This window comes from Salvia miltiorrhiza, chromosome 3, assembly GCF_028751815.1.
Source record: "Salvia miltiorrhiza cultivar Shanhuang (shh) chromosome 3, IMPLAD_Smil_shh, whole genome shotgun sequence".
NCBI lineage: Eukaryota > Viridiplantae > Streptophyta > Magnoliopsida > Lamiales > Lamiaceae > Salvia > Salvia miltiorrhiza.
The window spans coordinates 28,778,359-28,850,447 of record NC_080389.1 but is presented as its reverse complement, the minus strand read 5'-3'; positions in this window follow the sequence as shown (position 1 = coordinate 28,850,447).

The window sequence follows — 72,089 nt, the reverse complement described above, 5'->3', positions numbered from 1 at the left end:
AGTCTAATTTGAATTCTTAGACTAATTTGAGAGAGTTAGTTTGAAACGAAACCCCAGCACCCCATCTCCTCCGGCTTAAACGAGGTAAGAAGTTGATGTTGTTTCTTGTCGCTTTCTTGATTGAAAGTTGAGTTTGTTTCACTAATGAGTTATGAATTGTTTTGATGACGGAATTGTTTGAGAGGATGGAATCTGATATGAGGCAGTTGATGTGGAATATGAGGAGAAATGTTGAGGCTAGTATAGCTGATGCCCCACCATATCAAACGAGGACGGGTATGTTGTTGATTGAGATGTACCAAGTAAGTTTCGTATCCATTTTCTAATGAACGTGATATTTTACAGGATGCAGAGTCAAGAGGAGGCATCGATACAGAGACGATACAGCGAGGTGATGCGCCGATGGTTCAGGACTACTGGACTGCGAGAGGGCGATACTCTTGGGGAGTTTCTAGCGTACTACCACCGACGTTGGTTGGAGGCTAGTGCCCATGGGATAGACGAGGCTGAGGCTATCACTCACCTGATTCCACAGTTGCCACTCGGATGGCAAGACTGGGCGGCTTCGCTGGTGCCGCAGTATATCAGGAGGACTGAGTTCGGGCGGTTAGTGAGCGCCGATTTTTGTGGTTTCATCGCGACGTTGACCCACCGCTATTTTGCTTTTGACGAGCCACCTCCACCGCCGTATGGACAGTTAGAGGGACCAGCCCAGGGAGGGGAGCTAGTTGTTGTGCCCCCACTTTCCGGTGAGCCGTTTCCGATTGCACCTCCACCCCCAGTTGATCCGATGCCAGTTCTATCTGAGCCTGTTATTTCAGAGCCGACTATCTTTGAGACATACTCTCCAGTGGTAGAGCATGACCCGTTTTCATTTCTATCACTCATTCCTTTTCCCAGCGCCGAGTTACCGCCTTGGGATTGGACACCGGCGACGGCACCTTCGCCATTGCCACCTGTTGAGTCGGCGCAGCCGATTGTTTCTACTGAGCCCGAGATACAGTATGTTCCCTTCGATCCATATCCGAGGGTTGCCCCGTTGCCTGAGCCTGGCACTTTGGCCTTTCAGACGTATATGCATTCGATTTTATACCCACCGTCCCGAGACGCCCAGGAGGGAAGTTCTCGGCCCATACTCCTTGACAGTGATGAGGAGGACCCGGATGAGGAGACTCCAGAGATGACGGTCGGATACGGACGGACTCAGCCGTTGCAGCGTCACACTACAGCCGATGGAGCCGAGACATGGGTACCTGTTCCCGAGGTGCCGGTTTTTGGACCGATGATAGACACTGACGTTGAGGACGAGCCGAGTGATGACAGCGTCTATCGACTGATTGACGAGTACGGGAGTCAGGAGGCAGAGCAGAACGAGGAGACAGAGCCGAGTGAAGATATGGATGATGACGAGGCGACGAGCAGGGCTACAAGAGATGACGACTGGTGACCACGTGTACTTAGTAGACGCATACATATGTATAGATGCATAGTTGATATATATATATATGTATATATATATAGGTAGAGAAGCATAGTATAGTGTGTATGTGTAGATAGTATATCTATAGGTGCTTAGTACCTATGATGCTTGTATAGCTAGAGCATCATCTTAGTGTTAGGACCGTTGTTCATAGGATCCTACTTTTGTACAAGACCTCGAGAGAGAGGCAATTTTCCCTATATATATATATACAGAGATGTTGATGATTAGTGAGTTTCACTTTCCTTATCAGAGCTTTGAGAATGATGATGCTGATGCATATTGATAAACGAGAAATAGAGATTGACGAGAATAATGATCAATGATAGATGAAAAATAGAGTAGACGAGAATTTTGAGAGTTTTGAGACTACAAACGAGATATAGAAGCGAAGTGAGAAAAAGAGAAATCGTTTGTTTGTTTTTTTATGACGAACGGCTAGTCTTGAGGCCGATAGTTATATGTTTCTTTTCCTGTTTAATATGCCTCCGAGAAGAAGGGGGAACAGAAGGAACATAGATCGAGAAGAAGAGGAGGAAGAGGAGCAGAGAGATCCCACACCACCACCTCCCCCACAACAAGAAAGGAGGGTAGAGGAATTTTTTCTGCGACAAAATCCACCAACATTCAATGGATCAGGAGATCCCGCTGAAACCGAGGAGTGGATTCGAAGTATGGAGAGAATTTTTAGATTCCTTCGATGTAATGACGCTGAGCGACTCACGTGTATGTCATATCAACTTAAGGGATCCGCAGATTTCTGGTGGGAAGCGAAGCAGAAGACGATGAACGAGGAGCAGGTAGCAGCTCTTACCTGGGAGCAGTTCAAAGAAGCTCTTTGTGAGAAATACATACCCCGAAGCTATCGAAAGAAGAAAGAGATGGAGTTTGTAAATTTGAAGCAAGGGAGTAAGACGATAGCTGAGTATGACCGACAGTTTTGCGATTTGGCTCGATATGCTCCATATCGAGTAGATACCGATGAAAAGATGTCAGAACTATTTTGCTCCGGATTAAAGCAAGAGATACGAGTCGTTTTAGCGAGTCAGAGTGCGCTAACCTACGCTGAGGCTTTAAACCGAGCGCTAGACATGGAACTAGCAATGCAGCCAGAGAGACCGAGTCAAGGCTCGATTCCACAATCAAACCCGAATGTTCAATCGGGAAATCATCCTTTTGCTGGACAAAGCCAAAAGGGCAAGAGAAAATGGGATGACCGAAGTCAAGGTCCCAAGAAGCCGTGGCAGAGTCAGAATGCGCCACCGCAATTCCAGAACAGAGATAAACGACCTTATGTTGGCCCAGCTGCCCCAGCAGCAGTTTTTTAAGGACCGCGAGGATTACCGCCTTGCCCGAAGTGCAATAAACTCTATTTGGGAGAGTGTAAAATGGGACAGAATACCTGTTACACCTGCGGAAAAGTTGGACACTACTCGAACCAGTGTCCGAATCGTGGGAGCGGAGGACGACTGAACCAGTTCCGGCCGCAACTCAAAGCAATGGAAGGAATTTTACCGCTACCTCCGCCACAGCAACAACAGCAAGCCTATCGACCCCGTCAGTCAAAAAGGCAACCACCAGCCCCGCAGGCAAATCAACAGCATCACCAGAGGGTGTTTGCACTGGATCAAAAGGCACCAGAGAAGAATCAAAGAAATTTGACAGGTATAGGCGAGTTGAAAGGAGTGCCTATCGTAGTTTTGTTTGATACTGGTGCTTCGCATTCTTTTATCTCACATACTTGTGTCGATACCTTAGAATTGAAAGTAGAGCCTGCCCCACAATCTCTAAGAGTACTCACACCCATAGGCAGAACTACTACGGTTTCGCACGTGTGCCCTAACTTAGAATTTAAGTTAGAATCGATTAAGCTCGAGGCTAGAAACCTGAGATTGATGCCTATGTGGCACCTGGATATAATTTTGGGAATGGATTGGTTAGAGAAGAATCATGCGAAGATACAATGCAAGGAGAGACGGATATCTTTTCAGCCACCTGGCCAAGAACCTACTTCCTTCATTGGCATTGAGGGAAAATGGAAGAAGACACCGATCATCTCGGCACTGCAAGCAAGAAAGCTCTTGCGAAGGAAGGATACAACCGCGTATGTTGTATATCTGAACCAGGGAGACGAATCCAAGACAAAAGTTGATGACGTGCCAGTCGTGCGAGAGTACAAAGACGTTTTTCCTGAGACTTTACCGGGATTACCCCCAGATCGACAACTCGAGTTTACGATTGATTTAGAGCCCGGTGCAGCACCGACGTCGAAAGCACCATACAGAATGGCCCCTGCTGAGTTGCAAGAGTTGAAGCTGCAACTTCAAGAACTTCTAGATATGGGCTTCATTCGACCTAGTGTTTCCCCGTGGGGAGTGAAGGAATATTAAACTGAATTAACGTTCCGTTTGCCCGATGATCGTTTCTTGGAATATTATTAATTTATCATACAACGATTAATCCCTAACATGCTCCTATGAATTTAACAGCTGCACGTTGGAGTTCAGAAATACCTGAAGAATTCAGAAGAATTCGCAGATTCGTATCTGAACAGACCAGTCAGCTTCAAGCCTTCGTTTGAAGCCTCAAACGTCCTTAAATCGTATTTCGCCTAGAAATACGACTTCTTCGTCTTCGAGAGGGCTTTCCGTGGCCGTCTGATTCGTCTGAATCGGAGTTCTGTGGAGGAAGTTATGGCCGTTTTACGGAGACTGCCAGAACTTGGTTTCCTGCGAAAATCTGACTCCAGCTCAGATCTTCTGAACTGTATCCCGCTCAGCTTTCACCGTTGGATGGACAACGAACTATGAAAGTCCCAAGAGAGAAATAAGCTCCACACGTTTTTCTTTCCCTGCGCCCCACAGCTCTCAAAAACCTAATATTTTATCAGAGTATTTTCCTGAGAGCTGACAGCTGTATTTAAATAAAATTAAATACGTGTGGGCACAGAATTAGTGTAGGAGGCGTCTTTCTCTCCTTCTAGGGCTAGGAGACATTGGGCCAGTCCAGGGACCAGATACAAGGAATAAAGATGGGCCTCAAATAAATTAATTTATCAATGGTCAGCCCAGACCATAATTAATTTATAAATATCAGTTCATTCCACTAGAGAACCGATACTGACTTACCCCTTTATTGCCGGTGATGAGTCGGGGGGCTTGTATTTAGACTTATTAAATCTCCGTATTTAAAATATCCGACATCCATTAATTAATTAGAGCTCTGACAGCTTAAATTAATTAATCTCTTTATAAATCCTTAAGCAGTACCACTCAAACTTTATTATTGCGCCTAAACTTAATCAACCTGCAGGGTTTAGCGCAATAAACCTTATTGAGCTCCTTAAGGGGATGTCATTATCCTATACCGGATACGGGTACTAATACAGATAATCAAATATCATATATTAACCGCTATCACCCAAGATACAGAGTACTCGAATTAGTATATAACTTTCACCCATAGTAAGTCAAAGTGATATACGAATTAACATATATATCTGAATACTTATTAGTATTAAGATCTTATAAGTCACCGAGATCTTGATTCTTCACTTAAGTCAGATAGAAGAATACATCTCAACTGTGGTCCTATCAATACGTAATGACGTACCAGTATAGACAAGTAGCCAAGACAAACTACTTCCATCTATACTGCAGCCTAAACTAATAACTTGTCCTAGAGTTATTTCGGCTGTGATCATATTATATCTCTTAAGGTTATTCCAATTGTATGGTCTTCTGTGATCTACAACACACCATATAATCTACTTATATAGAGATAAAGAACATACATATGCAATCATGAACACAATCAGATAGGAGATTAGATAGTGAACTTAGGAAACATTGTATACAAGCATAAAACGTTCTTGCTTTCAGTATACAAATCCAACAATCTCCCACTTATACTAAAGCAAACTTTTAGTATACAATGCGTCTATTTACCAATCACCTAACACTTCTCCCACTTATACTTAAAGTTTCCTAAGTGGGTGGCATCAATCTGGCATCAATCGCATTCCCATCTTTCAATGACCATTTGCGATAAGCCTTTTGTGAAAAGATCAGTAGGTTTCTCCAATATGTGAGAATTTATTCTTTGAGCACATAACCTCGATTTATGAATAGTCGTATAACTTGGTACTTACTCTCCATGTGTTTGACCCCTTGTGGTTCTTGGATTCCTTAGAGTTTGCAACTGCACTTGAGGTACCACGAAGGTGATGCTCTTACGCAAACTAGGAATCACTCTTAGACCCTGGAGGTAGTGGTCAAACCAAAAGGTTTTACCTCCCAATGAAAACACATAGCTCGAGGTAATTATTCTTTGTTCCGGTCATCCTGGAAATCCGAAATCATATAATCCTAAAAGGAACTAAACTGTCTAACTGGTAAACTATCCTTATTCTCTAGTCAGGGACTAGAAAATATAATTTACCACAGTTCAGTATCCTTAACTAGGACTATATATATCTTACAACCATGCTAACTGCATAGCAAATATAAGATCTCGTACATAGTAATCCATACATGAAGCTATCTACTGCGGAAGACGTAGAATACTGCCTTCATTTCCTCAACCTTAATAGGCATCTTAAGACATAGTCTTTAGATCAAGGAACGCCATATCTAAAAGGTAGCAACCCTTTCTTGGCGGTATTCATACTAAAACGAGTATTCTCAGTATCAGTGTAAGACACTCGAGATAAGCCCAACATCTTTTTCTAGTGATCCCTTATAACCTTGATCACAAAGATGTATACTATACCTCCTTAGTCTTTCATCTGAAACTGTTCGGATAACCATTACTTTATGTCTTGACAATAGCTCCATATTGTCGCCAATTAGGATGATATTATCTACATAAAATGCAAGATAAACCACATCACTGATGACACGAGAGCGATTGACACGAGATGCTTCTCTCCCTCCCTCACGTAACCTTCAGGTTTAAGTGAGCTGCGATGGGTAAAATGATCCGAATGTACTAAGCATGCCACTGGCGAAAATATCATCATAAACTATACCCTTGCACTGGGCATAACTTTTCGCCACCAGTCTAGCTTTGGAAGCTACGACCTTGCTCATTCGGGCCTGTCATTATCTTGTATACTCACTTACAACCTAAGGCTTTACTACCTCCTGGTAGCAAGATTTTCTAGTATACACCCATATTCTTAATGGATTGCTCCATTGAGGCGTGCCAGGAATCTACATTCTCGTCTTCCACTAATTCCAAGTAGATATCTGGGTCGATTCTCTTATATTCACTACCAGGGACTAAATCCAAAGATTCTCCCAAGAACATAAATCGATCGGGTTGTCCCACAACCCTCCCACTACAATGGATCTGTGGTGGCACATGTGTGTCAACAGTGCGTGCAGTGTCTTGTGGTACAAAACTCTTGCACACTTGGCTTGGGTGATGGAATCGCCTGTCTAATGTCTTCAATTTCTTGAAGCACACTATCTGACTTGGATTAGTGATTATTCCCATAGCCCACTTCTAAGAATCGTGTGTCATTGCTAATAACCACCTTCTGATTCTTTAGGACTAATTGCAAAGATGCATAACTCATCATCGAACATATTTTTCCAAGAGTGACCTATTTCTTCTCTCCACCACACCATTTTATATAGGGATTACATGGTGTAGTAAACTGGGTTGGAATCCCAAACACTGACAATGAATCAGAAAAGATCATTCCTAACACATTATTGACCATTTATCCCCTTTGTCATGAATGACCTGGTCTCCATCTTTTCCTCTATACAGGATTCGCAGGTTCGAAATAGTACAACCTGGATTGAATCCAATGTACTTATTTAGACACGAGCCTTTGGATCCTGTTAAGATAGATGTGACCTATTTCTAGGGTATCAATATATGTGTAAGATCCTCATGAGAGATTAGCCTTAACTTTTCTCTTTCTTTTATTCGATGATGTAAATGCAATATAAAGGTATATTGTAGACAAGTTATAGTATGAAGAGAGATGTTCGAAAATATCAGAATAGACAACTTTGTCATCTCTTGTGATAGAAACACCACTATCAAAAATGACATAAGATCCATCTATTCAAATTTTGGAACATGATAAGGAACTCTCAAAAACTAAACTATGTCTTTAGAACTTAAAGACAAGTCTCCAATTGCAACAACTGCGACTCTAGTCACGTTGCCTATGAAGACAATCATCTCATCACTTCTCAGCTTCCTTATCAGCCTAAAAGCCATGCAAGGTGCAACAATCATTATCAGTTTCTCTCGTTATCCGCTACTCACAACTGAGTAGAAAACGAGCTGACATGTCTCAGTTACTATAGCAAGTGAAGTACCTTAACCCTTTGCCTTGAGTATTGAAAGAAATAAATCTCCAATACTCAATCTTATCACACCACTACTCCCACTATTTCCCTTGTCTTTCTTGCCCCTTGGACCCTTCTTCTTCCCGTCTTTTGACGAAGAAGATGGTCATCCTTTGGCAATAACAAGTGTTTGCACATCTTTTTCCCACAACTTCCTTAGCTGTAACTAGAGTAATCAAATACTCAAAAGAGTATTATCTTTCTTGCTCATAACAACGTTGAGGCGGAAGTTCTTAATTAAAAGACTTGGGAAAAAAAAATTCATGATAATATCGACTTTTGCCTCACCGTCGATACTCCCACTGAGCAAGTCAAGTCCGTCAAAATTTGCATGACATGCTCATGCACTGAGTTGTGCTCACTCATAAAAATAACAAGATTACTCTTATCAAATTTAAATGAGCAGCTCAGTCCGACTCTCCGAACACTTTCTTGAGATTCAGCATGATGCTAATAGCATCGTCCATGCCCTGATGTTGGAGCTACAAGGTTTGTGACATTATACTCATAATATAGCATATAACCACATTATTCGTCTTATGCCACCTTTTATGTAATTCCTTTTTCTCATCAGTTGACTCATTGTTCGGACCATAAGAACGTGGAGTAGTAAGCAACACAAAAATTGTGCTAGTTTGTGATCAAGATAAAAATCCATAACTGTGTTTCCATTTTATATATGTGGACCGGTTAAAAGACTTTGTGCAAGAACAAATAAACAGTAAGAGACATAGACATATCTGAAAGTAACGAACATAAAGCACATAATTCGTAACAATAATATTGTAACCTTTTGACAAAACAATATTAGTGAAACCTCCAATTGCTCAAAGAATTCTATGTGCAAGCCACGAGGGGTGGACGTTTACACATAAACTCCTCAACCAGACTATTAACCTAGTCGTTTAATTTCCATCCATGTCAACTTAACCTTTTGACAAAGGAAATTAATAATTGGCTCTTTTAACTAGACCATATCATTATCAAGAAGGGACTCCGAGAGGGAGTTGTACATTGTACTTGAAATGATATCTAAGCAATGACCACATTTTAACCTTGAAAATTAAATTCTTGAAATTAACATACTCACGCGGACCATGTCGCTTTCAATTTAACTTTCTTGGTTATCTTATTTAATTCCATTCTCCAAAGTACTTGTGAAAACTATACAAGTAAGCCACGAGGGGTGGACGTTTACTGCATAACTCCCACTACTTTAATGGTTTAAATATTTTTTATAGAAACCTCTTCTGACAAACTTATGAAAAACAAATGTGAAGTAAGCCACGAGGGGTGGACGTTTACTCACATTGCTAATCACTTTGTCTAGAGACCGCATGTGGAGGTCTATATAATTTTAAGAATAAAAATTATTAAACAATAACCACAATCTAACTTCGAAATTAAATTCTCAAATTTGACATACTCACTAGGACCATGCCGCATTCAATTTAATTTCTTAGTTATCTTATTTAATTCCATCCTCTAAAGTACTCGTGAAAATTATACGAGTAAGCCACGATGGGTGGACGTTTACTGCATAACTCTCACTACTTAAATAGATTTAAATATTTTTAATAGAAATCTCAACTTGACAAACTTGTGAAATCAAACATGAAGTAAGCCACGAGGGGTGGACGTTTACTCACATTCTTAATCACTTTGTCTTGAGATCGTTTGTGGAAATTTAAATAATTTTTAATCATCTATAAAATTATTAATACAGCTTGGTCTTTTTTTCTTTCAAAAGGTTTGATCATGCTCAACACATAATCCTAAACATGCTCTTCTAGAACGCAACATGTAAAACATGCTCGCAGAATTCTAAAACATGCTTAAGAAAACGATAAACCTAGCATGCTTGTCTAAGCGCAGTTAATAAACACATATTAACAAGCAAAGACAAAAACAGCATGCAACGAGCATAAAGGATTAGCACCACGACATGCAAAGAACAGAATAAAAGAATTAAAATTCTTCGTGACCCATTCGTGGAATCCCAACATCTATTCTATTACATTTAAAACAGAAAAGAAAGCCCAAAAACGTAAACTTGGCCCGAACAACTTCATCCGGCCCGTCTTTGGAAAAACTAGGGTTTGGGCCCCCTAGGGTTTGGAAAAACTCGGCCACCTAGGGTTTGGGACCCCCTAGGCGCCGCCGCCTCCCTTGGCAGCCCGCCTTCCGCCGCACAGCCACCACCAGGCGCTGCAGCAGCCCACTGGCAGCGCACAGTGCTTCCAGCAGCAGCAACAGCCCACAGCAGCCCTCGGCGGCAGCCTCCTGTGCGAGCAGCAGCTGCCCGGCGCGGCAGCCCACGCTTGGCTCTGCCTCGGCGTCTCTAGCAGCAGCAACAGACGGCGACAGCAGCGCGGTAGCGGCTCCAGCGTGTGGCAACAACAGCAACAGCAGCGGCAGCGCGCCGCCCGCCGGGCGCGCAGCGCGCAGAGCGCGCAGGCGCAGCCCCGGGCGCGCACCACCCCTGCCCGCTGCTTCCCGTCGCACACCTCGCCGTATCCCATCTCGCCTCGCCATAGTACACGTGCAGAACCAGAAGCAACAGCGGCCGCGCGGCGCCGGCCTGGGCGCGCTGCGCACGGCGTGCTTGCACCCGCGCGCGCGCTGCCCTTCGGCGCCCGCAGCCCCTCGTGCCCGGTTCCGTACGCTTCCTCCTTACACCGTTCATCGTCATTGATTCGTCGTCGTGCTCGTCTCGTTCAACAGTTTTACAGATTACAACGGAAAAACAAAAACAATTTGAAATCCTAATCTAACCACGGATTTTCTCGTGGTGAAAACGATTACAACGTCAAACGACGTATTCCACGAATCAACAGACCACGAAGAACAACAGCAGTAAAAAACAACGCACATTATTAATCGTACATAAATTAATAATAGAGCCAAGAAATTAATCCTGGGCTCTGATACCAATTGAAGGAATATTAAACTGAATTAACGTTCCGTTTGCCCGATGATCGTTTCTTGGAATATTATTAATTTATCATACAACGATTAATCCCTAACATGCTCCTATGAATTTAACAGCTGCACGTTGGAGTTCAGAAATACCTGAAGAATTCAGAAGAATTCGCAGATTCGTATCTGAACAGACCAGTCAGCTTCAAGCCTTCGTTTGAAGCCTCAAACGTCCTTAAATCGTATTTCGCCCAGAAATACGACTTCTTCGTCTTCGAGATAGCTTTCCATGGCCGTCTGATTCGTCTGAATCGGAGTTCTGTGGAGGACGTTATGGCCGTTTTACGGAGACTGCCAGAACTTGGTTTCCTGCGAAAATCTGACTCCAGCTCAGATCTTCTGAACTGTATCCCGCTCAGCTTTCACCGTTGGATGGACAACGAACTATGAAAGTCCCAAGAGAGAAATAAGCTCCACACGTTTTTCTTTCCCTGCGCCCCACAGCTCTCAAAAACCTAATATTTTATCAGAGTATTTTCCTGAGAGCTGACAGCTGTATTTAAATAAAATTAAATACGTGTGGGCACAGAATTAGTGTAGGAGGCGTCTTTCTCTCCTTCTAGGGCTAGGAGACATTGGGCCAGTCCAGGGACCAGATACAAGGAATAAAGATGGGCCTCAAATAAATTAATTTATCTATGGTCAGCCCAGACCATAATTAATTTATAAATATCAGTTCATTCCACTAGAGAACCGATACTGACTTACCCCTTTATTGCCGGTGATGAGTCGGGGGCTTGTATTTAGACTTATTAAATCTCCGTATTTAAAATATCCGACATCCATTAATTAATTAGAGCTCTGACAGCTTAAATTAATTAATCTCTTTATAAATCCTTAAGCAGTACCACTCAAACTTTATTATTGCGCCTGAACTTAATCAACCTGCAGGGTTTAGCGCAATAAACCTTATTGAGCTCCTTAAGGGGATGTCATTATCCTATATCGGATACGGGTACTAATACAGATAATCAAATATCATATATTAACCGCTATCACCCAAGATACAGAGTACTCGAGTTAGTATATAACTTTCACCCATAGTAAGTCAAAGTGATATACGAATTAACATATATATCTGAATACTTATTAGTATTAAGATCTTATAAGTCACCGAGATCTTGATTCTTCACTTAAGTCAGATAGAAGAATACATCTCAACTGTGGTCCTATCAATACGTAATGACGTACCAGTATAGACAAGTAGCCAAGACAAACTACTTCCATCTATACTGCAGCCTAAACCAATAACTTGTCCTAGAGTTATTTCGGCTGTGATCATATTATATCTCTTAAGGTTATTCCAATTATATGGTCTTCTGTGATCTACAACACACCATATAATCTACTTATATAGAGATAAAGAACATACATATGCAATCATGAACACAATCAGGTAGGAGATTAGATAGTGAACTTAGGAAACATTGTATACAAGCATAAAACGTTCTTGCTTTCAGTATACAAATCCAACAGGGAGCACCAGTTCTTTTCGTTAAAAAGAAGGATGGAAGCTTAAGGCTGTGTATCGATTATCGAGAACTGAACAAAGTGACATTGAAGAATAAGTATCCGTTACCTCGAATCGATGATCTGTTCGATCAACTGCAAGGAGCGAGCACTTTTTCAAAGATTGACTTGAGAACGGGATACCATCAGCAGAAGATACGATCGGAAGATGTTTCGAAGACGGCATTTCGTACGAGATACGGACACTATGAGTTTATAGTCATGCCTTTCGGTTTGACGAATGCTCCGGCAGTATTCATGGATCTCATGAATCGCGTTTTTCACGAATACTTAGACAAGTTCGTGTTAGTCTTCATAGACGATATCCTGATTTACTCGAAGAGTAAACGAGAACACGAAGAGCATTTGAGGATCGTATTGGAAAGATTACGAGCGGAAAAGCTGTATGCTAAGTTTAGCAAATGCGAGTTTTGGCTTAAAGAAATCAATTTTCTTGGCCATATCGTTTCCGCGAGAGGAATTGAGGTAGACCCAGCGAAAGTTCAAGCGGTACAGGAGTGGAGATCGCCAACCACACCGCACGAGATTCGCAGTTTTCTGGGATTAGCAGGATACTATCGACGTTTTATAGAGGGCTTTTCAAAAATCGCAAAGCCATTGACGCACCTGCTAAAGAAAGAAGTCAAGTTCGTCTGGACGGACGAATGTGAGCGAAATTTTCAAGAGCTGAAGAAGAGGCTCACTATTGCCCCAGTTTTAGCTGTTCCGAAAGCAGACAAAGAGTATACAGTATACACTGATGCATCGAAGCATGGTCTAGGTTGTGTACTGATGCAAGAGGGAAAAGTTATAGCGTATGCTTCACGACAACTGCGACCGCACGAGGTGAATTATCCGACGCATGATTTAGAATTAGCAGCCGTAGTGCATGCTTTGAAGTTCTGGAGACACCATCTCTATGGAGCACGGTGTGAGATATACACTGATCATAAAAGTCTCAAATATTTCTTTGAGCAAAAAGATCTGAACATGCGACAACGAAGATGGCTAGAGTTGGTGAAGGACTACGATTGCGGGATAAATTATCATCCCGGAAAAGCTAACGTTGTAGCTGACGCTTTGAGCAGAAAGAATCAGGGAGAGTTAGGATTTCTCCTTACTCGAGAAGAGAACCTGATCAAGGAATTTAAGAAGATGAATTTGGAGGTAGTAATACCACCACAAACGACAGGAATAGTAATTTCTGCATTGAGCATTACACCTGACTTACGATCGAGAGTAGTCACAGCTCAGAGAGAGGATGAGAAGATGGAAAGGTTGCGAATGAAGATTCGAACCGAAAAAGTGGAGAATTTTCAAGAGGCGGCAGATAATGCCATTTTGTTTGAGGGAAGACTGTGTGTGCCTGATAAAGAAGAGTTGAAGAATGAAATCATGAGTGAAGCTCATGACACCCCTTATACCGCCCACCCAGGAAGTATGAAGATGTACCAAGACTTGAAAACGAAGTTTTGGTGGGAAGGAATGAAGCGTGAGATAGCGTCTTTCGTTGAAAGATGTCTAGCCTGTCAGCAAGTGAAAGCGTTACATCAACGACCCTATGGCAAGTTACAGCCATTGGAAATTCCAGAGTGGAAATGGAGCGATATAGCCATGGACTTTGTGACAGGATTGCCAAAGTCAAAAAGAGGAAATACCGCTATTTGGGTAATCATCGATCGATTGACGAAGAGTGCACATTTTATACCGATTCAGATTACTTATGGATCTGACAAGTTAGCTCAGATTTATATCCGAGAAATAGTGCGATTACATGGAGTACCAATGACGATCACATCAGATCGAGACTCGAAGTTTACTTTACGATTTTGGATGAGCATGCAGAAAGAGTTGGGTAGTAAATTGAATTTTAGTACAGCGTTTCATCCGCAGACAGATGGACAGTCCGAGAGAACTATTCAGGTTTTGGAGGACATGATCCGAACTGTAGTACTTGATAGAGGAAATCAATGGGAGCAAGTTTTACCCCTGATTGAATTTGCTTACAATAATAGTTTTCAGTCAACTATCAACATGGCTCCATACGAAGCCTTGTATGGAAGAAAGTGTAGATCTCCGCTTTATTGGGATGAAGTTGGAGAGAGAAAGGTACTTGGACCTGACGCGATAGAAGAGATGATCACTATTGTGAGACAGATTCGACAGAGAATAAAAGAGGCACAAGATCGTCAGAAATCTTATGCAGACACTAGAAGGACAGAGATTCTTTTTGAAGAGGGAGATAAGGTTTTTCTAAAAGTTTCCCCATCTAGAGGAGTTCACCGTTTTGAAGTGAAAGGAAAACTTAAACCGAGGTATATAGGACCTTATGATATATTAGAGAAGGTAGGCCCTGTAGCCTATAAACTAGCGTTGCCTCCGAGCTTCGCGAACGTCCATGACGTTTTCTATGTTTCTCAACTGAGAAAGTACGTGTTTGATCTAAAACACGTCATTCATCAAGAAGAAGTATCCCTGGAACCAGATTTGAGCTATGAAGAGAGACCTGATGCTATTCTGGACCGGAAGATCCAACAATTGAGGAACAAGTCGATTCCTTTGGTGAAAATCCAATGGAGACATCACGGTCAAGAAGAATCAACATGGGAACTTGAAGAGAAGATGAAAGAGAAGTATCCAGAGCTTTTTCCCGAAGGTGAATAACTCAAATTTCGGGACGAAATTTTTTTTAAGGGGGGTAGGATGTAACACCCCATACTTTTTCCTTATGTTGTGAGATAGTGTCTTAACACTATTGAGAGAACTGAGATGTCGAGATGCGAGACTTTTTTTTTATGACCAAATAACACAGTTGTCTTTTAAATAGAGATACGAGTGACTAAACCGATGATAGAGTTAGGATGATGAGATTCGAGAAATGAGCTGAGATAGAGATGCTGATTGAATTGAGCCGAGATTTTATTTTATTTCCGATTACCGGGAATAGATTTACCAGATACCGAGTTATCAGAGATTGACTGACCTATTAAAGAAAATAGGAATAATGAGTCTGACATAGAGTCGAGGAAGAAAGAGTGAGAACCCTGATGAAAAGAGTCGGTCCGAGAGACGTCTAGTTTGTATGTGTTTGCCGACTGCTTTGATGTGACATTATGTGAAATTATGTGACTGATTGATTATGTGATTTTCGTGATGTGTGTCACTGTGACCGAGTTATTATGATTTTTATTCGAGACTTTAGCATTTGGAATTTTGTTTAAGTTTCCAAAGCAAGTATGGTTTATTTTTATCGAGAAATCGAATGATGCCGGTTTATGAAAATTTTTCCAAGCATAATATTTTTAAATTATTTTTCCTACTAAGAGGAATATTATAATTGAGTGAGTGCACTAATAATCGTGCTAAAATTATTATTTTGGTCACATGAATAATTATACTATGGTATTTTTTTTTAATGAGTGACATTTCCATAGTTATTGTGATTTTTACTTGATCACCCTTCTCACACTTTATTTTAATTTCTCTACCATATGTTATATACCTCAAATTACTAAGTGTAGAGATTGGGAGAGTAGAGAGTGAGAGTATATTATTGAGAGAGTAAGGATTGAAAGTGTAGAGATTAGAGAGAGAGAAGTGTAGAGATTAGAGTGAGAGAGAGATTAGAGAGAGAGAGATCATCCATTAATTAGCAAATATTCCCTAAGATTTGAAAATCTCCTTTAAAGATACACAAGATCAAACACAATCTTGCAAAGCTAATTCCTCTCTCTCCCTCACTTGAAATTTTCGAAACTCACCTCTCTCCCTCACACACAATTTTCGCCCAACACACACTCATCCCCTTCATCTCTAAATTCCACCATTTTCCTCCATTGATGAAAACCTTCGAAGCTTCCAAAAATATTACCAAACACCTCAAACCACTCTAATATCTTCCATAAACATATTCTAGCCACTTTTGATCAAGAGAATCCTTGAAGAAGAAGCTCCAAAGTAGAGTGAGAAAGTGAGAATTTTGGTGAGAATTTGGGTAAGTGGCCATGTTTTTCTATAATTCTTGATTGAAGGATGTTGTGTGAGTGTATTCTTGAAAGATGAAGCAAGAAAATCACCCCCTCCCTATTTCTATAAATTTTCGAAAAAAATGGGTCTCCACCCCTTCAAAAATTTTCTTTTTCTTTTCTTGTTTTGAGGTGAAAAATGAGAGTTATGTGATGTGTATTGATGATTGAGGTATGTTGTGAAATATGTGCCTTGATATGTGAAAACTTCGATGGGAGTTAGTTTACCCAAAAATGGGAAATTTTGAGTCAATGAGTTAATAGATAAATTGATGATGTAAATGAGTCTATGAGATGTATATAATGATGATTGATGGAGTAATTTGAGTATATGATGTCCATTGGAGTTTTTGATGTGAGTTAGTTTACTAAAATTAGGGATATGTGTATATATGCCGTTATATGTAAATTGATGGTTTTTAAGTGAGATTAATTGGTTAAAATGATAAATATATGAATAGATTAAAGATTCATATGTGTTTGTAAAAATTTCGAAGAGTTAGTTTAGTAAAATTAGGACTTTTTGGTCTATGTGTTATTTAAGTGATTTTGCTTAAGATATATGTTTTTAAGCATGATAGTAGTGTCTTAGTATTTTTGATTAAGTCTATTGTAGGCTAAATAAAATTTTGGCTTGGTTTAGTTTGTATGAGTTTTGAGTTTTGTATGATGTGAGTTTGATGCTTGATAAAATGAGGTCAATTTGCTCTATGATCATTATGAGAATTTTATCCATGTTTTGCTAAGAGTTTTATGTTGATACATGGATTTTCATTAAAATATAGTTTTTTTGATAAAAAGTGAATGAATATGTGAATAATGAGTTATATGATGTAAATGATCATATTTGAGTATTTGAGAAATTTCGAGCATGATATTGAAAAGAGAATTTGTTAGATACGTTCATTGAAGTGTTTTCTATGAGATTTGAGTGGATGATGAAAGAAAAGAGTCGAGATTGAGTATTACGAGTATTTTGTTGTATTTGAATGTTTTTAAGTGCTATAAGTGCTTAAAATGAGCTTTGATGAGTTTGCTTTGTTTAAATGAGGAGTTGAGCATGTTTGCTTGTGTGTATGTTTCGGAGTCGTTTTTCACGACGCACTGACCTACTGTTTTTGAGGGGTTTTTGATACCCAAACACCCTGAAAATTTTATGGTAAGTATATTTGAGAGTCTTGAGCACACCGGTAAAATTTCAAGTCATTTGGACTTCGTTTGCTATTTTTATAAAATGTAAAACTAAAACTGCTACGTTCTGCCGAATTGTTCGGTGAGTAGCCAATAGAGTCATCGTTTCCAGTTGACAACGTTTTGACAACGTTTACCACAACGTTTTTGACAACGTTGACAACGTTTCCAGTTGACAACATTCGGTGAGTGTCTTAGCTAAGTACCCACAAAATTTCAGACCGTTTTGACAACGTTTACCATTTTTCAAAAATCAAACTTTTCGGTTGCTAAAAACTGCCGAATATGGTAGACTGTAGTAAAACAGTCATATCTCCTAAAATACTTGGAGTTTTTTATCCTACTTTTTTTTAAATGAAACTAGACTCGAAGAGGTTTCTTTTGGTATGAGTTACGACCCCAGGAGAGTTCTGTACAGAGTCTGGTGAGGTTTTAAAGTTGAGTCACTGCAGAGTAAAGTTTGTTTTTGACTTGTTTATGTGTGTTTTTAATATGCTTAAGTGTTTATACTTGTTTATATGCTTGATTGCTATGATTTTGAGCCGAGTTGAGAGTTAAGTCGATAATAGGACGTGTGAATCCTTAGAAGCCGAGTATACCTAGGGATCGAGTTTTAACGGGTAAATAGACGTTGAGTGAGAAGTTATAGTTAAGATGAGATTGGATTTAGAATTGAGTTCTGACTAAGGTTTGTTTTATCACATGAACCTTCGATGACGATGACGATGTGATGATGACATATGAAGACCCGAGCGAGACGAAGAAGTAAGTTGCCTGATTTCTTTCCAGAATAAGCGAAGGACTTCAGGTGGGCAATATTTTGAGTATATGTTTATCATATGAGCTTTCTAAAATGATTTTATGATGTTACGAGATTAACAAATGTTTTGAGATAAATGATATTTGAGACTGTTTGACTTGCCAATTTTTGATGTTGAGCTTGTGTGTTACCCTCTACTGATGAGATGAGACGATTTCAGTCCTGCCACAAGCGGGATTTTGTGCACAGAGGTGACTGTGAGCCGTCTTCGGGTCGGCCGGTCACGGTACTTGAGAGGGAGGCCTACTTCTCAGTACCTTTGATGATGAGTAGTGGATGTGGTACATACATGATGAATGTTTAAACTGCGCAGTTACTTATTTATGATGTTGATTATGAAAACTGCATGCACAGATTCATTGATGCTAACTTATTTCTGTGTATTGCTGAGATGTGGCAAGCTTCAAACTTATAGCTCTAAGAGCATCTTTCTTGTTTTTTGGCTTTTGCCCACTGAGTATTATGTACTCACACCCTGCATATATTTCTAAATGTGCAGGCTAAGCAGGGAGCGAGATTGGTCTGGTGCTGATGGGGGAGAGTTTCAATTGATGTAATTTAAATTACTATTTTGCCCTTATGATAATAGAGTCTTGATGTTTGAGATACTTAGTTTTCTTTTGGGGATCAAGCAATACACTCACGGTTATGTGTCTTCATACATATAATCGGTTCGCCTTTTGCTGCGATACTCTGCATATTATGCTTCCTTATGAAAAATGAGCTATACCCGTTTTGTTTTTGTTCGTGAAATTCCTAATAATTAAAAAGTTATGACAATGTTGACGATTTTACCCTTGGGCTAATTTTATAAGTTTTTCCTTAGCATGCTTTGACGTGAGCTTCCGCATGACGTTCACCTAGTTCTTCTTATCTTTTATTCTTTAAAAATAGTCGTATCGATACTCGTACCCCGCTATTACTAGTGTCGGGTTTTCGGGCTGCGACACTAGCGGAGATAGGTGGATCATAGGGAGCTATTCTTAGGAGCTATTGGGAGTTAGTAGATTTTCTTGAGACCTAACGGAGATAGATAATTTACTAATCTACGATCGTTGCTGCTCTAGCGAGAGTAATTGATTAATTAAGTGATCTCTCATCATAACTGGATTAAACTGGTACATAGGATTAATAGGTTTATTGCATAGATTTAGTTAATGAATTTACTGCCCTAGGATCAGTTGCTTTTACTCTTTGAATTTTCTCCTACGTACTTTTATTTATTATTTGCGTTTTAGTTTAAGATAATTAAACCTTCTACTTTCGTTTGCCTGTCTACTGTTATAGTCTGTTTAGGAGGTAGATAAAGTAGTTTCGTTGTGTCAATCCCTGTGGATACGATATTCGGTTACTTATGATTTTTGCTACAACTGCACCGTGTTAGTTGCAGTATTTTGTTCTAATAATTTAGTGACCAACTTTTTGGCGCCGTTGCCGGGGATTGATTAGAAATTACTTTAATATTTTCGATTGGATTTTATAGTACTTCAGGTTTTTATTTGTTTTTATTTTTCTGTTCTAATTTTTTTAAGGTGTGTTTCTGTAGGTTGCGTATGAACACTAGATCTCAAGGAAATCCTCTTTTCGAGTTTGACCCTGAAATCAACAAGACTTTGCGCAATCTTAAGAAGCAGCAAAATCAAGCTGAGGATAATACGATGGCTACTCCAGAGCAAATCCAAATTCGAGCTCTGCAAGAGCAGTTGAAGAAGCTGCTTGATGCACAGGAGACGAGAGAGGCTCAGAAACAACCAGCCATCAATGAAGCGTTCATTCCGCAGTATGTGTATCAGGAGCCTCCACGAGTGAACGTTAATAACTTTGAGCTGAAAACGAGTTTGATCACGATGGTCCAACAGAGCCAATACGGTGGACATGCGATTGAAGACCCTAATGCGCACCTGGCGCACTTCCTGGAGCTGTGTAGCACGGTAAAGATGAATGGTGTCCCTGATGACATTATCCGTCTTCGTCTTTTCCCTTTCTCACTGCGGGATAAGGCGAAGTCGTGGTATCATACGCTGCAGCTAGGAGATAATATCATATGGGAGGACTTAGCTCATGCGTTCCTACGCAAGTTTCATCCGCCTGGCCTTACACTGAAATTGAAGATGGACATCATGCAGTTTCAATAGCACGAGGGAGAAAAGCTAGCGGAGACTTGGGAGCGGTATCAGGAGACGCTCAGAAAGTGCCCAGGCCATAGATTTGATGAGGGCACACTCGTGATAATGTTCTATAATGCCTGCGGGGAGCGGACAAGGATGCACATGGATACAGCCGCAGGTGTCTCCCTACTCCAGAAAAGCAGTTCTGACGCATGGAACATTATTGATAGTATGGCTTCTACGAGCTACCAATGGCCATCTGAGCGAATTCAATTGAAGAAGGTTGCAGCTACATTAAGTTCTGATCCTATTGCAGCAATGGTGACTCAACAAGCAGCGATGGCTACACAGCAGACAGCGATGGCTTCACAGTTGGCAGAGTTGACTACAAAACTTGGTGAGATGAATGGTGGACGTCCCGAGCAATCTGTGATAGATCCGTCAGGGATGGAAGATGTCAATTATGTGAATGGCCGAAACTATGGGAATTTCCAGCGAGGACAGCCAGGAATGTATAACAGAGGTCAACAATTTCAGCAGGGTCAGCAGCAGTTCCAGCCAGGAGCACGCCCACATCCTAACCTTTCTTACGGAAATCCGAGTAATGCTTTGCAGCCTCCACCTGGATTCTCTGTATCCAGCGAAGGAATTATAAATGAGCCGAAGAAAGCATCAATGGAGGATATGATGCAGCAGATGTTAACAGAGATGTCTAGCATGAAGACAACTGTTAATTCAAGGATGACTAATATGGAAACAAATGTGGGAAATAAAATTTCTAACATAGAAAATAATTTTTCAGCACTCTCCAAGCACGTGCAGATGTTAGAAAATCAAGTTGGTCAGATGTCTAACCAAGCAGCTGCGCAGCACATACCAGGAAAGTTTCCTAGCAACACTGAGATCAATCCTAAAAATCAATGTAATGCAATTCATCTAAGGAGCGGAACTCAATATCAAAATCATGCAGAACAGAGGAATCACCATTCCTCTGCAGATCAGAGAAATCATACAGAGCAGAGGAATCACTATTCCTCTGCAGAACAGCGAGATCGTCCAGAGCAGCGAAATGATAAGGGAAAAGGCAAAGTAGTGGAGGACGACGATGATGACTTGGAGGAGCTTGTAGCGAAACAGACGCCTCTCCCTAAGAAGGATTCGAGCTCTTCTGCTGTTAAGGAGCCGGTTCCAACTCCTACGTTTCCCAGGCCAGAGTACAAGCCTGTAGCACCCTTCCCGAATAGCCTGGCAAAGCCGAAGATGGACCAGAAGTTTGCCAAGTTCATGGAGATGTTTTCAAAGCTTCACATCAACATTCCTTTACTTGATGCTTTGAGAGATATGCCAGGCTATGCCAAGTTCCTCAAGGATGCAGTCTCCAACAAGAGGAAGTTGGGGAAATATGAGACGATAAATCTTTCAGAGGAATGCAGTGCAGTGCTACAAAGGAAGCTACCATTGAAGCAGAAGGATCCTGGCAGCTTTACTATCGCTTGTGTAATTAGAGGGCAGAACTTCTCCCGCATTCTTTGTGATTTAGGGGCAAGCATCAATTTGATGCCCCTCTCTATTTTCAACCAGTTGGAGATTGGAGATATCAAGCATACCTCTATTGCATTACAAATGGCAGATCGTTCCATCACATATCCCAAGGGAGTGGTGGAGGATGTTCTAGTGCAGGTGGAGCAGTTTATTTTTCCAGCGGATTTTGTGGTCTTGGACATGCCGGAGGACAAGAATACTCCATTGATTTTGGGGCGTCCATTCCTAGCTACCGGCCGTGCTCTTATTGATGTACAAGATGGAGATCTCACATTTAGAGTCAATGATGAAAAATTGACTTTATCTATCTATGACGCTATGAGAAAACCAGCCGAACCGCAGCCGGATGAGTGCAATATGATTGAATCTGTGGTAGATTTTCCTGCAACTGTAGACGATCCCTTGGAGGAGTGCATCACACGGTCTTTATATCCATACTCTGAGCTTGATGAGGCGTGTGATGAGATGTTAGATTATATCGCAGAGTTGGAGGCCGTAGAGAGACATCCCATCAATCTTGTGCCTTACATAGATATTCACAAACCTGTTGATGGGGGAAGGAAGTCGGTGAAAAAAGAATTCCCTACGCCAGAGGAATCAGCCGGGCCAGAGGATTCACCTACGCCAGCGGAAACATCCAGAGCAACAGCCGCACCCAAACTTGAGCTGAAACAGCTCCCTGCGTATTTGAAGTACCAATTTTTGGGTGACAATGAAACTTTTCCTGTTATTGTATCTGCCTATTTATCTCCGTTGGAGTTGGAGAAATTGATGCGAGTTTTGAGAAAATACAAGTCTGCTATAGGATGGTCTATTTTTGACATCAAAGGAATTAGTCCTTCTATTTGCATGCATCGTATTCTATTGGAGCAGGAATATAAGCCTAAGGTGCAGCCGCAGAGACGTTTGAATCCGGATATGCAAGAAGTGGTGAGAAAGGAGGTGCTGAAGTGGTTGGATGCCGGCATTATTTATGCCATCTCTGATAGTGAGTGGGTGAGCCCGACGCAAGTTGTCTCTAAGAAGGGAGGCATGACTGTGATTAAAGATGAGAGGGATGAGCTCATAGCTACGAGGCTGGTCACAGGATGGCGCGTGTGCATTGACTACCGAGCTTTGAATGCAGCCACACGTAAGGATCACTTTCCTTTGCCGTTTATTGATCAGATGCTTGACCGATTGGCAGGATACGAGTACTACTGCTTTCTGGATGGGTACTCGGGCTCCAATCAAATTATGATAGCCCCGGAGGATCAGCATAAGACCGCGTTTACTTGTCCCTATGGCATCTTTGCTTTTAGGAGAATTTCTTTTGGTCTTTGCAATGCTCCTGCCACTTTCCAGCGCTACATGATGGCGATTTTCCATGGGTTGATTGAAAATATCATGGAGGTATTTATGGATGATTTCTCTATCTTTGGATCTTCCTTTGATAATTGTCTGGACAATCTTGCTCAAGTGTTGCAGCGTTGTGAGGAGACGGCACTCGTGCTCAATTGGGAAAAGTGCCACTTCATGGTTCGTGAGGGCATTGTTTTGGGGCATAGGGTCTCTGCCCAAGGATTGGAGGTGGATCGTACTAAGATCGTGGCCATTGAAAAGTTGCCGCCGCCTACTTCTGTGAAATCAGTGCGGAGCTTTCTTGGGCATGCAGGATTTTATAGGCGCTTCATCAAAGACTTCTCCAAACTGTCCAAGCCACTCTGTGCTTTACTAGAGAAGGATGTGAAGTTTGTCTTCACCGATGAATGCCGCACCTCCTTTGAAAAGTTGAAAGCCGCGCTGATCTCCACGCCAGTGTTGATCACGCCGGATTGGAGTGCTCCGTTTGAGTTGATGTGCGATGCTAGCGATTGGGCCGTGGGAGCTGTGTTGGGGCAAAAGAGAGATAAGTTATTCAAGGTAATTTACTATACTAGTAAAACTTTGGATTCTGCTCAGAGGAATTACACAACCACGGAAAAGGAGCTGCTAGCTGTGGTGTATGCTTTTGATAACTTCCGTTCTTATTTGATTGGAACTCATTCAATTGTCTACACTGATCATGCTGCCATCCGCTACTTGTTCACAAAGAAGGACTCCAAGCCCCGCTTGATTCGTTGGATCTTATTGCTGCAAGAGTTTGATATGGAGATCCGAGATCGAAAGGGATGTGAGAATGTGGTAGCTGACCACTTGTCTCGATTGGAGAATCCGATCGAGGGAGATGATTCAAAGATGGCCATCAATGAGTCCTTCCCCGATGAGCAGATATGGGCTCTGTTATTTAAGGATCCTTGGTATGCGAAGTATAGCAATTACTTGGTTATTGGAGCTCTTCCCGAGGGGTTGTCGCATTATCAAAAGAAGAAGTTCCTCTATGATGTCAAGTTCTATTATTGGGAGGACCCTTACCTATACAGAAGATGCGCCGATGGCTTTATTCGGCGATGTGTTAGAGAGCATGAATGGCCAAAGATCATTGAAGAATGCCATAGCTCACCGAGTGGAGGCCACTTTGCTGCCAACCGCACTGCCATGAAGGTAAATCATAGTGGATTCTATTGGCCTTCAATTTTCGCAGATTGCCATGCCTTCGTGAAATCTTGTGATCGTTGCCAGCGCATGGGCAACATTACCAAGCGGGATGAGATGCCACAGAACATCATTGTCGAGGTAGAACTATTTGATGTTTGGGGAATTGACTTCATGGGAATTGCCACAGAACATCAATTTTCCTTATATATATATATATATATATATACAAGAGATGTTGATGATTAGTGAGTTTCACTTTCTTTATCAGAGCTTTGAGAATGATGATGATGTTGATGCCTGATGATAAATGAGAAATAGAGATTGATGAGAATTACGAATGATGATAGATGAGAAATAGACTGGACGAGAATTTTTAGAATTTTAAGATCACAAATGAGATATAGAAGTGAAGTGAGAAAAAGAGAATTTGTATTTTGAAATGACGAACGGTTAGTTTCGAAGTCGATAGTTATATAATTCTTTTTCCATTATAGTATACCTCCGAGAAGAAGACGAAACAAAAGGAACATAAACCGAGAAGAAGATGAAGAAGAGGAGCAGAGAGACCAACAGTTGAGATAATACGACGAGAGTTAGAGTTTTCATCGCGATTTATAGACACGACCCTAGTAGGATGAACGTATTATGGAGACCTCATGGGATGCATAGATACTATTGACCAATTGTACTTCGTAATAGAGGTACTTTCACCGGGACCGCGCGTATCATCGCTAGAGTAGTCATGAGAGTAGACTTATTGAGTTCCTATCCCGCTTGGCCGTATTTAAATGTTTCTGCATCCATTTGAACTCCAACAGGAGATGAACTATTTGCTATTGAGAAATTTTTCCAGATCCACTGTGTTCGAGCCTGAGCCGTTTCCGTTGGAAATCCTTACCCCTTGCTTTAACAGTGGACAATTTATTCATTTTCCACTTAGTGGATTGCTTATACCTCCAGTATTGATTTACTCCCATCATATCATATCTCAGTTTTTATTCTAGTTCTGTTCTAGCTTTTGATCTTACCTTGATTGTAACTTCTTCATTATCCTTGAGAAAGCATTGGCTGTTATGGAATCATTCCATTACTTGAGCTCGTCTTGTACAAAGATCAGGCATTTTTATTCATCACATCCTATTCCCTACCACATCCGACAAGAGTTAGGAATGTCTAGGTAACTAGGATGGTATAACAAGAAGAGTGTTTGGAAGAAACACGATTTATGGGAGCCGTCGTAGGATATAATTATTACGGGACGAGCACAACTTTTCGATTATGGATTTTCTTATATTGGCCAAGTATGCAGAAATCTAACCATTTCGAGGATAAGAAGAAGTGATACTAAGCCAGAATAGGCAATAGCAGATTCAAGGAGATCGAGATGACAGGTTAGAGCAGATAATGTTTTCCACGATAGCAGACTGAGATGATGACTAGTATAGATGTAGCATCGTCGTAATATTAGGGGATGTTTTATTTTTGCTATGCCCCGCAATTAGTAAGAGTTCTCGAAAGAGAAAATTTTCTTATATGTCAATATGACGATGATCAGAGAGTCTCTATGCTTGAGTAAAGCTTTGACCTGATGTTGCAATGATAGACATGAAATATGTCTTTGACATTGAGTTATGAAAATTGAGAAAATAATATGATGTTGAGTAAGAGTCTTATGATTTGTGAGTTATGAGAATTAGTTCTAAGGTTGATATATGTCCCCTTAGACTTTTGCCGAGAAAGAGAAACCGATTGAAGAAAGAAATAGAGTTATTAATATGAGACAAAGCAATAAGACAGTAGCTGAGTATGACCGACAATTTTGCGATTGGCACGATATGCTCAATATCGAGTAGATACAGATGAAAAGATATCAGAACTGTTTTGCTCCAAGTAAGAGATACGAGTCGTTTTAGCAAATCAGAGTGCGCTAACCTATGCTGAGGCGTTGAACCGAACATTTGATATAGAACTGGCAATGCAGCCAGAGAAAGCGATTTAAGCTTCAGCACCCCAAACGAATTAGAGTACTCCAACGTGTAATCCACCTTTTCTGGACGAGGGCAAGAAGGAAAGAGAAAATGGGACGACCGAAGTCAAGGTCCTAAGAAGCCGTGGCAGAGTTAGAATACGCCACCGCAATATCAGAACTGAGACAAACGGCCTTATGTTGGCCCAACTGCCCCAGCAGCAGTAAACCCTCAAGGACCGCGAGGGATACCGCCTTGCCCGAAGAGCAATAAACTACATTTGGGAGAGTGTAAAATGGGGTGGAATACCTGTTACACCTGTGGAAAGGTCGGGCACTACTCGAACCAATGTCCGAAACGTCAGCAAAGTGGAAGTGGAAGACGACTGAGTCAGTTTCGACCGCAACTCAAAGCAATGAAGGGAACCCTACCGCTACTTCTACCACAGCGACAACAGCCAGCCTATCGACCACGTCAGTCAAGAAGGCAACCACCAGCCCCGCATGCAAATCAACCGCATCACCAGAGACTGTTCGCGCTTGAGCAGAAAGCACCAGACCAGAATAGAGGAAATTTGTCAGATATAGGCGAGTTGAAAGGTGTGCCCATAGTATTTTTGTTCGACACTGGAGCTTCGCATTCTTTTATCTCACATACTTGTGTCGATACCTTAGAATTGAATGTAGAGCCTGCTCCACAATCTCTAAGAGTAATCACACCCATAGGCTGAACCGCTACGATTTCATCCGTGTGCCCTAACTTAAAATTCGAGTTAAGATCGATTAAGCTCGAGGCTAGAAACTTGAGATTGATGCCTATGTGGCACTTGGATATAATTTTGGGAATGGATTGGTTCGAGGAAAACCATGCGAAGATACAATGCAAGGAGAGACGGATATCTTTTCAGCCACCTGGCCAAGAACCTACTTCCTTCATTGGCATTGAGGGAAAATGGAAGAAGACGACGATCATCTCGGCACTGCAAGCAAGGAAGCTCTTGCGAAGAAAAGATACAATAGCGTACGTTGTATATCTAAACCAGAGAGACGAATCCAAGGCAAACGTTGATGATGTGCCAGTCATGCGAGAGTATAAAGACGTTTTTCCTGAGACTTTACCAGGATTATCCCCAGATCGACAGCTTGAGTTTATGATCGATATAGAGCCCGGCGCAACACCGACGTCGAAAGCACCGTACAGAATGGCCCCCATAGAGTTGAAGGAGTTAAAGCTGCAACTCCAAGAACTTCTAGATATAGGCTTCATTCGACCCAGTGTTTCACCGTGGGGAGCACCAGTACTTTTTGTTAAAAAGAAGGATGGAAACTTGAGGTTGTGTATCGATTATCGAGAGTTGAACAAAGTGACGTTAAAGAATAAGTATCCGTTACCTCGAATCGATGATCTGTTCGATCAACTACAAGAAGCGAGCACTTTTTCAAAGATTGACTTGAGAACGGGATACGATCAGCTGAGGATACGATCGGAAGATATTTCGAAAACGGCATTTCATACGAGATACGAACACTATGAGTTTATAGTAATGTCTTTCAGTTTGACGAATGCCCCGATAGTATTCATGGATCTTATGAACCGCATTTTTCGTGAATACCTTGACAAGATCGCGTTAGAGAGATTGTGAGTCGAGAAGTTTTATGCGAGTTTTGGCTTGAAGAAGTCAATTTTCTCGGCCATATTGTTTTTGCGAGAGGAATTGAAGTGGACCCAGCGAAAGTTCAAGCGGTACAGGAGTGGAGATCGCCAACCACACCGCATGAGATTCGTAGTTTTCTGGGATTAGCAGGGTATTATCGACGTTTTATTGAAGGCTTTTCAAAAAACGCTAAGTCATTAACGCACCTGCTAAAGAAAGAAGTCAAGTTCGTTTGGAAGGACGAATGTGAGCGAAGTTTTCAAGAGCTAAAGAAGAGACTCACTATTGCCCCAGTGTTAGCTGTTCCGAAAGCGGATAAAGAGTATGCAGTTTACACTGATGCATCGAAGCATGGTCTAGGTTGTGTGCTGATGCAAGAGGGAAAAGTTATAGTGTATGCTTCGCAACAACTGAGACCGCATGAGATGAATTATCCAACGCATGATTTAGAATTAGCAGCCGTAGTGCATGTTGGATTTGTATACTGAAAGCAAGAACGTTTTATGCTTGTATACAATGTTTCCTAAGTTCACTATGTAATCTCCTATCTGATTGTGTTCATGATTGCATATGTATGTTCTTTATCTCTATATAAGTAGATTATATGGTGTGTTGTAGATCACAGAAGACCATATAATTGGAATAACCTTAACAGATATAATATGATCACAGCCGAAATAACTCTAGGACAAGTTATTGGTTTAGGCTGCAGTATAGATGGAAGTAGTTTGTCTTGGCTACTTGTCTATACTGGTACGTCTTTACGTATTGATAGGACCACAGTTGAGATGTATTCTTCTATCTGACTTAAGTGAAGAATCAAGATCTCGGTGACTTATAAGATCTTAATACTAATAAGTATTCAGATATATATGTTAATTCGTATATCACTTTGACTTACTATGGGTGAAAGTTATATACTAACTCGAGTACTCTGTATCTTGGGTGATAGCGGTTAATATATGATATTTGATTATCTGTATTAGTACCCGTATCCGGTATAGGATAATGACATCCCCTTAAGGAGCTCAATAAGGTTTATTTCGCTAAACCCTGCAGGTTGATTAAGTTCAGGCGTAATAATAAGGTTTGAGTGGTACTGCTTAAGGATTTATAAAGAGATTAATTAATTTAAGCTGTCAGAGCTCTAATTAATTAATGGATGTCGGATATTTTAAATACGGAGATTTAATAAGTCTAAATACAAGCCCCCGACTCATCACCGGCAATAAAGGGGTAAGTCAGTATCGGTTCTCTAGTGGAATGAACTGATATTTATAAATTAATTATGGTCTGGGCTGACCATAGATAAATTAATTTATTTGAGGCCCATCTTTATTCCTTGTATCTGGTCCCTGGACTGGCCCAAAGACTCCTAGCCCTAGTATAGAGAGAACACGCCTCCTACATTATTTCTGGCGCCTTCTACGTATTTAATTCTATTAAATACAGCTGTCAGCTCTCAGGAAAATAGACTGATAAAATATTAGGGTTTGTTGAGAGAGCTGTGGGGCGCAGGAAAAAGTGTGGAGCATTCTCTCTTGGGACTTTCATAGATCGTTGTCCATCCAACGGTGAAAGCTGAGCGGGATACAGTCGAGAAGATCAGAGCTGGAGTCAGATTTTCGCAGGAAACCAAGTTCTGGCAGTCTCCGTAAAACGGCCATAACTTCCTCCACAGAACTCCGATTCAGATGAATCAGGCGGCCACGGAAAGCTCTTTCGAAGACGAAGAAGTCGTATTTCTGCACAGAATACGATTGGAGGTCGTTTGAGGGGTCAAACGGAGCGTTTAAGTTGGCTGACCTGTTCAGCGACAGATTGACGAATTCTACTGAATTCTTCAGGTATTTCTGAACTCCAACGTGCAGCTGTTAAATTCATAGGAGCATGTTAGGATTAATCGTTGTATGATAAATTGATAATAATCCAAGAAACGATCATCGGGCAAAGCGGAACGTTAATTCAGTTTAATATTCCTTCAATTGGTATCAGAGCCCAGGATTATTTTCTTGGCTCTATTATTAATTTATGTACGATTAATAATGTGCGTTGTTTTTCCTGCTGTTGTTCTTCGTGGTTTGTTGATTCGTGGGATAAGTCGTTTGACGTTGTAATCGTTTTTCACCACGAGATAAATCCGTGGTTAGATTAGGGTTTCAAATTGTATTTGTTTTCCTTTGTAATCTGTAATTGTTGGAAAACGGAACGATGACGACGACGAATCAACATCGAAGAACGGAGTTGGAGAGTAAAGAGGGCAGCGAGGTGCCGAGGGGCGAGATTGGTCGGGCAAAGTTAGGGCCGAGGAGCATGGCTGGCGAGCAGGGGCTGGGCGCGCCATGGGCTGCGCGTGCGTGCTTTGCGCTGCTGCGTGCCCGGCTGGAGTCGCGCGGCCGCTGCTGCCGTTGCTGCTGTTCTCGTGCTGGATCTGCCGAGGTTTCCGGGACCAGGAGCCGGGCTGCGCGCCGGGCTGGTGCTGCTGCACGCCGGGCTGCGTGCCGGGCTGCTGCTGCTGCACGCCGGGGCTGTGCGCCGGGCTGGCTGCTGTGCGCGCCGGGCTGGTGCTGCTGCACGCCGGGCAGTGCGCCGGGCTGCTGCTGCTGTACGCCGGGCAGTGCGCTGGGCTGCTGCTGCTGCACGCCGGGAGGCTGCTGCTGCACGCCGGGCAGTGCGCTGGGCTGCTGCTGCTGCACGCCGGGCAGTGCGCCGGGCTGTTGCTGCTGCACGCCGGGGCTGCGCGCCGGGCAGCGCGCCGGGCTGTTGCTGCCGAGCGCCGGGGCGGCTGCTGTGGGAGGTGGCAGCTGCGTTTTGTCAAACCCTAGGGGGCCCAAACCCTAGTTTTCAAAGACGGGCCTGTTTGAAGCGTTTCGGGCCGAGTTTACGTTTTTGAGCTTTTTCTTTTCTGTTCTTTGTAATAGATTAGAAATATGGGGTTCCACGAATGGGTCACGAAGAACTTTATTTTTTTAATTCTGTTCTTTGCATGTCGTGGTGTTAATCCTTATGCTCTTTACCTGCTTTTGTTCGTCTCTGCTTGTTAATATGCTTTATTAACTGCGCTTAGACAAGCATGATAGTAGGTTTATCGTTTTCTTAAGCATGTTTTAGAATTCTGCGAGCATGTTTTTACATGTTGCGTTCTAGATGAGCATGTTTAGGATTATGTGTTGAGCATGATCAAACCTTTTGAAAGAAAAAAGACTAAGCTTAATAATTTTATGGATGATTAAAATTATTTAGATTTCCACAAGCGGTCTCTAGACAAAGTGATCAGCAATATGAGTAACGGTCCACCCCACGTGGCTTACTTCATGATTGTTCTTTCATAAGTTTGTCAGATGAGGTTTCTATAAAAATATTTAAATTCATTAAAGTAGTGGGAGTTATGCAGTAACGGTCCACCCCACGTGGCTTACTCGTATAATTTTTCACGAGTACTTTAGATGATGGATTTAAATAAGATAACTAAGAAATTAAATTGAATGCGGCATGGTCCGAGTGAGTATGTCAAAATTTGAGAATTTAATTTCAAAGTTAAATTGTGGTTATTTCTAATTAATTTTATTCTTAAAATTATGTAGACCTCCACATGCGGTCTCTAGACAAAGTGTTTAGCAATATGAGTAACGGTCCACCCCACGTGGCTTACTTCGTATTTGTTTCTCATAAGTTTGTCAGAAGAGGTTTCTATAAAAAATATTTAAACCATTAAAGTAGTGGGAGTTATGCAGTAACGGTCCACCCCACGTGGCTTACTTGTGTAATTTTCACAAGTACTTTGGAGAATGGAATTAAATAAGATAACCAAGAAAATTAAATTGAAAGCGGCATGGTCCGAGTGAGTATGTCAATTTCGAGAATTTAATTTTCAAGGTTAAAATGTGGTCATTGCTTAGATATCATATCAAGTACAATGTACAACTCCCCCACGGAGTCCCTTCTTGATGATGATATGGTCTAGTTAAGGTGCCAACTATTAATTTCTTTTGTCAAAAGGTTAAGTTGACATGGAAATTAAATGACTAGGTGAATAGTCTGGTTGAGGAGTTCGTGTGTAACTGTCCACCCCACGTGGCTTACATATGGAATTCTTTGAGCCGTTGGAGGTTTCACTAATATTGTTTTATCAAAAGGTTACAATATTATTGTTACGAACTATATGCGTTCATGTTCTTACATGTTTAATTTGTTTACTTTCAGATATGTCTATGTCTCCTGTTTCTTTATTCTTGCACAAAGTCTTTTAACCGGTCCACATATATAAAATGGAAACGCAGTTTTGGATTTTTATCTTATCACAAACTAACACAATTTTTGTGTTGCTTACTACTCCACGTTCTATTGGTCCGAATAATGAGTCAACTGATGAGAAAAATGAATTACATAAAAGGTGACATAAGGCGAATAATGTGGCTATATGCTATATTATGAGTATAATGTCACAAACCTTGTAGCTCCAACATCAGGGCATGGACGATGCTATTAGCATCATGCTGAATCTCAAGAAAGTGTTCGGAGAGTTGGACTGAGCTGCTCATTTAAATTTGATGAGAGTAATCTTGTTATTTTTATGAGTAAGCACAGCTCAGTGCACGAGCATGTCATGCAAATTTTTGACGGACTTGACTTGCTCAGTGGGAGTATCGACGGTGAGGCAAAAGTCGATATTATCCTGAACTTTCTTCCCAAGTCTTTTAATTAAGAACTTCCGCCTCAATGCTGTTATGAGCAAGAAAGATAATACTTCTTTTGAGTTGTTGAATGCTCTAGTTACGGCTAAGGAAGTTGTGGAAAAGAGATGTGCAAGCACTTGTTATTGCCAAAGGAGAGCCATCTTCTTCGTCGAATGACGGGAAGAAGAAGGGTCCAAGGGGCAAGAAAGACAAGGGAAATAGTGGGAGTAGTGGTGTGATAAGATTGAGTATTGAAGATTTTTTCATTCAATACTCAAGGCAAAGGGTTAAGGTACTTCACTTGCTATAGTAACTAAGACATATCAGCTCATTTTCTACTCAGTTGTGAGTAGTGGATAACGAGAGAAACTGATAATGATTGTTACACCTTGCATGGCCTTTTAAGCTGACAAGGAAGCTGAGAAGTGATGAGATGATTGTCTTCATAGGCAACGTGGCTTGAGTCGCAGTTGTTGCAATTGAAGCCTTGTCTTTAAGTTCTAAAGACATAGTTTAGTTTTTGAGAGTTCCTTATCATGTTCCAAAATTTTGAATAGATGGATCTTATGTCATTTTTGATAGTGGTGTTTCTATCATAAGAAATGACAAAGTTGTCTATTATGGTATTTTGAACATCTCTCTTCATACTATAACTTGTCTACAAAATACATTTATATTGCATTTACATCATCGAACAAAAGAAAGAGAAAAGTTAAGGCTAATCTCTCATGAGGATCTTACACATATATTGATACCCTAGATTAGGTCACATCTATCTTAACAGGATCCAAAGGCTCGTGTCTAAATAGTACATTGGATTTAATCCAGGTTGTAGCATTTCGAACCTGCGAATCCTGTATAGATGAAAAGATGGAGACCAGGTCATTCATGACAAGGGGGATAAAGGGCCAATAATGTGTTAGGAATGATCTTTTCTGATTCATTGTCAGTGTTTGGGATTCCAACCCAGTTTACTACACCGTGTAATCCCTATATAAAATGGTGTGGTGGAGAGAATAAATAGGTCACTCTTGGAAAAATATGTTCGATGATGAGTTATGTATCTTTGCAATTAGTCCTAAAGAATCAGAAGGTGGTTATTAGCAATGACACACGATTCTTAGAAGTGGACTATGGGAATAATTACTAATCCAAGTCAGATAGTGTGTTTCAAGAAATTGAAGACATTAGACAGGCGATTCCATCACCCAAGCCAAGTATGCAAGAGTTTTGTACCACAAGACACTGCACGCACTGTTGACACACATGTGCCACCACAGATCCATTGTAGTGGGAGGGTTGTGGGATAACCCGATCGATTTATGTTCTTGGGAGAATCTTTGGATTCAGTCCCTGGTAGTGAATATAAGAGAATCGACCCAGATATCTACTTGGAATTAGTGGAAGACGAGAATGTAGATTCTTGGCACACCTCAATGGAGCAATCCATTAAGAATATGGGTGTATACTAGAAAATCTTGCTACCAGGAGGCAGTCATGCCTTAGGTTCTAAGTGAGTATGCAAGATAATGACAGGCCCGAATGAGCAAGGTCGTAGCTTCCGAAGCTAGACTGGTGGCGAAAGGTTATGCCCAGTGTAAGGGTATAGGTTATGATGATATTTTCTCAAGTACCATGCTCAGAACATTCGGATCATTTTACCCATAGCAGCTCACTTAAACCATCGAGGTTACGTGAGGGAGGGAGAGAAACATCTCGTGTCAATCGCTCTCGTGTCATCGGTGATGTGGTTTATCTTGCATTTTATGTAAACAATATCCTCCTAATTGGCGACAATATGGAGCTATTGTCAAGACATAAAGTAATGGTTATCCGGACAGTCTCATATGAAAGACTAAGGAGGTACAGTATACATCTTTGTGATAAAAGTAATAAGGGATCACTAGAAAAGGATGTTGGGCTTATCTCGAGTGTCTTACATTGATACTGAGAATACTCGTTGTAGTATGAATACCGCCAAGAAAGGATTGCTAACTTTTAGATATGGCGTTCCTTTATCGAAAGACTATGTCTTAAGATGCCTATTAAGGTTGAGGAAATGAAGGCAGTATTCTACATTTCCGCAGTAGATAGCTTCATGTATGGATTGCTATGTACGAGATCTTATATTTGCTATGCAGTTAGCATGGTTGTAAGATATCAGTATAGTCCTAGTTAAGGACACTGAATTGTGGTAAATTATATTCTCAAGTCCCTGACTAGAGAATAAGGATAGTTTACCAGTTAGACAGTTTAGTTCATTTTTGGATTATATGATTTCGGATTTCCAGGCTGACCGGAACAAAGAATAATTACCTCGAGCTATGTGTTTTTTCTTGGGAGGTAAAACCTTTTGGTTTGACCACTACCTCCAGGATCTAAGGGTAATTCCTAGTTTGCGTGGGAGCATCACCTTCGTGATACCTCAAGTGCAGTTGCGAACTCTAAGGAATCCAAGAACCACAAGGGGTTAAACACATGGAGAGTAAGTACCAAGTTATACGATTATTCGTAAATCGAGGTTTTTGTGCTCAAAGAATAAATTCTCACATATTGGAGAAACCTACTGATCTTTCACAAAAGGCTTATCGCAAATGGTCATTGAAAGATGGGAATGCGATTGATGCCACCCACTTAGGAAACTTTAAGTATAAGTGGGAGAAGTGTTAGGTGATTGGTAAATAGACGCATTGTATACTAAAAGTTTGCTTTAGTATAAGTGGGAGATTGTTGGATTTGTATACTGAAAGCAAGAACGTTTTATGCTTGTATACAATGTTTCCTAAGTTCACTATGTAATCTCCTATCTGATTGTGTTCATGATTGCATATGTATGTTCTTTATCTCTATATAAGTAGATTATATGGTGTGTTGTAGATCACAGAAGACCATATAATTGGAATAACCTTAAGAGATATAATATGATCACAGCCGAAATAACTCTAGGACAAGTTATTGGTTTAGGCTGCAGTATAGATGGAAGTAGTTTGTCTTGGCTACTTGTCTATACTGGTACGTCTTTACGTATTGATAGGACCACAGTTGAGATGTATTCTTCTATCTGACTTAAGTGAAGAATCAAGATCTCGGTGACTTATAAGATCTTAATACTAATAAGTATTCAGATATATATGTTAATTCGTATATCACTTTGACTTACTATGGGTGAAAGTTATATACTAACTCGAGTACTCTGTATCTTGGGTGATAGCGGTTAATATATGATATTTGATTATCTGTATTAGTACCCGTATCCGGTATAGGATAATGACATCCCCTTAAGGAGCTCAATAAGGTTTATTTCGCTAAACCCTGCAGGTTGATTAAGTTCAGGCGTAATAATAAGGTTTGAGTGGTACTGCTTAAGGATTTATAAAGAGATTAATTAATTTAAGCTGTCAGAGCTCTAATTAATTAATGGATGTCGGATATTTTAAATACGGAGATTTAATAAGTCTAAATACAAGCCCCCGACTCATCACCGGCAATAAAGGGGTAAGTTAGTATCGGTTCTCTAGTGGAATGAACTGATATTTATAAATTAATTATGGTCTGGGCTGACCATAGATAAATTAATTTATTTGAGGCCCATCTTTATTCCTTGTATCTGGTCCCTGGACTGGCCCAAAGACTCCTAGCCCTAGTATAGAGAGAACACGCCTCCTACATTATTTCTGGCGCCTTCTACGTATTTAATTCTATTAAATACAGCTATCAGCTCTCAGGAAAATAGACTGATAAAATATTAGGGTTTGTTGAGAGAGCTGTGGGGCGCAGGAAAAAGTGTGGAGCATTCTCTCTTGGGACTTTCATAGATCGTTGTCCATCCAACGGTGAAAGCTGAGCGGGATACAGTCGAGAAGATCAGAGCTGGAGTCAGATTTTCGCAGGAAACCAAGTTCTGGCAGTCTCCGTAAAACGGCCATAACTTCCTCCACAGAACTCCGATTCAGATGAATCAGGCGGCCACGGAAAGCTCTTTCGAAGACGAAGAAGTCGTATTTCTGCACAGAATACGATTGGAGGTCGTTTGAGGGGTCAAACGGAGCGTTTAAGTTGGCTGACCTGTTCAGCGACAGATTGACGAATTCTACTGAATTCTTCAGGTATTTCTGAACTCCAACGTGCAGCTGTTAAATTCATAGGAGCATGTTAGGATTAATCGTTGTATGATAAATTGATAATAATCCAAGAAACGATCATCGGGCAAAGCGGAACGTTAATTCAGTTTAATATTCCTTCAGTGCATGCTTTGAAGATCTGGAGACACGATCTCCACGGAGCACGGTGTGGGATATACACCGATCATAAAAGTCTCAAATACTTATTTGAGCAAAAAGATCTGAACGTGCGACAAAGAAGATGGTTAGAGTTAGTGAAGGATTACGATTGTGGAATAAATTATCACCCTGGAAAGGCCAACGTTGTGGCTGACGCGTTATGCAGAAAGAATCAGGGAAAGTTGGGATTTCTCCTTACTCGAGAAGAGAACCTAATCAAGGAATTCGAGAAGATGAATTTGGAGGTAGTAATACCACCACAAACGACAGAAATAGTAATTTCTGCACTGAGCATTACATCTGACTTATGATCGAGAATAGTCATAGCTCAAAGAAAGAATAAAAAGATGGAAAGGTTGCGAATGAAGATTCGAACCGAGAAAATGGAGAGTTATCAAGAGGCGGCAGATAATGCCATTTTTGTTTTAAGGGAGACTGTGAGTGCCTGATAAAGAAAAGCTGAAGAACGAAATCACGAGCGAAGCTCATGATACCCCTTACACCGCACATACATAAAGTATAAAGATATGCCAAAACTGAAATGACGCTACGATAGTAGAATAAGGAGCGAGAGATGGCATCTTTCGTAGAAAGATGTTTGACGTGTTAACACGTGAAGGCACTGATCACTAAATTATTAGCAACAAATTACCGCAACTAACACGGTGCAATTGTAGCACAAACTGGTAACCAAGTATCGTATCCACAGGGACTGACACAACGAAACTACTCTAGCTATCTCCTAAACAGACTAAAACAGTAGACAGGCAAACGAAAGTAGAGATTGATTTACTTAAACTAAAACGCAATTAACGATAAATAAAAGTATGTAGACGAATTCAAATATGAAAGACAACTGATCCTAGGGCAGTAAATTCATTAACTAAATCTATGCAATAAATCTATTAATCCTATGTACCAGTTTAATCCAGCTATGATGAGAGATCACACAACTATTCACAAGCTTCTCTAACGAACACCTATGAAAGTAGATTAATTTACCCCCCTTCACATTCAAGACTCCAAGGAATAAATTAACTCCCAAGCGTACACAAAGAATAGCTCCCTATAGCTTCACCTATCGCATTCAAGACTCAAGGCTAACACTATATCATGCATTCCTGAATCGGCTGAACAATTATCGCATTCAAGACTCAAACTGAACAGCTAGACATGTAAATTATTGGCCAAATAATTCACAAGAAATTAAGCACCAGGAATCATGAATCATAAACTGGAAGGCACAAAGGTATTAACAAATAAATCACATAAATTCAATCAACTATTTACAAACCCTAGAATCAGCTAAAGGAAATTAGCCAAACATAGCAAAATAAAACTTAAACATAATTAAAAAGAAAGCAATAATAAAAACTGAATTAAATAAAAATTGAATTAAAAACGATTGTAGCGACTTGAATCTTCAATCTTGATCCAAGCCTTTAAAACTGGAAAGCTAAAATATTCTAAAGCTATAAAACTGTAAAATAAATGTTTGGAACTGAAAAACTAAAGCTGGGAACCATGAATAGGTGCAAGGAAGACCTATATATAGTGTCAGGGTAAAACTACAGAGTTTGAGCTCGAAAAGACTTCAAAAAACGAGAAAAAACGCGGAAGAAACGAAACACGCGCCCCGTTCGGCGACCCGTTCGGCGATCGCCGTCTGGGTCGCCGAAAATCAGCCTTTTTACTCTAAGATTCGGCGATCGCCGAATTTTCCACCGGAGGCCAAAATTGAAACAGGGAATTCGGCGACCTGGCCGGCGGTCGCCGTTTGGGTCGCCGTTTTGCTTCTTTAAAATGCCAAAATTCGGCGGTCGCCGTTTAGGTCGCCGAATTTTGACTGCTGCGCGCGACGTTTTTGTTTCGGCCATAACTTTCTCGTCCGAACTCCGATTTATGATCCGTTTGCGCTCACGAACTCGAATCGAGACGATCTACAACTTCTATTTCAGCACAGTTCTCCAAATTCGAACTCAATAAACTTGAAAAATCCTTCAAAGTTCGAGTAAGAATCATGTTTCACAAGATAAAGCAATTTAAGCACAAAACAATCATTCAACACTCAATTTCCTATAAAATTAACATCATATGAACATTAAAAACCATGGAAATATGAGTGTTATCAACTCCCCCAAACTTAAGCCATTGTTCGTCCTCGAATAATGAGAAGAACACAATCAATAACACGAATGGGTAAGAAATCTAGCTCATCGATGCCTCCGAAAGATAAAGGATAATGGAATTCTCAAATCTTCAATAATCAAGCACAAAATTCACCAATAAGCATAACCTATAGCAAAATCAACCTTGACATTCCAAACAATTGAATCTCACAAGGTATGTGTATCCCTCAACTCTCAATTTGATGGAATAAATAGGACGTGTATGCTCTCATCGAATTCAATGCAATGCAGATCACTTACCATAGGCTTGCCAATCGTCTACAATCTCCATCGCTAAAAGTGTGCCAGGACTAAGATCAGAAAGGTCTTTTTCTTTGGGTTATAATGTAGGGACATTGGTTAAGGTAGGGAAATATAGGCTAAGTGACTCAAATAGATCAAGAACACCAACCTTATAGCTTCACAAATCAAGTATGGAATAAATTCCATCTTCCTCCCAACTATGCCACCATAAACAACACAACTCAAGGGATTTAATCATCACAAAATAGAACTAAACACTCTTTTATGCTCTCCATTTATTTCCAACACACAAAGTCGATTTTCAAACAAATATCTCAATATACACTCGACTTTATACTTTTTTCTCTTTCTTTTTCTTTTTTTTTTCTTTTTTTTTTCTTTTTTTTTTCTTTTCTTTCCACAACTTTTCTAGAGCTTATAAGAGTAAATAGTATCACAATATCATCCCTTCTTTTTCATGAACCACTATGATATTCACCACACAAAGATTCCCATATACTACATCACCCCCTATCATCCGGCTAAAGAGTAAAAGCTAAATAGGCTCAAAGTGGATAACAAAGGATAATTTTTTCAATAAGGACAGTGTTTGGGAAAATAATGTGGCTAACAAAAAATGGCCTAAAATCATCTCCTAATCCTGGGCACAACAAAAAATAAAACAAAAAATGGCCTAAAAAAAAAACAATCACACACCACCAACCAAGTAGGATAAAACAATAAAGCTAACAAAAAATGGCCTAAAAAAAAAACAATCACACACCACCAACCAAGTAGGATAAAACAATAAAGCTAACAAAAAGATAAAAGTGATACACATATCTACTCTCACCCCCCTCCCCCAAACTTATTACAGAACATAAGTTCGAAAATAAGTTTGGAGGGATGATGATATGTGTGTCACTACTCACAGAAATACATGCTCCATGGTGGTGGTATGAACCAAGCGCGAGTTCCCGCATCTTCCAAGCTCAACACTGCACTAAACTCCCAAACAAAACAACGAAACAAAACGAAACTAAAAGAAAGAAAAACAAAACAAAGAAAAACAGTTGGGTTACCTCCCAACAAGTGCTTAATTTAACGTCTAGAGCTCGACGATACCTCAAAAACTCATGGAGGTCGGAAACAGCACTCTAACCATTGGAAAGCTTTTCTACTCTTGGGTGCCCTCTCCACCAAAACACTTCTCTTGGCTCGGACATCCTCCACAAGCATTGCCCCCTTCTCATTCTTGTTCCGAAAAATCCGGAATTTCACTTTCTTCTTCTTGGGGGTATGGGTTTTCAAAGACCCCCCATCATACTCCAAAAACATACACTTCTCAAAAGTCAGAACTTCTTTTGGTTTTGGAGTTTTTTTCTTGGTTTCAAGCTTGGGGAGTTCATTCTTCTCAACCTCTTCATCCTCCAAATTTGCTAGAAAACTGTCAGCCAAATTAATCTCTTCATTCTGGGGAACTTCCTTTGGTGGAGGTTTCTGTGTGATACACTCCTCCAAAGGATCATCTACAGCTGCAGGAAAAGCTATCAGAGAGTCGATCATGTTGCACTCATCCAGCGGCGGCTCGGCTGGTTTTTTCATAGCATCATAGATAGATAGAGTCAATTTTTCATCATTGACTCTAAATGTGAGATCTCCATCCTGCACATCAATAAGAGCACGGCCGGTAGCTAGGAACGGACGTCCTAAGATCAATGGAGTATTCTTGTCCTCCGGCATGTCCAGGACTACGAAATCTGCAGGAAAAATAAACTGCTCCACCTGCACTAGGACATCCTCCACAATTCCCTTGGGATATGTGATGGAACGATCTGCCATCTGCAATGCAATGGAGGTAGGCTTGATATCTCCAATCTCCAACCGGTTGAAAATAGAGAGAGGCATCAAATTGATGCTAGCCCCCAAATCACAAAGAGCACGAGCGAAATTCTGTCCTCCCATCATACAAGCGATGGTAAAGCTGCCAGGATCCTTTTGCTTCAACGGCAGCTTTTTCTGTAGTACTGCACTGCACTCCTCTGATAAATTGATCGTCTCATATTTCCCCAACTTTTTCTTATTGGAAACTGCATCCTTGAGGAACTTAGCATACCCTGGCATATCTCTCAGCGCATCAAGTAATGGAATATTGATTTGTAACTTTGAAAATATCTCCATAAACTTGCCCATCTTCTCATCCAACTTCGGCTTTAGCAAACGCCCTGGAAACGGAGCTACAGGCTTGTACTCCGGTCTAGGGAACGAAGGGGTAGGAACAGGCTTCTTAACAGCAGAAGAGCTCGAATCATTCTTAGGGGGAGGAGTCTGTTTCGCTGCAAGCTCCTCCAAGTCATCATCATCGTCCTCCACTACTTTGCTTTTTCCCTTGTCATTCTGCAGCTCTGGAAAATTCTGGTACTCAGTCCCGCTTCGAAGATGGATCGCATTACACTGATTTTTGGGATTTATTTCAGTGTTGCTAGGAAACTTCCCTGGTTTGTGCTGCGCAGCTGCTTGGTTGGCCATCTGACCAACTTGAGTCTCCAACATCTGTACTTGCTTGGAAAGTTGTGAAAAATTATTTCCAATATGACCCACTTGAGACTCCAAATTGGTCATCCTTGTATTAACAGTTGTCTCTATCCCAGTCATCTTCATTAACATCTGCTGCATCATATCCTCCATTGATACCTTCTTCGGATCATTTATAACTCCTCCGCTAGACACAGAAAATCCAGGTGGAGGCTGCAAAGCATTGTTCGGATTGCCGTAAAAAAGGTTAGGATGCGGGCGTGCTCCTGGCTGATATTGCTGCTGAAACTGCTGCCCTCTGTTGTACATTCCTGGTTGCACCTTCTGAAAATTTCCAAAGTTTTGGCCATTGACAAAATTTACGTCTTCTATGCATATGGGATCTCTCACAGCTCGCTCCTGATTTCCAATGGTCAAAGCATTAATCTTAGTAGTCAGCTCTGCCAGCTGCGTAGCAATCGCTGCCATAGGATCAGAGCTGGAAGCAGCTGCTACCCTTTGCAATTGTACTCTTTCTACTGGCCATTGATAGCTTGTAGCGGCCATACTCTCTATGATGTTCCAAGCCTCTGAACTGCCTTTCTGAAGCAGAGAACCTCCTGCAGCTGTGTCCAAATGCATTCTTGTACGCTCTCCACAAGCATTGTAGAACATGATAATGAGCGTGCCTTCATCAAATCCATGGCTCGGACATTTTCTCAACTTCTCTTGATATCTCTCCCACGTATCTGCCAGCTTTTCTCCCTCAAACTGCTGGAACTGCACAATGTCCATCTTTAATTTCAGGGTCAGGCCAGGAGGATGGAACTTGCGTAGGAAAGCTTGAGCTACATCTTCCCACGTAGTAGTTGCACTCAAATTCAATGTATGATACCACGACTTCGCTTTATCCCGCAGTGAGAAAGGGAAAAGACGAAGACGGATAATATCATCAGATACTCCATTCATCTTTACGGTGCTGCAAAGCTCCAGAAATTGCGCCAGATGCGCATTAGGATCCTCTATAGCGTGTCCTCCATACTGGTTCTGCTGGACCATCGTGATCAAACCAGTCTTCAGCTCAAAATTATTGGCATTAATACGTGGAGGTTCCTGGTAAATATACCGAGGAACGAACATCTCTGCAATCGGAGGCTGATTCTGAGCTTCTTTAGCAGCTTGAGCGTCCAACAGCTGTTGCAGCTGCTCCTGGAGAGCACGAATTTGTTCATCGGTAGCCATCGTAAGCAGTGCCTAAAAAAATGAGAATTAAAAATAAAAAAAAAATAAAAATAAAAGCCTGAAGTACTACTACGTCCTATCAGAGATATTAAAGAAACTTCTAATCAGTCCCCGGCAACGGCGCCAAAAAGTTGATCACTAAATTATTAGCAACAAATTACCGCAACTAACACGGTGCAATTGTAGCACAAACTGGTAACCAAGTATCGTATCCACAGGGACTGACACAACGAAACTACTCTAGCTATCTCCTAAACAGACTAAAACAGTAGACAGGCAAACGAAAGTAGAGATTGATTTACTTAAACTAAAACGCAATTAACGATAAATAAAAGTATGTAGACGAATTCAAATATGAAAGACAACTGATCCTAGGGCAGTAAATTCATTAACTAAATCTATGCAATAAATCTATTAATCCTATGTACCAGTTTAATCCAGCTATGATGAGAGATCACACAACTATTCACAAGCTTCTCTAACGAACACCTATGAAAGTAGATTAATTTACCCCCCTTCACATTCAAGACTCCAAGGAATAAATTAACTCCCAAGCGTACACAAAGAATAGCTCCCTATAGCTTCACCTATCGCATTCAAGACTCAAGGCTAACACTATATCATGCATTCCTGAATCGGCTGAACAATTATCGCATTCAAGACTCAAACTGAACAGCTAGACATGTAAATTATTGGCCAAATAATTCACAAGAAATTAAGCACCAGGAATCATGAATCATAAACTGGAAGGCACAAAGGTATTAACAAATAAATCACATAAATTCAATCAACTATTTACAAACCCTAGAATCAGCTAAAGGAAATTAGCCAAACATAGCAAAATAAAACTTAAACATAATTAAAAAGAAAGCAATAATAAAAACTGAATTAAATAAAAATTGAATTAAAAACGATTGTAGCGACTTGAATCTTCAATCTTGATCCAAGCCTTTAAAACTGGAAAGCTAAAATATTCTAAAGCTATAAAACTGTAAAATAAATGTTTGGAACTGAAAAACTAAAGCTGGGAACCATGAATAGGTGCAAGGAAGACCTATATATAGTGTCAGGGTAAAACTACAGAGTTTGAGCTCGAAAAGACTTCAAAAAACGAGAAAAAACGCGGAAGAAACGAAACAAACACGCGCCCCGTTCGGCGACCCGTTCGGCGATCGCCGTCTGGGTCGCCGAAAATCAGCCTTTTTACTCTAAGATTCGGCGATCGCCGAATTTTCCACCGGAGGCCAAAATTGAAACAGGGAATTCGGCGACCTGGCCGGCGGTCGCCGTTTGGGTCGCCGTTTTGCTTCTTTAAAATGCCAAAATTCGGCGGTCGCCGTTTAGGTCGCCGAATTTTGACTGCTGCGCGCGACGTTTTTGTTTCGGCCATAACTTTCTCGTCCGAACTCCGATTTATGATCCGTTTGCGCTCACGAACTCGAATCGAGACGATCTACAACTTCTATTTCAGCACAGTTCTCCAAATTCGAACTCAATAAACTTGAAAAATCCTTCAAAGTTCGAGTAAGAATCATGTTTCACAAGATAAAGCAATTTAAGCACAAAACAATCATTCAACACTCAATTTCCTATAAAATTAACATCATATGAACATTAAAAACCATGGAAATATGAGTGTTATCAGGCACCACTTTGGCAACCTTATACGAATTACACCTATTAGAGACTTCCACAATAGAAGTGGGACCGCATAGCCATGAGTTATGGCATCGATTAGTAAAATCGAGAGAAGGAAATCCAACAGTTGAGTAATCACTGATAGTTTCTTTTGACGTTAGAGACGATGTTTAAGTGAGTTTTCCCTATCTCGGGGAGTATGTTATTTTCGAGTTAAAGAAAAACTCAAACCGAGATATATCGGATCTTATGATATATTAGAGAAAGTAGGCCATGTAGCCTATAAACTAGCGTTGCCTCCGAGCTTCGCGAACGTCCATGACGTTTTCCATGTTTCTCAACTGAGAAAGTACGTGTTTGATCCAAAACACGTCATCCACCAAGAAGAAGTGTCCCTGGTAACAGTTTTGACCTACGAGGATGAAGGAATATTAAACTGAATTAATACTCTAATTGCCCGATGATCGTTTCTTGGATTATTATTAATTTATCATACAACAATTAATCCCTAACATGCATCTATGAATTTAAATGCTGCACGTTGGAGTTCAGAAATACCTGAAGAATTCAGAAGAATTCGTCAAACTCGCAGCTGAACAGATTAGTTAGCTTCAAGCCTTCGTTTGAAGCCTCAACCGTCCTCAAATCGTATTTTGCCCAGAAATACGACTTCTTCGTCTTCGAGAGAGATTTTCGTGGCCGCCTGTTTCGCTTGAATCGGAGTTCTGTGGAGAAAGTTATGGCTGTCTCCCGAAACTGCCAGAACTTGATTTCCTGCGAAAATTTTGACTCCAGCTCTGATCTCCTGAACTGTATCCCGCTCAGCTTTCACCGTTGGATGCACAACGTTCTATGAAAGTCCCAAGAGAGAAATAAATCTCCACACGTTTCCCTGTGCCCCATAGCTCTCCAAAACCCTAATATTTTATCAGTGTATCTTTCCTCAGAGCTGACAGCTGTATTTATAATAAAATAAATACGTAGGAGGCGCAGATTAGGTGTAGGAGGCGTGTTCTCTCTCTTCTTAGGCTAGGAGACTTTGGGCCAGTCCAGGGACCAAATACAAGGAATAAAGATGGGCCTCAAATAAATTAATTATCTATGGTCAGCCCAGACCATAATTAATTTATAAATATCAGTTCATTCCACTAGAGAACCAATATTGACTTACCCCTTTATTGCCGGTGTTTGAGTCGGGGCTTCTATTTAGACTTATTAAATCCTCGTATTTAAAATATCTGACATCCATTAATTAATTAGAGCTCTGACAGCTTAAATTAATTAATCTCTTTGTAATCCTTAAGCAGTACCACTCAAACCTTATTATTGCGCCTGAACTTAATCAACCTGCAGGGTTTAACGCAATAAACATTATTGAGCTCCTTAAGGGATGTCATTATCCTCTATCGGATACGAGTACTAATACAGATAATCAAATATCATATATTAACCACTATCACCCAAGATACAGAGTACTCAAGTTACTATATAACTCTCACTCATAGTAAATCAAAGTTATGCACGAATTAACATATATATTCGAAATCTTATTAGTATTAAGATTTTATTAAGTCACCGAGATCTTGATTCTTCACTTAAGTCAGATAGGAGAATACATCTCACTGTGGTCCTATCAATACGTTATGACGTATCGGTATAGACAAGTAGTCAAGACAAACTACTTCCATCTATACCGCAGCCTAAACCGATGACTCGTCCTAAAGTCATCTCGGCTGTGATCATATTATATCTCTTAAGGTTAATCCAATTATATGGTCTTCTGTGATCTACAACACACCATATAATCTACTTGTATAGAGATAGAGAACATACATATGCAATCATGAACACAATCAGATAGGAGATTGGATAGTGAACTTAGGAAACATTGTATACAAGCATAAAACGGTTCTTTCTTTTAGTATACAAATCCAACAATCTCCCACTTATACTAAAGCAAACTTTTAGTATACAATGTGTCTATTTACCAATCATCTAACACTTCTCCCACTTATACTTAAAGTTTCCTAAGTGGGTGGCATCAACCGCATTCCCATCTTTCAATGACCATTTGCGATAAGCCTTTCGTGAAAAGATTAGTTGGTTTCTCCAATATGTGAGAATTTATTCTATGAGCAAAAAACCTCGATTTACGAATAATCGTATAACTTGGTACTTACTCTCCATGTGTTTAACCCCTTGTGGTTCTTGGATTCCTTACAGATTGCAACTGCACTTGAGGTATCACGAAGGTGACGCTCTCACACAAACTAGGAATCACCCTTACATCCTGGAGGTAGTGGTCAAACCAAAAGGTTTTACCTCCCAAGGAAAACACATAGCTCGAGGTAATTATTCTTTGTTCCGATCAGCCTGGAAATCCGAAATCGTATAATCCAAAAGGGAACTAAACTGTCTAACTGGTAAACTATCCTTATTCTCTAGTCATGGACTTGAGAATATAATTTACCACAGTTCAGTGTCCTTAACTAGGACTATACTGATATCTTACAACCATGCTAACTGCATAGCAAATATAAGATCTCGTACATAGTAATCCATACATGAAGCTATCTACTGTGGAAACGTAGAATATGACCTTCATTTCCTCAACCTCAACAGGCATCTTAAGACATAGTCTTTAGATAAAGGAACGCCATATCTAAAAGGTAGCAATCCTTTCTTGGCGGTATTCATACTAAAATGAGCATTCACAGTATTAATGTAAGACACTCGAGATAAGCCCAACATCCTTTTCTAGTGATCCCTTATAACTTTGATCACAGAGACGTATACTGTACCTCCTTAGTCTTTCATCTGAGACTGTTCAGATAACCATTACTTTATGTCTTGACAATAGCTCCATATTGTCGCCAATTAGGAGGATATTATTTACATAAAATGCAAGATAAACCACATCACCGATGACACGAGAGCGATTGATACGAGATGCTTCTCTCCCTCCCTCACGTAACCTTCAGGTTGTTGCTGTTGGATTTGTATACTGAAAGCAAGAACGTTTTATGCTTGTATACAATGTTTCCTAAGTTCACTATCTAATCTCCTATCTGATTGTGTTCATGATTGCATATGTATGTTCTTTATCTCTATATAAGTAGATTATATGGTGTGTTGTAGATCACAGAAGACCATATAATTGGAATAACCTTAAGAGATATAATATGATCACAGCCGAAATAACTCTAGGACAAGTTATTGGTTTAGACTGCAGTATAGATGGAAGTAGTTTGTCTTAGCTACTTGTCTATACTGGTACGTCATTACGTATTGATAGGACCACAGTTTGAGATGTATTCTTCTATCTGACTTAAGTGAAGAATCAAGATCTCGGTGACTTATAAATCTTAATACTAATAAGTATTCAGATATATATATTAATTCGTATATCACTTTGACTTACTATGGGTGAAAGTTATATACTAACTCGAGTACTCTGTATCTTGGGTGATAGCGGTTAATATATGATATTTGATTATCTGTATTAGTACCCGTATCCGGTATAGGATAATGACATCCCCTTAAGGAGCTCAATAAGGTTTATTACGCTAAACCCTGCAGGTTGATTAAGTTCAGGCGTAATAATAAAGTTTGAGTGGTACTGCTTAAGGAATTATTAAGAGATTAATTAATTTAAGCTGTCAGAGCTCTAATTAATTAATGGATGTCGGATATTTTAAATACGGAGATTTAATAAGTCTAAATACAAGCCCCCCCACTCATCACCGGCAATAAAGGGGTAAGTCAGTATCGGTTCTCTAGTGGAATGAACTGATATTTATAAATTAATTATGGTCTGGGCTGACCATAGATAATTAATTTATTTGAGGCCCATCTTTATTCCTTGTATTTGGTCCCTGGACTGGCCCAATGTCTCCTTGCCCTAGCAAAGAGAGAACACGCCTATCACAAGGTTTCTGGCGTCCCACAGCTTATTTATTTTATTTAAATACAGCTGTCAGCTCTCAGGAAATACACACTAATTAATTAGGGTTTTGAGAGAGCAGATTAGAGCAGCACCACCAGACGTGATAGGCATAATTCACTCTTGGGACTTTCACAGCTCGTTGTCCATCCAACGGTGAAAGCTGAGCGGGATACAGTCGAGAAGATCAGAGCTGGAGTCAGTTTTTCGCAGGAAACCAAGTTCTGGCAGTCTCCGTAAAACGGCCATAACTTCCTCCACAGAACTCCGATTCCGACGAATCAGACGGCCACGGAAAGCTCTTTCGAAGACGAAGAAGTCGTATTTCTGTACAAAATACGATTGGAGGTCGTTTGAGGGGTCAAACGGAGCGTTGAAGTTGGCTGACCTGTTCAGCGACAAATTGACGAATTCTTAGGAATTCTTCAGGTATTTTCTAACTCCAACGTGCAGTTGTTAAATTCATAGGAGCATGTTAGGATTAATCGTTGTATGATAGATTAATAATAATCCAAGAAACGATCATCGGGCAAACGGAACGTTAATTCAATTTAATATTCCTTCAATTGGTATCAGAGCCCAGGATTAATTTCTTGGCTCTATTATTAATTTATGTACGATTAATAATGTGTGTTGTTTTTACTGCTATTGTTCTTCGTGGTCTGTTGATTCGTGGGATACGTCGTTTTGACGTTGTAATCGTTTTTCACCGCGAGAAAAATCCGTGGTTAGATTAGAATTTCAATTGTTTTGTTTTTCGGTTGTAATCTGTAATTGTGGAAAACGAGACGAAGACGACGACGATCAGACCGGAATAACGAAGGACGGATTGGAGTTAAGATCCACGGAGGTAAGTTTGCGCCGGGAGGCGGCGTGTGCCGCAGGCGCGCCGGGCGGCGCTATCGCGCGTGCCCGTGCGCTGCTGCGCGCGCGCCTACGGCTGCTGAGACTTACCAGATGCCGTGTGAGAGGCGAGACAGACCAGGGCGAGGCGGGGGCTGTGCACGCTGAGGGTCGCGCGCGCGCGCTGTGCGCTGCGCACCCGGTCGGGCGATGCTTGGCCGCCGCTGCTGTGGCCTCTGGTGTGCGCCGTGTGCTGCCGAAGCTGGTCGAGCAAGGTTGGGCGAGGGAGGACAGGCGGCGAGCAGGGGCTTTACGCGCCGAGGGCTGCGAGTGCGCGCTCTGCGCGCTGCGCGCCCAGCAGGCGTCGCGCGGCCGCTGCTGCCGAGGCTGCTGTCTTCACGCCGGTTCTGCCGAGGCTGCACGAGCTGCTGCGCGCTGTGGCTGGGCGAGACGGAGGAGGCAGCCGGCAGGGGCGGTGCGCGCCCGGGGCTGCGCGCCCAGCGGGCGACACGCTGCCGCTGCTGTCGCCGTGCGCTGCTGCTGCTGGACGTGCGCTGCTGTTGCTGGAGGCGCCGAGGGCTGTTGCTGCTGCTCGCCGAGGAGGCTGCCTTGAGCGCCGGGGCGCTGCTGCAGCGCCGGGTGGCTGCTGCGCGGTGGAGGGGCGGCTGCCAAGGGAGGCGGCGGCGCCTAGGGTTTCCAAGCCCTAGGTGGCCGAGTTTCAAGAAACCCTAGGGGGCCCAAACCCTAAATTCAAAGACGGGCCTGATGAAGATGTTCGGGCCAAGTTTTATTTCTTTTGAATTTTTTATTTCTTTTTTGTTCTTTGTAATAGATTAGAAATGTTGGGGTTCCACGAATGGGTCACGAAGAATTTGATTCTTTAATTATGTTCTTTGCATGTCGTGGTGTTAATCCTTTATGCTCTTTGCATGCTGTTTTTGTCTCTGATTGTTGATATGTGTTTATTAACTGCGCTTAGACAAGCATGCTAGTTTTATCGTTTTCTTAAGCATGTTTTAGAATTCTGAGCATGTTTTACATGTTGCGTTCTAGATGAGCATGTTTAGGATTATGTGTTGAGCATGATCAAACCTTTTGAATTAAAAAGACTAAGCTGTTGATAATTTTATGGATGATTAAAAATTATTTAGATTGCCACAAGCGGTCTCTAGACAAAGTGTTTAGCAATATGAGTAACGGTCCACCCCACGTGGCTTACTTCATGTTTGTTCTTTCATAAGTTTGTCAGATGAGGTTTCTATAAAAATATTTAAATCCATTAAAGTAGTGGGAGTTATGCAGTAACGGTCCACCCCACGTGGCTTACTCGTATAATTTTTCACGAGTACTTTAGATGTCGCAGCCCGATTCCCAAACGCTAGTAATAGCGGGGTATGAGTATCGATACGACTAAAATCAAAGAATAAAGGACATCACAATTAAACTGAACATCAGCGGAAGCTTACATCAAAACACGCAAAGGCAAAGTCTCAAAACTCGACCCGAGGGTATATTCGTCAACATCGTTCTAACTTCTTGAATGTTAGGAATTTCAAGAAGAAAAGCAAAGTAGGTACTGCTCATTTTCCATAGGGAAACGTAAAATCAAGAGTATCGCAGCAGAAAGGCGTATCAATTATATGTATGGAGACATATAATCGCGAGTATATTGCTTGATTAGGAAGGAATAAAGCATCAATTCACTAATGTTTTATCAACATTAGAAGGAAAACAAAGTACATCATTCTTATGACTCTAACATCGAAGGAAAACATCAGAGGAGCTTCATCAACGAAACAGCCCCCACCAGCACCAGACCAATCTCGCTCCAGAGCTTAGCCTGCACATTTAGAAATATATGCAGGGCGTGAGTAATAATACTCAGTGGGCAAACGCCGGAAAAACATCAAAGGTGCTCTTAGAGCTATATGTTTGGAACTTGCCATAACAGCAGCAATACACAGAATTAAGTTAGCATCAAAGAATCTGTGCATGCAGTTTTCATAATCATAACATCATAAAGAAACGATAGCGCTATCAAAGTATTCATCATGCATGTACCACATCTACAACTTATCATTTTATCGGTACTGAGAAGTAGGCCTCCCTCTCAAGTACCGTGACTGGCCGACCCGAAGACGGCTCACAGTCACCTCTGTGTACACAACCCCGCTTGCGGCAGGATCCGAATTCGTCTCATCAGTAGAGGGTAACATACAAGCTCAACATTAAATTTGGCAAGTCAAACAGTTCTTAAACATCATTTAACTCAAGATTTGATAAACTCGTAAATATCATCATTTTATTTCAGGAAGCTCATATGATAAACATATACTCAAAATATTGCCCACCTGGAGTCCTTCGCTTAAGCTCGGATAGGAACAGGTGACTTACTTCTTCGTCTCACTCGGGTCTTCATAAATCATCAAGCATCATCACGAAGTTCATGTGATAAAACAAATCTCAGTTAGAACTCATACTAAAATCCAACTCGTCTCAATCAACGACTTCTCGCTCAACATCTAATTACCCAGTAAAACTAAATCCCTAGGTATACTCAACTTCCAAGGATTTTCACGTCTTAATCTCGATTTAACTCTCAACTCGGACCATACTCAGCAAACAAGCACATAGGCACACATAAACACATAAGCATACAACTTCACATATAAACAATCACAAGTTAACTCGGAGACCAGAGCAGAGGAATGCTCGGTGGTCAGGGTGGAAAAACTCAGCCGGGCGGAGCGGAGCAGCTCGGCGAAACAGCGGAGAAAATGCTCGCCAGGGCAGAGGAATCAACTTGCCCGGGCAGCGAAGTCATGAACTCTCTGGCAGAGCAGCGGTGAAATGCCAGAGGAATGGCGAACTCTCTGTCGCCAGAGGACTCAAACGTCAGAGGACTCAAAACTCAGAGGGCTCCAAACTCAGAGGACTCAAACTCCAGAGGACTCAAACTCCAGAGGACTCCAAACTCAGAGGACTCAATCATCAGAGGATTCGATTTCAGAGGAATCGATTTCAGAGGAATCGATTTCAGAGGAATCAACGTCAGAGGAATCGAATTCAGAGGAATCGATTTCAGAGGAATCAACGTCAGAGGAATCGATTTCAGAGGAGTCAACGTCAGAGGAATCGAATTCAGAGGAATCAACGTCAGAGGAATCGAACTTAGAGGAATCGATTCAGAAGGATCAAACGTCAGAGGAATCGAACTCGCTGGCAGGGCAGCGGGGAAATGACTTCTCTGGCATCAGCGGGGAAAAAGACTTCTCTGGCATCAGCGGGGAAAAAGACTTCTCTGGCATCAGCGGGGAAAAAGACTTCTCGGTTCCGAGAAATCAAACATCAGAGGAATCCAAAAAGCCAGAGCAGAGGAATGACTTCTCGGCTGAGTAAAGCAAGACTCAAGACAGAACGACGCAGTCAAGAGCAACTCTAAACTTCATCAATCTTTCCATTCACAAAAATCATCAGACACTCTCAAACATCAAAATACTTATCATGCTTCATCATAACTCACTCACGAACTCTTTAACTCTAATATCATCAACAACACGTAACTCTTTTCATACGTTCTTACTCAATCATCAAAACATCATTCAAGACATAAATCACAGATTTTTTTCCAAATTCTTACGTCGAACTAAATTTTATAAAAACTCATATCTCAAGACTCAGTTTTGCAAAACACATCTTAAACATCTCAAATCATCACATATAACACATTACTCACCCCAGTTTTCGAAAAGAACCAGAAAGATTTTTAAAAGGGCATGAACCCTATTTTTCGAAAATGAAGAAAAAGGCGGTGGAGGAGTTTCTCATTCTTCAAACATCTTAATACTCACATAAATCACACGCACATAACTCACAGAAGTCTGGATCCAAAAGATTGAAACACTTACTCAAGAGGTTTCAAGAAAAATGACGTCTCTTCTCTATTCTTCAGCTTCAAACTCCACTAAACTTTTTGAATCAAGAGTAGAAAGTGTTTAGGGACTAGATTTAGTGGAGGAGTACACCATAGATACGTCTTTAAAAGCTTGAGCTTCGTCTCCAATGGAGAAAAGAAAGAGCGGCGTAAGGGAGAGAGAAGAAGGTGAAGAGCCGAAAATGAAAGTGACGGCAAGAGAGAGAAACTCTTAGGCTTTAAACAAGATTCTTATTCCTTAAGATAAGAAGCATTAAATGCTTGAATAGTAATTTGTCTCCCCCTTAGCAGCAAGTCTCATCCGCCGGTTATCCCTTGTGGGAAAAGAGATTAAAATAATGGTGGTGAGTGTAGGAATGTGTGCGGTGGTAATTCTAATCATATGTGCTAATTTTCGAAAATCATACTGACTCAAAAATATAAGTGCGCACGTATCATATAAATCACATAACGTCAAACAAATAACTTACAAAGTTATCTAAAAAAAACGGATCATCACTCGTCATTACTCTAATCGTCACTCTAGATTAATCCTCTTTAGCGACTCTCAATCACTTCCTCGACTCTATTTGTCGTCTCTCATCTCAACTCTAAATCAATTATCATCTCCATCTTATCTCTCACATCGTTCTCAATTCTATCAACTTCTCTAACTCAACTCGTTTCTCAAATCTCATCACTCTAACTCCATCAGTGGTTCGTCTACTCATAACTCTATTTAAAAGAAAATCTGTCTTATCTGGTCATAAAACAAAATAATCTCGCATCTCAACATCTCAGTATCCTCAGTAGTGTTAAAACACTATCTCTCAACATAAGGGCAAAGTACGGGGTGTTACATCCTACCCCCCTTAAAGAAATTTCGTCCCGAAATTTAAGTTATTGATCTTCGGGAAAAGCTCTGGGTACTTCTCTTTCATCTTCTCTTGAAACTCTGGGGGAATATACTCCCGCTGACTCCGAGTAGCTCATCAAATGTGACTATCAAATTCTTCTACGCATCTAAACTTCCCTTTTTAGCCATCCAGATTTGTGCCTTGGGTGGCTATTTATAACTGCTTCTTTAAACATCTGATTACAACCATCTTCTCTTCAAGTTCTCTTGTTGACTCTCTTTTTGATCGTGATGTCTCCATTGGATTTTCACCAAGGGAATCGACTTGTTCCTCAATTGTTGGATCTTTCGGTCCAGTGTAGCATCAAATCTCCCTCTTCGTAGCTGAAAACTGGTACCAGGGATTCTTCTTCTTGATGGATGATGTGTTTTGGATCAAACACATACTTTCTCAGTTGAGAAACATGGAAAACGTCTTGGACGTTCGCGAAGCTCAGAGGCAACGCTAGTTTATAGGCTACTTGGCCTACTTCTTCTAATACATCAAAGTCCTATGTACTTCTCGATTTATCATTTCTAATCAACTGACTCGGCAGAGCCGAGTAATAACTTCTCTGTCAAAGCAGAGGAATCAACTCTCCTACCGAGGAATGAATTCTCTGCCATCACTATGTCACGGACAACGCTTGCATCCTTTCCGTCCTCGTTGGGGCTTTCCCAACCTTAGAGTCGTCAAAGGTAAAACTAATTTCGCCGTGTCACGGCTCATCAGGGGAACGACATCAGTTTCCCGAAAAAGGGAAAACTTACATAAACATCATTTCTAACGTCCCAAATTCTATCAGTGCTTACTCAACTATCGGATTTCTTCTCTCGATTTTGCTAATCGATAACACAATTTATAGCCTGTAGTCTTACCTCTATTGTGGAAATCTCTCACCGGTGAAATTTTGTATAGGGCTGCCAAAGTGGCGCCTACTCGTGTTAACACATCGAACATCCTTCTACGAAAGATGCCATCTCTCGCTTCCTATTCTCTATTCAAAACGTCGTTTTAGTCTTGGCACGCATTCATGCTTTCTCTGTCAGAGCAGCGAAATCACTAACCAAGGTAGCGAATTCATAAAGCCAGAGGAATCGGATTCCAGGGCAGCGAAGTGAATCGCCAGAGAAATGGCTTTCTCTCTGGCGCAAAACCTCATCTCATCCTAAACTCATGCTTATATCTCAGCACACTCATCTCATCAAAAGTATAACTCTAATGCTCAAAATCTCTACTTACCATCATAACTCCATCTCATCTTAGTCATAATCTCGGTACCGTAGTACTCTCTGTAGCGTCGCAACACTACTACTACCCATAAAAGTACGGGTTCGCTCGTGATTTCATTCTTCCACTTTCCTTATCAGGCACATTTAGTCTCTCTTAAAACAAAAATGGCATTATTTGCCGCCTCTTGATTATTCTCTACTTTCTCGGTTCGAATCTTCGTTCTCAACCTTTCCATCTTTTTACCCCTCTCTGCCAGAGCAGAGAAATCGTGATTTCTCTGTCAGAGCAGAGGAATCAGCGCCCGCTCTGTCCAAAGTAAAGTCCGCTCAAAACATAGCTCTCTTGGCAGAGCAGAGCTTCTCGGTCGTAAGTCTGGTGTAAAGCTCATTTCAGAGATTACTATTTCTGTCGTTTGTGGTGGTATCACTACCTCCAAATTCATCTTCTCAATTTCCTTGATTAGGCTCACTCTTCGAGTAAGGAGAAATCCTAACTCTCCCTAATTCTCTCTTCTTAACGCGCCAGTTACGACGTCAGAGGGATCACTTCGTCCGTGGAATCTATATGTCAGCGGAATCCCTAACTCTCTGCCAAAGCAGAGCTAAAACTCGGCAGCACTTCGGCAAAACAAACAGAACTCGTTTCAACACTTCTAATAATCAATCCAAACCAGCATTTAATATCATAGCATGCTCAAGAACTCATACTCATTTAAATCATCATCAAACTTCTATAAACTCATGAATCATGCTCGTAGTCCTTCACTGACTCTGATAGTCTCCTTCGTTGCTCAAAAGAAGAAAAAAAAAATTGAGGCTTTAAAGATCGGTGTGTAACTCACACCGTGCTCCTTAGAGATGGTGTCTCCTAATCTTCAAAGCATGCGCTACGGCTGCTAATTTTAAATCATGCGTGAGATAATTCATCTCGTGTGGTCTCCACTTGCTTTGACTTCTCTCTCTCTAAAGTTAGTCCCGTACTAAGGCAGGGGAAACAGCGTCAGTGCAGAGGAAACAGCTCCAATGCAGAGGGAATGCTTTCAACTCTGTCGTCAGAGCAGAGCAGGGCTTAACTTCAGTTTTGCTTCCAGAGCAGGGCTCGGCTAAAAACTATCGAAAGATCAAATATTTTTCCCCTCTTGCATCAGCACAAAACCTAGACCATTCTTCGATGCATCAATACAAATCGCATACTAAGTTTCTTCCTTAGCTCTTGAAAACTTTGTTCACCAACGCTCGGCCAAACGAACTTGACTTCATCAAGCTAACATTCACATAAAACTTCTCGACACATAATCTCTTTCTAACTCAATCTTGTCTATGTATTCGTGAAAATGCGGTTCATGAGATCCATGAATACCGCCGGATCATTACCATAACTCATGGTGTCTATTTTTCGTACGAAAGGCCGTATCCGGAAATAGCTTCCGATCGTATCTTCAGCTGGTGGTATCTCATTCTCAATTCAACTTTGAAAAAGTGCTCGCTCTTTGTAGTTGATCGAACAGATCGTCGATCCGGGTAATGGATACTCATTCTTTATCGTCACTTCGTTCAACTCTCAAAAATCGATACACAACCTCAAACTTTCATCTTTCTCTTTTACCAACAAGATTGGTGCTTCCCTTAGGGAAACACTAGGTCAAAAGAAACCCATATCTAGCTGTTCTTGGAGTTGCAGCTTTAACTCTTGCAACTCTGTGGGGGCCACTCTGTATGGCTCTTTCGACGTCGGTGACGTGTCGGGCTCTAAATCAATCGTAACCCAAACTGTCGGTCTGGGGTAATCCCCATAAGATCTTAGGGTAATATTCTCGCACGTCTGGCATCATCAACGTTTGCTTTGGATTCATCTCTCTGACTCAGATATACAACGTACGCGATTGTATCATTTCTCCGCAAGAACTTTCTTGCTTGCAGTGCCGAGATGATCAGCATCTTCTTCCATTTTCTCTCAATACCAATGAAGGTAGTAGGTTCTTGGCCAGAAAATTGAGGCGTCATTCGTCTCTCCTTGTCTTGTATCGTCATATGGTTTTCCTCTAACCAATCCATTCCAAAATTATATCTAAATGCCACTTAGGCATCAATCTTAGGTTTCTCGCCTCGAACTTAATCGATCTCAACTCAAATTCTAAGTCAGGCACGCGGATGAAACCGTAGTGGTTCAGCCTATGGGTGCGATTACTCTTTAGAGGTTGTGGAACAGGCTCTTCGTTCGGTATCGAACAAAACTATGGGCACATCCTTCAATTCGTCTAAATCTGAAAATTTTTCCTTGATTTTTGTCCGATGCTTTCTGCTCAAGCGCGAACAGTCTCTGTTGATGCGGTTGATTCGCCTGCGGAACTGGTAGTTGCCGTTGTGGTGGAGGTAGCGGTAGAATTCCCTTCCTTGCTTTGTGTTGTGGTCGAACTGATTCGGTCGTCCTCCGCTTCCACTTTGCTGACGATTCGGACACTGTTTCGCATAGCGCCCGATCCTTCCGCAGGTGTAACAGCTATTCTGTCTCATCTTACATCATCCCAAAAATAATTTATCGCTCTTCGACAAAGCGACATCCCTCGTGATTCTTGAAAGTTTACTGCTGCAGAGGCAGTTGGGCCAACATCAGGCCGTTTGTTTCAGTTCTGATATTGTGGTGGCGCATTCTAACTCTGCCACGGCTTCTTAAGGCCTTGACTTCGGTCATCCCATTTTCTCTTTCCTTCTTGCCCTCGTCGAGAAAAGATAGATGGCACGTTTAAGTGCTCTAACTCATTTGGGGTGCTAAAGCTCAAATCGCGTTCTCTGGCTGCATTGCCAAATCTACATCAAAATGCTCTATTTAACCGCACTCTGACTCGTTTAAATCGTCTCGTACTTCTTATCTCAAACCTGATTGAAACAATTCCGACATCTTCTCGTTCATCTCTTCTCGATATGTGGCACACCGAACCAAGTCGCGAAACTGACGTTCGTAAACAGCTACGGTTTTATTGCCTTATCTCATATCATCAACTCTATTTCTTCCTTCAATCGATTTCTCTTTCTCGGCAAAGTCTAAGGGGACATGTATCAACCTTAGAACTACTTCTCATACTCGCAACTATCATCAGACTCTTACTCAACATCATACTATTTCTTTCTATTCTCATAACTCATCGTCAAAGACATACTTTATGTCTATCATCGTAAACATCAGTCAAAGTTCTTCTCAAGAATAAGGACTCTCTGGTCATCGTCATATAAACATATCAGAAAATTTTCTCTTTTGAGAACTCTTACCAAATGCGGGGCATAACGGAAATGAAATATCCCGTAATACTATGCCGTTGCTACTTCCATACTAGTCGTCATCTCAGTCTACTATCGTGGAAAACGTCATCTGTCCCAGTCTGTCATCTCGATCTCCTTGTATCTGCTATGGCCTATTCTGGCTTAGCATTACTTCTTCTCATCCTCGAAATAATTAGCTCTCTACATACTTGGCTAATATAAGAAAATCCATAATCGAACTATTGTGCTCGTCCCGTAATAATATATTCTACGACTGCTCTCATAACTCGTATTCTCTTCCAAATACTCTTCTTGTATTCCATCCTAGCTACCTAGACATTCCTAACTCTTGTCGGATGTAGTAGGGACTAGGAGGTAATGAATAAAAATGTCTGATCTTTGAACAATCTTTGAACAAGACGAGCTCAAGTGATGGAATGATTCCATAATAGCCAGTGCTATCTCAAGGATAATGAAGAAGTTAAAATCAAAGGAAGATCAAAGGCTAGAACAGAAGCTAAGATAAAAACTGAGGTATGATATGATGGGGGAAAATCAATACTGGAAGTAGAAACAATCCACTACGTGGAAAATGAATAAATCGTCCACTGTTAAAACAAGGGGTAAGGATTCCCAATACAAACGATTTAGGCTCGAACACAGTGGATCTGCTCACTAGCAATTTGTTCATCTCATATAGGAGTTCAAATGGATGCAGAAAAATTTAATAACGACCAAGCGGGATAAGGACTCAATAAGTCTACTCTCTCGATTACTCTAGCGATGATAACGCGCGATCCCGGTGATAGTACCTCTATTACGAAGTACAATTGGTCAAAAACATCTATGCATCCTATAAGATCTCCATAATACGTTCACCCTAGTAGGGTCGTATCTATAAATCGCGATGAAAACTCTAATTCTTATCGCATTATCTCAACTATCTCTCTCTCTGCTTCTCTTCTTCATCTTCATCTTTTTCTCGGTTTATGTTCCTTCCGTTCCCTCTTCTTCTAGGTTTATGTTCCTTCTGTTCCCTCTTCTTCTCGGAGGTATACTATTGAAGGAAAAGAATTATATACTAACGACTTCAAAACTAGTCATTTGTCAAAACATAATACTAATTCTCTTTTTGTCAACTCAATTCTATATTTCTCCTATAGAATTCTCACGGTTCTCGTTATCTCTATCGTTCATCTATCATCCTGCATCTAATCATCAATCTCAAAATTCTAAAGTGACATCAAGCTCTCTAGTCAGCAACGTCACCTCTATATAATAGGGAAACTTGCCTCTCTTTTGAGGTCTTACTCAAGCACGAAGGTTCCTTGTTCATAACGCCCTATACTATAATGATACTCTCGCTATGCAAGCATCATAGGGACTAAGCGTCATATAGGTTCCATACCATACTTCTAGCTATGTACATCAGCTATGCATCCCTATATAAATACACACATCTTCAGATAGTCTCGATCGTCATCGTCAACCTCCATATCCTCACTCGGCTCTCCATACGGTGATGAAGGTGGCTCGCCATAAGTAAAGTAGCGGTGGCTCAAAGTTGCGATGAAGCCACGGAAATTGGTGCTCACGAAATGCTCGAACTCAGTCCTCAGGATATGTTGCTGCGCCAGTGAAGCCGCCCATTCTTACCACTCGGGTGGCAGCTGTGGAATCTAAGCGTAATGGCCTCTGCGCCATCAATCTCGTAGGGAAAAGCTCTCTTCCATCGTTGGTGATAGTATGCCAGAAGTTCACCAAAGGTGTCATCCTCGTCCGAGATATACTCCCTGAACCATCGCTACATCGCTTGTCTCAAAATAACTCGGCATCTCATCCTCGTTTGGTACGGTGGGGCATCGGCTATACTAGCCTCAACATCTCTCCTCATCTTCCACATCAACTTCCTCATATCAGAATTCATTATCATCGACAATTTCGTCAGCAAAACAATACATAACTCATTAGTACATCAAACTCAGTTCTCATCAAAAAAGCGATAAGAAACAACATCAACTTCTTACCTCGTTAAGCCGGAGGAGATGGTGTGCTGGGGTTTTGTTTCAACTGACTCTCAAACCAGTCTAAGAACTCAAATTAGACTAGTACTCAATCTAAAAAGAGTAGAAGCAATCAAAGGTTCGACTCAATCAAGCAATTAACTCAGAGCAGACAACCTGCTCTGATACCACTCTGTCGCAGCCCGATTCCCAAACGCTAGTAATAGCGGGGTATGAGTATCGATACGACTAAAATCAAAGAATAAAGGACATCACAATTAAACTGAACATCAGCGGAAGCTTACATCAAAACACGCAAAGGCAAAGTCTCAAAACTCGACCCGAGGGTATATTCGTCAACATCGTTCTAACTTCTTGAATGTTAGGAATTTCAAGAAGAAAAGCAAAGTAGGTACTGCTCATTTTCCATAGGGAAACGTAAAATCAAGAGTATCGCAGCAGAAAGGCGTATCAATTATATGTATGGAGACATATAATCGCGAGTATATTGCTTGATTAGGAAGGAATAAAGCATCAATTCACTAATGTTTTATCAACATTAGAAGGAAAACAAAGTACATCATTCTTATGACTCTAACATCGAAGGAAAACATCAGAGGAGCTTCATCAACGAAACAGCCCCCACCAGCACCAGACCAATCTCGCTCCAGAGCTTAGCCTGCACATTTAGAAATATATGCAGGGCGTGAGTAATAATACTCAGTGGGCAAACGCCGGAAAAACATCAAAGGTGCTCTTAGAGCTATATGTTTGGAACTTGCCATAACAGCAGCAATACACAGAATTAAGTTAGCATCAAAGAATCTGTGCATGCAGTTTTCATAATCATAACATCATAAAGAAACGATAGCGCTATCAAAGTATTCATCATGCATGTACCACATCTACAACTTATCATTTTATCGGTACTGAGAAGTAGGCCTCCCTCTCAAGTACCGTGACTGGCCGACCCGAAGACGGCTCACAGTCACCTCTGTGTACACAACCCCGCTTGCGGCAGGATCCGAATTCGTCTCATCAGTAGAGGGTAACATACAAGCTCAACATTAAATTTGGCAAGTCAAACAGTTCTTAAACATCATTTAACTCAAGATTTGATAAACTCGTAAATATCATCATTTTATTTCAGGAAGCTCATATGATAAACATATACTCAAAATATTGCCCACCTGGAGTCCTTCGCTTAAGCTCGGATAGGAACAGGTGACTTACTTCTTCGTCTCACTCGGGTCTTCATAAATCATCAAGCATCATCACGAAGTTCATGTGATAAAACAAATCTCAGTTAGAACTCATACTAAAATCCAACTCGTCTCAATCAACGACTTCTCGCTCAACATCTAATTACCCAGTAAAACTAAATCCCTAGGTATACTCAACTTCCAAGGATTTTCACGTCTTAATCTCGATTTAACTCTCAACTCGGACCATACTCAGCAAACAAGCACATAGGCACACATAAACACATAAGCATACAACTTCACATATAAACAATCACAAGTTAACTCGGAGACCAGAGCAGAGGAATGCTCGGTGGTCAGGGTGGAAAAACTCAGCCGGGCGGAGCGGAGCAGCTCGGCGAAACAGCGGAGAAAATGCTCGCCAGGGCAGAGGAATCAACTTGCCCGGGCAGCGAAGTCATGAACTCTCTGGCAGAGCAGCGGTGAAATGCCAGAGGAATGGCGAACTCTCTGTCGCCAGAGGACTCAAACGTCAGAGGACTCAAAACTCAGAGGGCTCCAAACTCAGAGGACTCAAACTCCAGAGGACTCAAACTCCAGAGGACTCCAAACTCAGAGGACTCAATCATCAGAGGATTCGATTTCAGAGGAATCGATTTCAGAGGAATCGATTTCAGAGGAATCAACGTCAGAGGAATCGAATTCAGAGGAATCGATTTCAGAGGAATCAACGTCAGAGGAATCGATTTCAGAGGAGTCAACGTCAGAGGAATCGAATTCAGAGGAATCAACGTCAGAGGAATCGAACTTAGAGGAATCGATTCAGAAGGATCAAACGTCAGAGGAATCGAACTCGCTGGCAGGGCAGCGGGGAAATGACTTCTCTGGCATCAGCGGGGAAAAAGACTTCTCTGGCATCAGCGGGGAAAAAGACTTCTCGGTTCCGAGAAATCAAACATCAGAGGAATCCAAAAAAGCCAGAGCAGAGGAATGACTTCTCGGCTGAGTAATGCAAGACTCAAGACAGAACGACGCAGTCAAGAGCAACTCTAAACTTCATCAATCTTTCCATTCACAAAAATCATCAGACACTCTCAAACATCAAAATACTTATCATGCTTCATCATAACTCACTCACGAACTCTTTAACTCTAATATCATCAACAACACGTAACTCTTTTCATACGTTCTTACTCAATCATCAAAACATCATTCAAGACATAAATCACAGATTTTTTTCCAAATTCTTACGTCACTCATATCTCAAGACTCAGTTTTGCAAAACACGTCTTAAACATCTCAAATCATCACATATAACACATTACTCACCCCAGTTTTCGAAAAGAACCAGAAAGATTTTTAAAAGGGCATGAACCCTATTTTTCGAAAATGAAGAAAAAGGCGGTGGAGGAGTTTCTCATTCTTCAAACATCTTAATACTCACATAAATCACACGCACATAACTCACAGAAGTCTGGATCCAAAAGATTGAAACACTTACTCAAGAGGTTTCAAGAAAAATGACGTCTCTTCTCTATTCTTCAGCTTCAAACTCCACTAAACTTTTTGAATCAAGAGTAGAAAGTGTTTAGGGACTAGATTTAGTGGAGGAGTACACCATAGATACGTCTTTAAAAGCTTGAGCTTCGTCTCCAATGGAGAAAAGAAAGAGCGGCGTAAGGGAGAGAGAAGAAGGTGAAGAGCCGAAAATGAAAGTGACGGCAAGAGAGAGAAACTCTTAGGCTTTAAACAAGATTCTTATTCCTTAAGATAAGAAGCATTAAATGCTTGAATAGTAATTTGTCTCCCCCTTAGCAGCAAGTCTCATCCGCCGGTTATCCCTTGTGGGAAAAGAGATTAAAATAATGGTGGTGAGTGTAGGAATGTGTGCGGTGGTAATTCTAATCATATGTGCTAATTTTCGAAAATCATACTGACTCAAAAATATTAGTGCGCACGTATCATATAAATCACATAACGTCAAACAAATAACTTACAAAGTTATCTAAAAAAAACGGATCATCACTCGTCATTACTCTAATCGTCACTCTAGATTAATCCTCTTTAGCGACTCTCAATCACTTCCTCGACTCTATTTGTCGTCTCTCATCTCAACTCTAAATCAATTATCATCTCCATCTTATCTCTCACATCGTTCTCAATTCTATCAACTTCTCTAACTCAACTCGTTTCTCAAATCTCATCACTCTAACTCCATCAGTGGTTCGTCTACTCATAACTCTATTTAAAAGAAAATCTGTCTTATCTGGTCATAAAACAAAATAATCTCGCATCTCAACATCTCAGTATCCTCAGTAGTGTTAAAACACTATCTCTCAACATAAGGGCAAAGTACGGGGTGTTACATTAGATGATGGATTTAAATAAGATAACTAAGAAATTAAATTGAATGCGGCATGGTCCGAGTGAGTATGTCAAAATTCGAGAATTTAATTTCAAAGTTAAATTGTGGTTATTTCTAATTAATTTTATTCTTAAAATTATGTAGACCTCCACATGCGGTCTCTAGACAAAGTGTTTAGCAATATGAGTAACGGTCCACCCCACGTGGCTTACTTCGTATTTGTTTCTCATGAGTTTGTCAGAAGAGGTTTCTATAAAAATATTTAAACCATTGAAGTAGTGGGAGTTATGCAGTAACGGTCCACCCCACGTGGCTTACTTGTGTAATTTTCATAAGTACTTTGGAGAATGGTATTAAATAAGATAACCAAGAAAATTAAATTGAAAGCGACATGGTCTGCGTGAGTATGTTAATTTCGAGAATTTAATTTTCAAGGTTAAAATGTGGTTATTGCTTAGATATCATATCAAGTACAATGTACAACTCCCCCACGGAGTCCCTTCTTGATGATGATATGGTCTAGTCAAGGTGCCAACTATTAATTTCTTTTGTCAAAAGGTTAAGTTGACATGGATAGAAATTAAATGACTAGGTAAATAGTCTGGTTGAGGAGTTCGTGTGTAACTGTCCACCCCACGTGGCTTACACATGGAATTCCTTGAGCCGTTGGAGGTTTCACTAATATTGTTTTATCAAAAGGTTACAATATTATTGTTACGAACTATATGCTTTTCATGTTCTTACATGTTTATTTGTTTACTTTCAGATATGTCTATGTCTCCTGTTTCTTTATTCTTGCACAAAGTCTTTTAACCGGTCCACATATATAAAATGGAAACGCAGTTTTTGGATTTCTATCTTTATCACAAACTAACACATTTTTTGTGTTGCTTACTACTCCACGTTCTTATGATCCGAACAATGAGTCAACTGATGAGAAAAATGAATTACATAAAAGGTGGCATAAGACGAATAATGTGGCTATATGCTATATTATGAGTATAATGACACAAACCTTGTAGCTTCAACATCAGGGCATGGACGATGCTATTAGCATCATGCTGAATCTCAAGAAAGTGTTCGGAGAGTTGGACTGAGCTGCTCATTTAAATTTGATGAGAGTAATCTCGTTAGTTTTATGAGTGAGCACAGCTCAGTGCACGAGCATGTCATGCAAATTTTGACGGATTTGACTTGCTCTGTGGAAGTATCGACGGTGAGGCAAAAGTCGATATTATCCTGAACTCTCTTCCCAAGTCTTTTAATTAAGAACTTCCGCCTCAACGCTGTTATGAGCAAGAAAGATAATACTCTTTTTGAGTTGTTGAATGCTCTAGTTACGGCTAAGGAAGTTGTGGGAAAGAGATGTGCAAGCACTTGTTATTGCCAAAGGAGAGCCATCTTCTTCGTCAAATGACGGGAAGAAGAAGGGTCCAAGGGGCAAGAAAGACAAGGAAAATAGTGGGAGTAGTGGTGTGATAAGATTGAGTATTGAAAATTTTTTCTTTCAATACTCAAGGCAAAGGGTTAAGGTACTTCACTTGCTATAGCAACTGAGACATATCAGCTCATTTTCTACTCAGTTGTGAGTAGTGGATAACGAGAGAAACTGATAATGATTGTTACACCTTGCATGGCCTTTTAAGCTGACAAGGAAGCTGAGAAGTGATGAGATGATTGTCTTCATAGGCAACGTGACTAGAGTCGCAGTTGTTGCAATTGAAGCCTTGTCTTTAAGTTCTAAAGACATAGTTTAGTTTTTTAGAGTTCCTTATCATGTTCCAAAATTTTGAATAGATGGATCTTATGTCATTTTTGATAGTGGAGTTTCTATCATAAGAAATGACAAAGTTGTCTATTCTGGTATTTTGAACATCTCTCTTCATACTATAACTTGTCTACAAAATACCTTTATATTGCATTTACATCATCGAACAAAAGAAAGAGAAAAGTTAAGGCTAATCTCTCATGAGGATCTTACACATATATTAATACCCTAGAAATAGGTCACATCTATCTTAATAGGATCCAAAGGCTCGTGTCTAAATAAGTACATTGGATTCAATCCAGGTTGTACTATTTCGAACCTGCGAATCCTGTATAGAGGAAAAGATGGAGACCAGGTCATTCATGACAAAGGGGATAAAGGGCCAATAATGTGTTAGGAATGATCTTTTCTGATTCATTGTCAGTGTTTGGGATTTCAACCCAGTTTACTACACCATGTAATCCCTATATAAAATGGTGTGGTGGAGAGAAGAAATAGGTCACTCTTGGAAAAATATGTTCGATGATGAGTTATGTATCTTTGCAATTAGTCCTAAAGAATCAGAAGGTGGTTATTAGCAATGACACACGATTCTTAGAAGTGGACTATGGGAGTAATCACTAATCCAAGTCAGATAGTGTACTTCAAGAAATTGAAGACATTAGACAGGCGATTCTATCACCCAAGCCAAGTGTGCAAGAGTTTTGTACCACAAGACACTGCACGCACTGTTGAGACACATGTGCCACCACAGATCCATTGTAGTGGAAGGGTTGTGGGACAACCCGATCGATTTATGTTCTTGGGAGAATCTTTGGATTCAGTCCCTGGTAGTGAATATAAGAGAATCGACCCAGATATCTACTTGGAATTAGTGGAAGACGAGAATGTAGATTTCTGGCACGCCTCAATGGAGCAATCCATTAAGAATATGATTGTATACTAAGAAAATCTTGCTACCAGAATGCCGTAAAGCCATAGGTTGCAAGTGAGTATACAAGAGAATGATAAGTCCGAATGAGCAAGGTCGTAGCTTTTAAAGCTAGACTGGTGGCGAAAGGTTATGCCCAGTGTGAAGGTATAGGTTATGATGATATTTTTGCCAGTGCCATGCTCAGAACATTCGGATCATTTTACCCATAGCAGCTCACTTAAACCATCGAGGTTACGTGAGGGAGGGAGAGAAACATCTCGTGTCAATCGCTCTCGTGTCATCGGTGATGTGGTTTATCTTGCATTTTATGTAAACAATATCCTCCTAATTGGCGACAATATGGAGCTATTGTTAAGACATAAAGTAATGGTTATCCGAACAGTCTCATATGAAAGACTAAGGAGGTACAGTATACATCTTTGTGATCAAAGTAATAAGGGATCACTAGAAAAGGATGTTGGGCATATCTCGAGTGTCTTACATTGAAACTGAGAATACTCGTTGTAGTATGAATACCGCCAAGAAAGGATTGCTAACTTTTAGATATGGCGTTCCTTTATCTAAAGACTATGTCTTAAGATGCCTATTAAGGTTGAGGAAATGAAGGCAGTATTCTACGTTTCCGCAGTAGATAGCTTCATGTATGGATTGCTATGTACGAGATCTTATATTTGCTATGCAGTTAGCATGATTGTAAGATATCAATATAGTCCTAGTTAAGGACACTGAATTATGGTAAATTATATTCTCAAGTCCCTGACTAGAGAATAAGGATAGTTTACCAGTTAGACAGTTTAGTTCCTTTTTGGATTATATGATTTCGGATTTCCAGGCTGACCGAAACAAAGAATAATTACCTCGAGCTATGTGTTTTTTCTTGGGAGGTAAAACCTTTTGGTTTGACCACTACCTCCAGGATGTAAGGGTAATTCCTAGTTTGCGTGGGAGCATCACCTTCGTGATACCTCAAGTGCAGTTGCGAACTCTAAGGAATCCAAGAACCACAAGGGGTTAAACACATGGAGAGTAAGTACCAAGTTATACGATTATTCGTAAATCGAGGTTTTTGTGTGCTCAAAGAATAAATTCTCACATATTGGAGAAACCTACTGATCTTTCACAAAAGGCTTATCGCAAATGGTCATTGAAAGATGGGAATGCGATTGATGCCAGATTGATGCCACCCACTTAGGAAACTTTAAGTATAAGTGGGAGAAGTGTTAGGTGATTGGTAAATAGACGCATTGTATACTAAAAGTTTGCTTTAGTATAAGTGGGAGATTGTTGGATTTGTATACTGAAAGCAAGAACGTTTTATGCTTGTATACAATGTTTCCTAAGTTCACTATCTAATCTCCTATCTGATTGTGTTCATGATTGCATATGTATGTTCTTTATCTCTATATAAGTAGATTATATGGTGTGTTGTAGATCACAGAAGACCATATAATTGGAATAACCTTAAGAGATATAATATGATCACAGCCGAAATAACTCTAGGACAAGTTATTGGTTTAGGCTGCAGTATAGATGGAAGTAGTTTGTCTTAGCTACTTGTCTATACTGGTACGTCATTACGTATTGATAGGACCACAGTTTGAGATGTATTCTTCTATCTGACTTAAGTGAAGAATCAAGATCTCGGTGACTTATAAATCTTAATACTAATAAGTATTCAGATATATATATTAATTCGTATATCACTTTGACTTACTATGGGTGAAAGTTATATACTAACTCGAGTACTCTGTATCTTGGGTGATAGCGGTTAATATATGATATTTGATTATCTGTATTAGTACCCGTATCCGGTATAGGATAATGACATCCCCTTAAGGAGCTCAATAAGGTTTATTACGCTAAACCCTGCAGGTTGATTAAGTTCAGGCGTAATAATAAAGTTTGAGTGGTACTGCTTAAGGAATTATTAAGAGATTAATTAATTTAAGCTGTCAGAGCTCTAATTAATTAATGGATGTCGGATATTTTAAATACGGAGATTTAATAAGTCTAAATACAAGCCCCCCGACTCATCACCGGCAATAAAGGGGTAAGTCAGTATCGGTTCTCTAGTGGAATGAACTGATATTTATAAATTAATTATGGTCTGGGCTGACCATAGATAATTAATTTATTTGAGGCCCATCTTTATTCCTTGTATTTGGTCCCTGGACTGGCCCAATGTCTCCTTGCCCTAGCAAAGAGAGAACACGCCTATCACAAGGTTTCTGGCGTCCCACAGCTTATTTATTTTATTTAAATACAGCTGTCAGCTCTCAGGAAATACACACTAATTAATTAGGGTTTTGAGAGAGCAGATTAGAGCAGCACCACCAGACGTGATAGGCATAATTCACTCTTGGGACTTTCACAGCTCGTTGTCCATCCAACGGTGAAAGCTGAGCGGGATACAGTCGAGAAGATCAGAGCTGGAGTCAGTTTTTCGCAGGAAACCAAGTTCTGGCAGTCTCCGTAAAACGGCCATAACTTCCTCCACAGAACTCCGATTCAGACGAATCAGATGGCCACGGAAATCTCTTTCGAAGACGAAGAAGTCGTATTTCTGTACAAATTACGATTGGAGGTCGTTTGAGGGGTCAAACGGAGCGTTGAAGTTGGCTGACCTGTTCAGCGACAAATTGACGAATTCTTAGGAATTCTTCAGGTATTTTCTAACTCCAACGTGCAGTTGTTAAATTCATAGGAGCATGTTAGGATTAATCGTTGTATGATAGATTAATAATAATCCAAGAAACGATCATCGGGCAAACGGAACGTTAATTCAATTTAATATTCCTTCAGTTGCACATGGCTGTCCTTACCTTTTTCAAGGTAATATATATGACATCCATTTGCCAGACCTCGATGGTTTAAGTGAGCTGCTATGGGAAAAATGGTCCGAATGTTCTGAGCATGGCACTGGTGAAAATATCATCATAACCTATACCCTTACACTAGGCATAACCTTTCGCCACCAGTCTAGCTTCGAAAGCTACGACCTTGCTCATTCGGGCCTGTCATTATCTTGTATACTCACTTACAACCTAACGCTTTACTGCCTCCTGGTAGCAAGATTTTCTAGTATACACTCATATTCTTAATGGATTGCTTCATTGAGGCGTGCCAGGAATCTACATTCTCGTCTTCCACTAATTCCAATATCTGGGTCGATTCTCTTATATTCACTACCAAGGAGTGAATCCAAAGATTCTCCCAAGAACATAAATCGATCGGGTTGTCCCACAACCCTCCCACTACAATGGATTTGTGGTGGCACATGTGTGTCAACAGTGCGTGCAGTGTCTTGTGGTACAAAACTCTTGCACACTTGGCTTGGGTGATGGAATCGCCTGTCTAATGTGCAAGCCAAGTGTGCAAGAGTTTTGTACCACAAGACACTGCACGCACTGTTGACACACATGTGCCACCACAAATCCATTGTAGTGGGAGGGTTGTGGGACAACCCGATCGATTTATGTTCTTGGGAGAATCTTTGGATTCACTCCTTGGTAGTGAATATAAGAGAATCGACCCAGATATTGGAATTAGTGGAAGACGAGAATGTAGATTCCTGGCACGCCTCAATGAAGCAATCCATTAAGAATATGAGTGCATACTAGAAAATCTTGCTACCAGGAGGCAGTAAAGCGTTAGGTTGTAAGTGAGTATACAAGATAATGACAGGCCCGAATGAGCAAGGTCGTAGCTTTCGAAGCTAGACTGGTGGCGAAAGGTTATGCCCAGTGTAAATAGTGATTATTCTCATAGTCCACTTCTAAGAATCGTGTGTCATTGCTAATAACCACCTTCTGATTCTTTAGGACTAATTGCAAAGATACATAACTCATCATCGAACATATTTTTCCAAGAGTGACCTATTTCTTCTCTCCACCACACCATCTTATATAGGGATTACACGGTTTAGTAATCTGGGTTGGAATCCCAAACACTGACAATGAATCAGAAAAGATCATTCCTAACACATTATTGACCATTTATCCCCTTTGCCATGAATGACCTGGTCTCCATCTTTTCCTCTATACAGGATTCGCAGGTTCCAAATAGGACAACCTGGATTGAATCCAATGTACTTGTTTAGACACGAGCCTTTGGATCCTGTTAAGATAGATGTGACCTATTTCTAGGGTATCAATATATGTGTAAGATCCTCATGAGAGATTAGCCTTAACTTTTCTCTTTCTTTTGTTCGATGATGTAAATGCAATATAAATGTATTTTGTAGACAAGTTATAGTATGAAGAGAGATGTTCAAAATATACCAGAATAAACAACTTTGTCATTTCTTATGATAGAAACACCACTATCAAAAAATGACATGTGATCCATCTATTCAAAATTTTGAAACATGATAAGGAACTCTCAAAAACATACTATGTCTTTAGAACTTAAAGACAAGACTCCAATTGCAACAACTGCGACTCTAGTCACGTTGCTTATGAAGACAATCATCTCATCACTTCTCAGCTTCCTTGTCAGCCTAAAAGTGATGCAAGGTGCAACAATCATTATCAGTTTCTCTCGTTATCCACTACTCACAACTGAGTAGAAAACGAGCTGACATGTCTCAGTTACTATAGCAAGTGAAGTACCTTAACCCTTTGCCTTGAGTATTGAAAGAAGAATCTCCAATACTCAATCTTATCACACCACTACTCCCACTATTTCCCTTGTCTTTCTTGCCCTTTGGAACCTTCTTCTTCCTGTCATTCGACGAAGAAGATGGCTCTCCTTTGGCAATAAGAAGTGCTTGCACATCTCTTTCCCACAACTTCCTTAGTCGTAACTAG